Source organism: Salvelinus fontinalis, chromosome 39 (assembly GCF_029448725.1).
Source record: "Salvelinus fontinalis isolate EN_2023a chromosome 39, ASM2944872v1, whole genome shotgun sequence".
NCBI lineage: Eukaryota > Metazoa > Chordata > Actinopteri > Salmoniformes > Salmonidae > Salvelinus > Salvelinus fontinalis.
In genome coordinates, this window is record NC_074703.1 from 15,689,243 (window position 1) to 15,761,331 (window position 72,089).

At 43.3% G+C, this 72,089-nt stretch overlaps 3 gene segments (V, D, J or C); 2 read left to right on the forward strand and 1 right to left on the reverse strand.

Moving 5' to 3' along the window:
* The first annotated feature begins 18,853 nt into the window (after positions 1 to 18,853).
* On the forward strand, positions 18,854 to 35,524 carry LOC129838384 (Ig kappa-b4 chain C region-like). The segment is given in 3 exon segments: positions 18,854 to 19,049; positions 32,512 to 32,613; positions 35,208 to 35,524. Coding segments are annotated over 3 exon segments (615 nt in total).
* Positions 35,525 to 39,993: 4,469 nt separating this feature from the next.
* On the reverse strand, positions 39,994 to 40,794 carry LOC129838691 (Ig kappa chain V region K29-213-like). The segment is given in 2 exon segments: positions 39,994 to 40,558; positions 40,707 to 40,794. Coding segments are annotated over 2 exon segments (390 nt in total).
* A 19,917-nt stretch (positions 40,795 to 60,711) lies between these two features.
* LOC129838385 (Ig kappa chain C region, B allele-like) overlaps positions 60,712 to 72,089 on the forward strand; it is an 11,759-nt gene continuing 381 nt past the window's right edge. Inside the window, 1 exon segment of the C gene segment in view lies at positions 60,712 to 60,739. Coding sequence covers positions 60,712 to 60,739 — 28 coding nt within the window.

The window sequence follows — 72,089 nt, forward strand, 5'->3', positions numbered from 1 at the left end:
TATCACTGTGAACACCCAGGGAAACTGTAGTTGAAGAGATCTGTGTGATCAGCAGCAATTATATGAGGTTGAGGTTAATCATGGTCATGGTCTTCATTGGTTAACAAGCCTCAGCTGGGCTCATTGAAAGGCTGGGAAGGTGCTGAAGGGTTGGCAGGAGAGACATTTTAACTTGGCAGAACCACAAGACATTTTAGGGAGTTATAATCCTGTTTATCCCAGTAAATATGGTTGAATCTTAGCTTGAAATTCACTAACTGACTGACATACCTTACAGAGGCTGGGTTAATTACTCTGAAATGATGTGAGACATTACTATTGAATGTAGATGGAGTCTCATTCAACTTATTGTGTGACATGTTACGAAAAGGTTTGTTGGCCATAGCTGCAAGGATGTAATATTTATGTAGTCTGGACCTATGAGGGTTATCAGTTAAGGAATGCTTTAGCATGAGGGTGGAGGAGTTGACATATTGTCAGAATCACTGTTATATTTAGCTCAGTGTATTTTAGTTCAGTCAGTGTTCCATATCACTGTCTCTTCCCCCTCAGCACCTGCAGTAGGTCCCAGCTGTAGCAGTACAGTCACTGTGCAGTCTGACTGAGGGAGGTTTTTGTACGACTCTGTATCACTGTGTGAACACCCAGACACTGTTGGGGTAGTGTAAACTCTGACAGTAGTAATCTCCTGCATCTTCAGCCTGGACTCCACTGATGGTCAGAGTGAAGTCACTCCCAGATCCACTGCCACTGAATCTAGATGGAGTCCCAGACTGTAGGGTGCTTGTATAGTAAATGAGGAGTTTAGGAGATCCTCCAGGTTTATGTTGGTACCAAGCTAAACACTGTTTACCTGAACCATCACAATTCCCATATGGATCACTGCTAGTTCTACACCCCAGAGAGACCGTCTGTCCTGGGAGAACAGCTTTCACAGCAGGAGTCTGAGTCAAAGTGTACTGCCCTCTGGATTCTGAAAAAAAGACTTCAACCAATTAGCAAGTACCTCCTTTAATCCTTTAACACATCTTGTGTAAATCATATAATATTTTCAGTGAACCAAAAGAGTTTAACATAAAACCAAGCAAATACAATTCTCACCTTGAAAGCAGAGGGAAAGTGTCCAGATGAAGATGGTGATAAAAGTCATGGTTGTTGTGGTTTGTTGTCATGAAGGACAGCTCTCAGTCATGAAGTGATAGACTCACAGGGATATAAATGCTCCCAGAGCACTGATGCATGTCATGCCAATGCAAAGTGTCCTCACTATGCAAATGGTCTTCCTAGGAACAACGACCACCATCAGTGCTGAAACCAGAATTTGTTTCAACGGGTATCTCAACGTGTTATCTAAAAATAACATATTAGTAAGCAAAAAGTAGGTGTCTGTGCTTCCAGAATTCCAGTGGCTACTTGTGGGGCTCCAGACAATCTGTTGGGGATGATGGATTCTATTAAAATGTAACATGTTTCAAGTTAAAGTGTAGTTTGTATCCTGTTAAGTGAATGATTACTGTGACTATTAATGGAGTTTAGGTCATGAAACTGTGTGTATGCTAATTTAGAAAGGTTGACCTATTCAGATACAAGGAAATTGCCTAGGATCAGAGAGCAGTGTCTAGCAGGATAGCTAAATAAAGAGAGGACCATGAACATTCCACAGGGGAAAGGAGGGAAACTCATTGGGGTCATAAAATGTATAGCTGGGGAGGTGACGCCTACAAGGGAAGAGAATAAAATGTGTTGTGAACTTTCTAAATGTATGCACTCAGCTGATGGCATCCTTGGTATTTTTAAGGACTGACGCTGGAGATGAGAAGCAGGTACGGGGAGTTTACATTTAATAAGGAACAGACAGGTAACAAACCAGGAACAGCGTCAGCACACGGGTAAACAAGGACATACAGTATGACAATTAATGCTGCAGCAGGGAATAGAGCGGGGAACCAGACAGATATAGGGGAGGTAATGACAAAGTTGATTGAGTCCAGGTGACTTCAATCACGAGGGAAAGGCAGGTGTGTGTAACTATGGTGGCAGGAGTGCGTAATGCTGAGGTGCCTGTCGCCTTCGAGCGAGAGCAAGCATGACAGTATTAAATACGTCAAACTCCTCTTGAGCTTCTGGTCTCAATTCCTTATTGCAAAGAGGTTGCAATAGCATTTTTCTTTTTAAAGTATGTTCAACAATTTAACTTATTTGATATCATAAGATATCAAAAGTGTAAACAGTAGTTCAAATGTTAGGGTACATTCACCACTAGGTTCACTTCTCCCTAAGGCCGAAGCCACATGGGATTCCCGCTGGAGGCGGGACTTCCGTCAGTACTGGGTTATTGAATATGTTTTGCAAAAACAAAATGTTACTGATTGATCCATTTTAATGATCAATCAAACCTGTATAGGCTATTTGGTAATTCAACTTTAATTAACCTGAGAGGATTGTTTCATCTAGGTTAATTTGGAATTTTTTTACAATGTCTCATTTAATTGGAAGAACCTAAAAAGGTATGGACGGCAATTTATTTTATTAAATTGACTGAGACGATGATATCCAATCAATTGGGATTGCTTGGAATATCATAAGAGTAACCAGTAGAGCAAATGTTAGAGTACATTCACCATTTACATTTTACATTTACATTTAAGTCATTTAGCAGACGCTCTTATCCAGAGCGACTTACAAGTTGGTGCATTCACCTTATGATATCCAGTGGAACAACCACTTTACAATAGTGCATCTAACTCTTTTAACCTTTCACGAGTATCTACCCCGGGTCCGGGAGCACCCCCCACCCCCCCCACACTGAGTAGCATAGCCTAGCATAGCGTCACAATTAAATAGTAGCATCTAAATATCATTAAATCACAAGTCCAAGACACCTAATGAAAGATACAGATCTTGTGAATAAAGCCACCTGTCAACGTCGTGTGTATAGGTGGCAGGGAAGTCAGGCGCAGGAGAGTAAACGAAGTGTATATGGAGACTTTTAATAAATGTCCATGACATGCTCCAAACACGAGAAAATATACATACATCAAATAAAATGGGTACGAGGACCCGTCGCACACCTATACACTAATAAAACAACACTTGACATACAACAATCTCTGACAAACACATGAAGGGAAACAGAGGGTTAAATACACAACAGGTAATGAATGGGATTGACAACAGGTGTGTGGGAAGACAAGACAAAACCAATGGAAAATGAAAAATGGATCGATGATGGCTAGAAGACCGGTGAAGTCGACCGCCGAACACCGCCCGGACAAGGAGAGGCAACGACTTCGGCAGAAGTCGTGACATTACCCCCCCCCCCCCTGACGCGCGGCTCCCGCAGCGCGTCGACACCGGCCTCGGGGACGACCCGGAGGGCGAGGTGCAGGGCGATCCGGATGGAGGCGGTGGAATTCTTTTAACATGGAAGGATCTAAAACGTCCTCCACCGGAACCCAGCATCTCTCCTCCGGCCCGTACCCCTCCCAGTCCACGAGGTACTGAAGGCCCCTCGCCCGACGTCTCGAATCCAAAATGGATCGAATAGCGTACGCCGGGACCCCCTCGATGTCTAGAGGAGGCGGAGGAACTTCACGCACTTCAGCCTCCTGGAGCGGGCCAGCCACCACCGGCCTGAGGAGAGACACATGGAACGAGGGGTTAATACGGTAATTAGTGGGCAGTTGTAATCTATAACATACCTCGTTCACTCTCCTCAGGACTTTAAACGGCCCCACAAACCGCGGACACAGCTTCCGGCAGAGCAGGCGGAGGGGCAGGTTTCGGGTCGAGAGCCAGACCCTGTCCCCTGGTACGAACACCGGGGCCTCACTGCGGCGACGGTCTGCGCCAATTTTCTGGCGCCTTATGGCACGCTGAAGGTGGACGTGGGCTGCCTCCCAAGTTTCCTCAGCGTGCCGAAACCAATTGTCCACCGCAGGAGCTTCGGTCTGACTCTGATGCCAAGGAGCCAGAACCGGCTGATAACCTAATACACATTGAAAAGGGGTAAGGTTAGTGGAGGAGTGACGTAGTGAGTTCTGGGCCATCTCTGCCCAGGGCCCGAACTTCACCCACTCCCCCGGCCGGTCCTGGCAATAGGACCGCAGAAACCTGCCCACATCCTGGTTAACTCTCTCCACCTGCCCATTACTCTCGGGGTGAAAACCTGAGGTAAGACTAACCGAGATCCCCAGACGTTCCATGAACGCCTTCCAGACCCTTGACGTGAACTGGGGACCCCGATCAGACACTATATCCTCAGGCACCCCATAATGCCGGAAAACATGTGTAAACAGAGCCTCCGCAGTTTGTAAGGCCGTAGGGAGACCGGGCAAAGGGAGAAGACGACAGGACTTAGAGAACCGATCCACAACGACCAGGATCGTGGTGTAACCCTGTGAAGGTGGAAGATCAGTCAAAAAATCCACTGACAGGTGCGACCACGGCCGTTGAGGAACGGGTAAAGGTAGAAGCTTACCTCTAGGCAGGTGTCTAGGAGCCTTGCACTGGGCGCACACCGAACAGGAGGAAACATAAATCCTCACGTCCTTAGCTAAAGTGGGCCACCAGTACCTCCCATCAAGACAGCGCATCGTCCGACCTATCCCAGGAGGACCAGAGGAGGGTGATGTGTGAGCCCAATAAATCAATCGGTCGCGGACAGCAGACGGAACGTACAGACGACCAGCTGGACACTCAGGAGGAGAGGGCTCTGCACGTGACGCCCGCTCTATGTCCGCGTCCAGCTCCCACACTACTGGCGCCACCAAACACGACTCTGGGAGTATGGGAGTGGGATCCATGGGTCGCTCCTCTGTGTCATACAGCCGAGACAATGCGTCTGCCTTGACGTTCTGGGAGCCTGGTCTGTAAGTAAGCGTAAACACAAAACGAGTGAAAAACATGGCCCACCTTGCCTGGCGAGGATTTAGTCTCTTCGCCTGCCGGATGTACTCCAGATTGCGGTGGTCAGTCCAGATGAGAAAAGGGTGATTAGCCCCCTCAAGCCAATGCCTCCACACCTTCAAGGCTTTTACGACAGCTAACAGCTCTCGGTCCCCCACATCATAGTTACGCTACGCCGGGCTGAGCTTCTTCGAAAAGAAAGCACAGGGGCGAAGCTTCGGTGGCACACCCGAACGCTGAGAGAGCACTGCTCCTATCCCAGCTTCGGATGCGTCCACCTCTACTATGAATAGCAAAGAGGGATCCGGATGAGCCAACACAGGCGCCGAGGTAAACAGAGCCTTCAGTTTTCCAAAAGCCCTATTCGCCTCGGCCGACCACTGCAAGCGCACCGGTCCCCCCTTTAGCAGTGAGGTAATGGGAGCTGCAACCTGACCAAAACCCCGGATAAATCTCCGGTAGTAATTGGCAAACCCTAAAAAACGCTGCACCTCCTTTACCGTGGTTGGAGTCGGCCAATTACGCACGGCTGTAATGCGGTCGCTCTCCATTTCCACTCCTGAAGTGGAAATCTGATGCCCTAGGAAGGAGATGGATTGTTGGAAGAACAAGCATTTCTCAGCCTTGACATATAAATCATGCTCCAACAGGCGACCAAGCACCCTGCGCACCAAGGACACATGCTCAGCGCGTGTAGCAGAGTATATCAAAATATCATCGATATACACCACTACACCCTGCCCGTTCAGGTCCCTGAAGATCTCATCTACAAACGATTGGAAGACTGATGGAGCATTCATCAACCCATATGGCATGACCAGGTACTCATAATGACCTGAGGTGGTGCTAAATGCCGTCTTCCACTCATCACCCCTCCTAATACGCACCAGATTGTACGCACTCCTGAGATCCAATTTTGTGAAGAAGCGGGCCCCGCGCATTGACTCCATTACTGTATTGATCAAAGGTAGCGGGTAACTATATTTTACCGTGATTTTATTAAGGTCTCGATAATCAATGCACGGGCGTAAGCCGCCATCCTTCTTCTTCACAAAAAAGAAACTCGAAGAGGCGGGTGAAATGGATGGCTGAATGAACTCCTGACGCAGGGATTCAGAGATATAATTATCCATAGCCACTGTCTCCGCTTGCGACAGAGGATACACGTGACTCCTGGGATATGCAGCGTCTACCAGGAGATCTATCGCACAATCCCCCTGTCGATGGGGTGGTAATTGAGTCGCCTTCTTTTTACAGAAGGCGAGTGCCAAATCGGCATATTCTGGGGGAATGCGCACGGTGGAAACCTGGTCTGGACTTTCCACCGTAGTAGCACCAACGGAAACCCCTACACACCTACCTGAGCACTCTCGCGACCACCCCGTGAGAGCCCTCTGTGGCCAAGAAACAGTGGGGTTATGAGTAGTTAACCAGGGTAGGCCTAACACCACAGAATACGCAGGGGAATCAATAAGGAAAAGACTAATCTTCTCCTTGTGACCCCCCTGCGTTATCATAGACAAAGGTGCGGTGACCTCCCTGATAAATCCTGACCCTATTGGTCGACTATCTAAGGCATGAATAGGGAAAGGCATATCCACAGAAACAACAGGAATCCCTAAACTATGAGCAAAATTTTTATTAATGAAATTCCCAGCCGCGCCTGAATCTACTAGCGCCTTATACTGGGAATGCAGGGAAAAATCCGGAAAAGTGACAGAGACAAACATAAGTGCAGCAGAGGGCTCTGGATGAGTATGGTGCCTACTCACCTGGGGTGATGCCAGAGTGCCCTGCCTGCCTTCTCTATTCCCAGAGGAACCAACCCGGCACCGATCAGCAGTGTGATCTCTGCAATCATAGATGTTGCTCGAGCGGGTACCCCCTCCGGTCTCCCTGCGCACCATCCCTCCCAATTCCATAGGCTCGGGAGAGAGAGTGCGGGAGGATGGAACAACCAGACCCCGATCTAGACGTCCCCGAGTAGCCAGCATGTTGTCCAGCCAAAGTCCTAAACTCCAAAGCGAACTCCTGAGCACTCCTCTTCCCCTGCCTCAGATGATAGAGGAGCTCACCTGCTGCTCTGCCTTCGGATGGGTGGTCGAATACCTTCCGGAAATGGCAGGTGAGCTCCTCAAAATGGTCCAACGCCTTATCCTCTCCACACACAGCGTTGGCCCACTCCAGGGCTTTCCCGGTAAGGCATGAGACGAGGGCGGAGCTTTGCTCACGGTCTGATGGTACTGGAGAGACCGTGGCCAGATACAAGTTCAGTTTTAGGAGAAAACCCTGGCAGCTGGCAGTATCTCCATTGTATCCCGTGGGTAGGGATAACTGGATCCTGTTCTGTTCCGGAGGAGAAAAAGCGTTCAAAGGAATTCCAGGTGGTGGTGGAGGTACTGGAAAAGCTCCCTGTCTCTCCCAGCGGTCCATACTCTGGACAATGCGATCCATGGCAGCGCACAGACTGTCAATCTCCTCCGCTTGTTCCATGACGCGTTCCTCAACCTCCCTTAGCGAAGTGCCTCCTCCTGCTGACTTCATTTTTTTTAGGGTCAGAGATTCTGTCAACGTCGTGTGTATAGGTGGCAGGGAAGTCAGGCGCAGGAGAGTAAACGAAGTGTATATGGAGACTTTTAATAAATGTCCATGACATGCTCCAAACACGAGAAAATATACATACATCAAATAAAATGGGTACGAGGACCCGTCGCACACCTATACACTAATAAAACAACACTTGACATACAACAATCTCTGACAAACACATGAAGGGAAACAGAGGGTTAAATACACAACAGGTAATGAATGGGATTGACAACAGGTGTGTGGGAAGACAAGACAAAACCAATGGAAAATGAAAAATGGATCGATGATGGCTAGAAGACCGGTGAAGTCGACCGCCGAACACCGCCCGGACAAGGAGAGGCAACGACTTCGGCAGAAGTCGGGACATTACCCCCCCCCCTGACGCGCGGCTCCAGCAGCGCGTCGACACCGGCCTCGGGGACGACCCGGAGGGCGAGGTGCAGGGCGATCCGGATGGAGGCGGTGGAATTCTTTTAACATGGAAGGATCTAAAACGTCCTCCACCGGAACCCAGCATCTCTCCTCCGGCCCGTACCCCTCCCAGTCCACGAGGTACTGAAGGCCCCTCGCCCGACGTCTCGAATCCAAAATGGATCGAATAGCGTACGCCGGGACCCCCTCGATGTCTAGAGGAGGCGGAGGAACTTCACGCACTTCAGCCTCCTGGAGCGGGCCAGCCACCACCGGCCTGAGGAGAGACACATGGAACGAGGGGTTAATACGGTAATTAGTGGGCAGTTGTAATCTATAACATACCTCGTTCACTCTCCTCAGGACTTTAAACGGCCCCACAAACCGCGGACACAGCTTCCGGCAGAGCAGGCGGAGGGGCAGGTTTCGGGTCGAGAGCCAGACCCTGTCCCCTGGTACGAACACCGGGGCCTCACTGCGGCGACGGTCTGCGCCAATTTTCTGGCGCCTTATGGCACGCTGAAGGTGGACGTGGGCTGCCTCCCAAGTTTCCTCAGCGTGCCGAAACCAATTGTCCACCGCAGGAGCTTCGGTCTGACTCTGATGCCAAGGAGCCAGAACCGGCTGATAACCTAATACACATTGAAAAGGGGTAAGGTTAGTGGAGGAGTGACGTAGTGAGTTCTGGGCCATCTCTGCCCAGGGCCCGAACTTCGCCCACTCCCCCGGCCGGTCCTGGCAATAGGACCGCAGAAACCTGCCCACATCCTGGTTAACTCTCTCCACCTGCCCATTACTCTCGGGGTGAAAACCTGAGGTAAGACTAACCGAGATCCCCAGACGTTCCATGAACGCCTTCCAGACCCTCGGCAGAAGTCGTGACACCACCATTTCAGATTTTTAAAATGTTTTACAGGGAAGACAAAATATGTAAATCTATTAGCTAACCACGTTAGCAAAAGACACCACTTTTCTAACTCCATCAGTTTCTTACTCCATCAGGTGCTATCACCAATTCGGCTAAACTAAGATATTGATAGCCACTAACCAAGAAAAAACCTCATCAGATGACAGTCTGATAACATATTTATGGTATAGGATAGGTTTTGTTAGAAAAATGTGCATATTTCAGGTAGATATCATAGTTTACAATTGCACCCACCGTCACAAATGGACTAGAATAAATACATAGAGCAACGTGTTTACCTAATTACTAATCATCAAACATTTCGTAAAAATACACAGCATACACTAATCAAAAGACACAGATCCTGTGATTACAGACAATATTTCAGATTTTCTAAGTGTGTTACAGCGAAAACACAATAAATCGTTAATTTAGCATACCACATATGCAAACGTTACCAGAGCATTGATTCTAGCCAAAGAGAGCGATAACGTAAACATCGCCAAAATATATTAATTTTTTCACTAACCTTCTCAGAATTCTTCAGATGACACTCCTGTAACATCATATTACAACATACATATACAGTTTGTTCGAAAATGTGCATATTTAGCCATAAAAAAACGTGGTTATACAATGAAAATAGTAGCAAAACAAGCCTGGTAAAGTCGGTCGCGATCTTTGAGTGATCTAGTTTAATCAATAGCTAATCATATACTTGACAAAAAAATACAGGGTTGACAGGAATCGAAAGACAAATTAGTTCTTAATGCAATCGCTGATTTACATTTTTTAAATTATCCTTACTTTTCAATACAGGTTGCGCCAAGCGAAGCTATAGCAAACAAGATGGCGACATAAACGTTTAACATTTATCGACAGAAACACGATTTATCATCATAAATTGTTCTTACTGTGAGCTGTTCTTCCATCAGAATCTTGGGCAAAGAATCCTTTCTTGGGTCTAATCTTCTTTTGGTCGAAAGATGTCCACTTGTCCGTCAAAATGCCCACTAACGTACGACCGGGAGCCCGAAATGTGCCCAAAGTGCACAACAAAGCAATGCCTCAAAATCGCACTAAAAGGATATAAATTGCTATACAACGGTTGAAATTAACTACCTTATGATGTTTTTAACTCCTATAACGAGTAGAAACATGACCGGAGAAATATTACTGCCTACACTAATGCTTGGAAAAAGAGCAGGTCGGTGTCCACCGCGCGCCCGACGCAGCTGGAAAAGAGTTCCTACCTACAGGTTTTTTTCAGTTATAGTGGCTGTGATTGCGCAATCGATACCATTCAAATCGTCATCACGTAAAGGCATCCAGGGGAAGACGTAAGCAGTGTCCGTATCCTGATAGCGTTCACAGTGGCCTTTAAACCGACTCCAGATCAGGGGCCAAAATGTGTGAAATCTGACTCCATGTCAGGGAAATTGCTGTAGAATGAGTTCTGTTCCACTCAGAGACAAAATTCCAAAGCCCATAGAAACTAGAGACTGTTTTCTATCCAAAAATAGTAATAATATGCATATTGTACGATAAAGAATTTAGTAGGAAGCCGTTTAATCTGTAATGCAATTATGCTAATGAGAAAACAGCACCCCCTGTAGTCGCAAGAAGTTAAAGGGGGGGGGTAGAAGGATTACTTTATCCTATCCTAGGTATTCCTTAAAGAGGTGGTGTTTCAGGTGTTTCCGGAAGGTGGTGATTGACTCCGCTGACCTGGCGTCGTGGGGGAGTTTGTTCCACCATTGGGGTGCCAGAGCAGCGAACAGTTTTGACTGGGCTGAGCGGGAGCTGTACTTCCTCAGAGGTAGGGAGGCGAGCAGGCCAGAGGTGGATGAACGCAGTGCCCTTGTTTGGGTGTACGGCCTGATCAGAGCCTGAAGGTACGGAGGTGCCGTTCCCCTCACAGCTCCGTAGGCAAGCACCATGGTCTTGTAGCGGATGCGAGCTTCAACTGGAAGCCAGTGGAGAGAGCGGAGGAGCGGGGTGACGTGAGAGAACTTGGGAAGGTTGAACACCAGACGGGCTGCGGCGTTCTGGATGAGTTGTAGGGGTTTAATGGCACAGGCAGGGAGCCCAGCCAACAGCGAGTTGCAGTAATCCAGATGGGAGATGACAAGTGCCTGGATTAGGACCTGCGCCGCTTCCTGCGTGAGGCAGGGTCGTACTCTGCGAATGTTGTAGAGCATGAACCTACAGGAACGGGTCACCGCCTTGATGTTAGTTGAGAACGACAGGGTGTTGTCCAGGATCACGCCAAGGTTCTTAGCACTCTGGGAGGAGGACACAATGGAGTTGTCAACCGTGATGGCGAGATCATGGAACGGGCAGTCCTTCCCCGGGAGGAAGAGCAGCTCCGTCTTGCCGAGGTTCAGCTTGAGGTGGTGATCCGTCATCCACACTGATATGTCTGCCAGACATGCAGAGATGCGATTCGCCACCTGGTTATCAGAAGGGGGAAAGGAGAAGATTAATTGTGTGTCGTCTGCATAGCAATGATAGGAGAGACCATGTGAGGATATGACAGAGCCAAGTGACTTGGTGTATAGCGAGAATAAGAGAGGGCCTAGAACAGAGCCCTGGGGGACACCAGTGGTGAGAGCACGTGGTGCGGAGACAGATTCTCGCCACGCCACCTGGTAGGAGCGACCTGTCAGGTAGGACGCAATCCAAGCGTGGGCCGCGCCGGAGATGCCCAACTCGGAGAGGGTGGAGAGGAGGATCTGATGGTTCACAGTATCAAAGGCAGCCGATAGGTCTAGAAGGATGAGAGCAGAGGAGAGAGAGTTAGCTTTAGCAGTGCGGAGCGCCTCCGTGACACAGAGAAGAGCAGTCTCAGTTGAATGACTAGTCTTGAAACCTGACTGATTTGGATCAAGAAGGTCATTCTGAGAGAGATAGCAGGAGAGCTGGCCAAGGACGGCACGTTCAAGAGTTTTGGAGAGAAAAGAAAGAAGGGATACTGGTCTGTAGTTGTTGACATCGAAGGGATCGAGTGTAGGTTTTTTCAGAAGGGGTGCAACTCTCGCTCTCTTGAAGACGGAAGGGACGTAGCCAGCGGTCAAGGATGAGTTGATGAGCGAGGTGAGGTAAGGGAGAAGGTCTCCGGAAATGGTCTGGAGAAGAGAGGAGGGGATTGGGTCAAGCGGGCTGGTTGTTGGGCGGCCGGCCGTCACAAGACGCGATATTTCATCTGGAGAGAGAGGGGAGAAAGAGGTCAAAGCACAGGGTAGGGCAGTGTGAGCAGAACCAGCGGTGTTGTTTGACTTAGTAAACGAGGATCGGATGTCGTCGACCTTCTTTTCAAAATGGTTGACGAAGTCATCCGCAGAGAGGGAGGAGGGGGGGGAGGGGGAGGAGGATTCAGGAGGGAGGAGAAGGTGGCAAAGAGCTTCCTAGGGTTAGAGGCAGATGCTTGGAATTTAGAGTGGTAGAAAGTGGCTTTAGCAGCAGAGACAGAAGAGGAGAATGTAGAGAGGAGGGAGTGAAAGGATGCCAGGTCCGCAGGGAGGCGAGTTTTCCTCCATTTCCGCTCGGATGCCCGGAGCCCTGTTCTGTGAGCTCGCAATGAGTCGTCGAGCCACGGAGCAGGAGGGGAGGACCGAGCCGGCCTGGAGGATAGGGGACATAGAGAGTCAAAGGATGCAGAAAGGGAGGAGAGGAGGGTTGAGGAGGCAGAATCAGGAGATAGGTTGGAGAAGGTTGAGAGGGAAGAGGGAAGAGATGATAGGATGGAAGAGGAGAGAGTAGCGGGGGAGAGAGAGCGATGGTTGTGACGGCGCGATACCATCCGAGTAGGGGCAGAGTGGGAAGTGTTGGATGAGAGCGAGAGGGAAAAGGATACAAGGTAGTGGTCGGAGACTTGGAGGGGAGTTGCAATGAGATTAGTGGAAGAACAGCATCTAGTAAAGATGAGGTCAAGCGTATTGCCTGCCTTGTGAGTAGGGGGGGAAGGTGAGAGGGTGAGGTCAAAAGAGGAGAGGAGTGGAAAGAAGGTTGCAGAGAGGAATGAGTCAAAGGTAGACGTGGGGAGGTTAAAGTCACCCAGAACTGTGAGAGGTGAGCCATCCTCGGGAAAGGAACTTATCAAGGCGTCAAGCTCATTGATGAACTCTCCAAGGGAACCTGGAGGGCGATAAATGATAAGGATGTTAAGCTTGAAAGGGCTGGTAACTGTGACAGCATGGAATTCAAAGGAGGCGATAGACAGATGGGTCAGGGGAGAAAGAGAGAATGTCCACTTGGGAGAGATGAGGATCCCAGTGCCACCACCCCACTGACCAGAAGCTCTCGGGGTGTGCGAGAACACGTGAGCAGACGAGGAGAGAGCAGTAGGAGTAGCAGTGTTATCTGTGGTAATCCATGTTTCCGTCAGTGCCAAGAAGTCGAGGGACTGGAGGGAAGCATAGGCTGAGATGAACTCTGCCTTGTTGGCCGCAGATCGGCAGTTCCAGAGGCTGCCGGAGACCTGGAACTCCACGTGGGTCGTGCGCGCTGGGACCACCAGGTTAGAGTGGCAGCGGCCACGCGGTGTGAAGCGTTTGAATGGTCTGTGCAGAGAGGAGAGAAGAGGGATAGACAGACACATAGTTGACAGGCTACAGAAGAGGCTACGCTAATGCAAAGGAGATTGGAATGACAAGTGGACTACACGTCTCGAATGTTCAGAAAGTTAAGCTTACGTTGCAAAAAATCTTATTGACTAAAATTATACAGTGCTGCTGGCTGGCTGGTGAAGTAGGCTAGCTAGCAGTGGCTGCGTTGTTGACTTAGTTTGAAAGTGTAGCTGGCTAGGTAGCCTCGGTCACTGGCTAGGTAACCTTGACAATTACTCTAAACTACACAATTATCTTGGATACAAAGACAGCAAAGACAGCAAAGACAACTATGTAGCTAGCTAACACTACACTAATCAAGTCGTTCCGTTGTAATGTAATAGTTTCTACAGTGCTGCTATTCGGTAGACGGTAGACGTTGGCTAGCTGGCTAGCTGCTGGCCAGTTAGCAGTGTTGCCTACGTTAGAAGGACGAAAATAGCTGGCTAACTAACCTCGGTAATTACGATAATTACTCTAAGCTACACAATTATCCTGGATACAAGACAGCAAAGACAACTATGTAGCCAGCTAACACTACACTAATCAAGTCGTTCCGTTGTAATGTAATAGTTTCTACAGTGCTGCTAGACGGTAGACGTTGGCTAGCTGGCTAGCTGCTAGCAGCTAGCAGTGTTGACTACGTTGACTACGTTAGAGGGACGAAAATAGCTGGCTAGCTCGGTAATTACGATAATTACTCTAAACTACACAATTATCTTTGATACAAAGACGGCTATGTAGCTAGCTAAGATCAGACCGTTGTACTGTAATGAAATGTAATACTACCTGCGGAGCGAAATGCGACCACTCGCTCCAAACCGGAAATCATGTCCACTAGGTTCACTTCTCCCTAAGGCCGAAGCCACATAGGATTCCCCCTGGAGGCGGGACTTCAGTCAGTACTGGCTTACTGAATGTGTTTTGCAAAAACAACATTTTACAGTTTCATCAACTTGAATGATAACCCAAACCTGTATAGGCTATTTGGGAATTAAACTTCAATTAACATGAGAGGTTGCTTCATCTAGGTTCATGTGTAAAAAGTTTACAATGTTTCAATTAGAAAACTAATCAATTTGAATATTTGGCGCCAACCCGGAGTGATGATAGGAGTGATGATATTAATTAACAGTAATTTTGAGCTGAATGTACAAATTGTCCGAACAGATCCTCACGGTAGATGGATGATTTTAATATGTTATTGGACCAAAAACAGGCTCATTAACCTATATGGTCCAAATAATGATGATCCATGCTTCTTTGAAAATATATATAATAATTTATTAATCCTACAAGCAATACAAGACTCTATTATTATAGTGGGAGATTATAATACGGTTTTAAATACCTCCATGGACCGTAAAGGAAATCACACGACAAACTATCACCTCATGCACTTAAGATGGCGTAGCAGTCGGACGTGTGTTTGTTTGCTTTTCTCTACCACATCACCGGATTCCTGTCGCAAGCTCTGGACCATTACACCGGTTCATCGCAGCTAGCTAGCTGCAACCGAGTGGCTATTGTTGGCTAAACGCCTCTGTCCCGAAGCAAGCACCAGTTAGCCTTAAGCTAGCCTCTCCCGGCTAGCTGACGAAGTATACCAGCTAACTCTTGGGCTACAATTCCTCTTTTGCCAATTGGCCTGGACCCTTTATTGTCGACACCGAGCCCCGCCGATCCATCATGACTGGTCTGTCGACATAATCGTCCGATGTGGCTTCTACAGGCTTTTCCGTTGCAATGTCGCCGAAGATCCATCTGCTAGCCCCGACCCGCTAGCATTCTGAACTCCATGTCTCCCGCTCACCTAGCGTAGTAGCAACTACCGAATGGCTCACTGACTCACCTATTGCTGCTCATTGGACCGTATGATCACTCGGCTACACAGCTGATCCCTGCTGGACTGTTCACTAACATGGTACCTCATTTTGTTTATCTGTCGGCCCCAGCCTTGAACTCAGGCCCTGTGTGTAGCTAACTGACCCTCTCTGCCCATTCATCGCCATTTACCCGTTGTTGTTGTCTTAGCTGTTTACCTGTTGTTGTCTTACCCGTTGCTGTCTTAGCTCTCCCAATCAACACCTGTGATTGCTTTATGCATCTCTCTAATGTCAATATGCCTTGTATACTGTTGTTTAGGGTAGAGCTCATTGTTTTATTTTACTTCTGAGCACCTAGTCCCGCTCAACATGCCTTCCATAGCTCCTTTGTCCCACCCCCCACACATGCGGAGACCTCACCTAGCTTAAATGCGCCTCCAGAGATGCAACCTTTCTCATCGTCACTCAATGCCTAGATTTACCTCCACTGTACTCGTACCCTACCATACCCTTGTCTGTACATTATGCCCTGAATCTATCCTATCACACCCACAATCTGCTCCTTTTTTTCTGTCCCCAACGCACTAGACGACCAGTTCTTATAGCCTTTAGCCGTACCCTCATCCTACTCCTCCTCTGTTCCTCTGGTGATGTAAAGGTTAACCCAGGCCCTGTAGCCCCAAGTACTACACCTATTCCCCATTTGCTGACTTCTGTAACCGTAAAGCCTTGGTTTCATGCATGTTAACATCAGAAGCCACCTCCCTAAGTTTGTTTTATTCTGAAATTCTGACATTTCCATCCCCAACTACAACATTTTCCGTCAAGATAGAACTGCCAAAGGGGGAGGAGTTGCAATCTACTGCAGAGACAGCCTGCAGAGTTCTGTCATACTATCCAGGTCTGTGCTCAAACAGTTTGAGCTTCTACTTTTAACTTCTACCGAGTACCGATTCCGGGTCCGGGCTTGAAAATAGACAACTTATTAAGGTGATCGCCACAAATAGTCATATTAAACATTCCTGAAAATAAAAGTGTCTCACATGCTTCAAAAGCCTTGAATCTTGCGAATCTAACTGCGTTGTCAGATTTAAAAAATGATTTACTGCGAAAGAATAGGATGCGATTATCTGAGCTCAGCGCTCCATAAATAAATACTTTTCCAACCAGCACAAGCGTAACATTATCACAGATTGCATTGAAACAAATGGCTTACCTGTGGAAAATCTTCTCTGTTTGCAATCCCAAGGCTCATTGTTACACACTGAATGGTCTTTTGTTCGGTTAAATCCATTTTTTATAGCCTAACACGAAACATTTTGTGAACGCTTATGTCGTTGAATTTCATGTCATAAAATTTTGGGCGAAACATTCGACCTGAATACACTGACTAAACCTGACGTTATCCAGTCATGTTTGGTTTCCTTGAAATCAACAGTTTGTTTGTAACACAACCAAACGTGATGGGTCATTTTGCGGGACGTATTGATCCGAAAAAAACGATTGGAAGACAACGACCTCCGACCTCATTTAGGCACCAATCGGAGGACCATTGTCTCTTTGATTGACTGTATTTTAACCCAATTACAACTCATCGTCTTGAAATCTAGCTGGTTAGATAGCCAATGAACAGAGCTAAATGGCACTATCAAATGGTAATTTGTTTGGAGACGAACTCACACGGAGAACGTGTGCGCCACAGCAGTCTTTGCATTTCAACAAGGAAGGACTGAAAGTTATTACGCACAGCGGTATTTCGGCAACGTGCATCTACAACTCTATTTTCATCTAAAATCATGGCTAATAAGTCTGGGAAAGCTAAGTCCAAGACTAGATATAGCAATGTAGAGGCAATTTTAGAAGAACTTGATCGTGAAACAGATACAGAAATGTTATCTGAGGACGAATCTGTGGGAGATGCGTCTTATGATTCTGAAACGGAGGCATATTTCTTGGAAGGAGAGGATATCGTTTTGGATTGGTAAGTTCTTGTCATGCTAATGTTGTTTGTAATATAAAATGTTATTTGTGATAGTTTTTACGTTTTAGTTGCAATATATGCAAATGTGTAGCATACACGTGGGTATTCATTGTGAGGGTATGCTTGTATAGCATGTAGCATGTGTACTGTACTTTGACAATTGTATGGTAGCATGGCCACATATATGATTTGAAACCAGTGTTTGTTCTATTCCCTGTTCTCTCTATATATATATAAATAAATATGCATATGTTTATTATACCTGTTGATACAGGGCTCATATGTCTAACTGAAATTTTTGATTCACAGTGGCACTGATTCCGACTGGGAGCCCCCAGCACCGCCCCCAGCGCCAACTTGTTCTTCCAGCCGGACCCCTGCTGTCTCTGGGCCATCTACCGGTGTGAAGGCACCGACAAAGAGGCGGAAGAGGGGAAGTGTGCCACCTGCTAGAGAAGGGACAGAAGGGCATTGGCACACTGTCCTGGAAGATGATGTGGAGCCACCCCAGCCAACTTTCCGACCGAAAAGGGAGCCTGGACCTCAGGTGAACGCGAGCACAACATACAGCCCACTTGAGCTTTTCCAGTTGTTTTTCACCCATTCTGTTGTAGCTTCACTCGTGTCTATCACGAATAAGTTTGGGAAGAAGAAGTAGGCAGGCAAAAAGGTAGCATGGAAGCCCGTATCCATGTCAGACTTTTACTGTTACCTTTCAATGGTCATCTACATGGGGCTGGTGAAGCTGAAAAGCCTGAGTGACTACTGGAAGACGTCATCCCTTTACCAACTGCCTTTCCCCTCAAAGGTTATGTCCTGCAAAAGGTTTCTGGTTGTTACACAGGCTCTTCACATCAGTGACCCAAAGGTTGATGAAGAGAATGACAAGAAAAAAGGCACAGCATCGTTTGATAGACTGTGCAAAATCAAACCTCTCTACTCCAGCATTGTTGAGGCCTGCAAGACCTACTTTCAGCCAGCCCAGAACCTGTCCATCGATGAGAGGATGGTAGCCTCAAAGGCCAGAATTGGCCTCAAACAATACATGCGTAACAAGCCAACCAAGTGGGGTTACAAGCTGTTTGTTTTGGCTGATTCTGTGTGTGCCTACACATGCAATTTCTTTGTCTATGAGGGGAAGAACACTTGTGCATCTGGTAAGGGACTTAGCTATGACTCTGTGATGGAGTTATTGGATTTCCAACTGCTGGGGAAGGGCTTCAAGTTATTTGTGGATAACTTCTACACAAGCCCTACCCTGTTCACAGACCTGAGGAAGCGGGAAGTGTGGGCTTGTGGCACCATTCGCACCAACCGGGTGGGCTTTCCGAAGACCAAGGTGAATGACATGCCTAAGCGGGCTGAGCGGGGGGCCATGCGATGGATCCGTGAAGATGGCCTGCTTTTTGTAAAGTGGATGGATACCAGGGAAGTCGTGATGTGTTCAACTATACACAAGTCCTTCAATGGGGATCATGTTGCCCGGCGTATCAAGGATGGTACTGGGCATTGGACCACCAAAATTGTCCCCATTCCAACTGCAGTGAAGGACTAAAACAAGAGCATGGGAGGTGTGGACCTATCAGATGCGCTGATAGGCTATTATAATGTTCTGCATAAGACAATGCGATGGTACAAGACTTTCTTCTATCATTTCGTCGACATTGCTGTTGTGAATGCATTCATCCTACACAAGGAAATGGCTAAGAGATGTGGAAAGCCCTTCCTCACACAGAAAGCCTTCAGAGAGCAGCTCATCAAGGAGCTTGCTGGCTACAGCACCACTGCACCAAGCCCTGTTCCTTCTGCACCTGCCACAAGTGTTCATCTGCCCAGATATATTTGTGCAGACATGGATGTGCCTAAGGGCCAAAAGGGCACAGCATGGAGGCGTTGCTGTGTTGTTTGTAAGATGAAGTCGCCCATCACATGCACCACATGCGCGGTGACCCTTTGCTTTACATCAGAAAGAGACTGCTATGGCATCTGGCATCGACAGCAGAATATTGTGTAGAGCTTTGGCAAAGTGGGTGGGGTTATGTTATATCTGGAGTACTGTTCCTGTCTTATCCTGTGTGAATTTAAGTATGCTCTCTCTTTCTCTCCTTCTTTCTCTGAGAACCTGAGCCCCAGGACCATGCGTCAGGACCCCCTGGCATGATGACTCCTTGCTGTCCCCAGTCCACCCGACCTTGCTGCTGTTCCAGTTTCACCTGTTCTGCCTGCGGCTATGGAACCCAACCTAAACTGTTCATTTTTACTCTTGAGGTGCTGTCCTGTTGCACCCTCTACAACCACTGCGATATCTACCCAGCACAGCCAGAAGAGGACTGGCCACCCCTCAGAGCCTGGTTCTTCTCTAGGTTTCTTCCTAGGTTTTGGCCTTTCTAGGGAGTTTTTCCTAGCCACCGTGCTTCTACACCTGCATTGCTTGCTGTTTGGGGTTTTAGGGCGGGTATCTGTATAGCACATTGAGATATTAGCTGATGTAAGAAGGGCTATGTAAATACATTTGATTTGATAGAGGACTGAGGGTCTTCCAAATATTGAAAGTGTAAATAGTCAACCATGTTATTTTGTAAATGTATATTTTATTTATTTTTTAGAGAAAAAATGTATAAGAAAAATTCAAACTTTTTTTTTCCATTGTTTTTTTTCATTTTTTTGGGGGGGTGGGGTGTTAGAATACCATTTTGTATATAGTTATTTGTTTCAGAATGTATACCTTCACCAATTTGGCCACTTGGGTACATTTGGGCTACTTGTGTGGGACACCTGGGTGACCTCATGATAAATGTCATGTAGCACACTCATTTTGGAAGTTATCATTCTGAAACTTTGCACAAGTGCTGTTGCCTTCTTATGTTTTACCCTGAAATTGTTCCCATATTCATATCTAGATGTTAGTTTTGTCTTGTTCATTTTGATTATGATGTTACAACAATTAAAATTAAAAAACGTATGTTTTTTTTCATTGTATTATCAAAACCAGGTCTATTGTGTTATATTCTCCTACATTCAATTTACATTTACACAAACTTCAGAGTGTTTTCTTTCAAATGGTACCAAGATTATGCATATCCTTGCTCCTGGGCCTGAGCTACAGACAGTTAGATTTGGGTATGTCTTCAGGCGGAAATTGAAAGGGGGGGGGGGGGTATTCCCAAGAGGTTAAAAATCCACCTTTCCAGAAATAAGTCTCTCAATGTTGCCGCTTGTTATAGACCCCCTGAGCCCCCAGCTGTGCCCTGGACACCATATGTGAATTGATTGCCCCCCATCTATCTTCAGAGTTCGTACTGTTAGGTGATCTAAACTGGGATATGCTTAACTTCTTATGGCTGCAGGGCGGTGCCGGCTCAATATGACAACAGCCACTTCAAGTGCAGAGCGCGAAATTCAAAATATATTTTTTTGAAATATTTAACTTTCACACATTAACAAGTCCAATACAGCATTTGAAAGATAAACATCTTGTGAATCCAGGCAACATGTCCGATTTTTAAAATGTTTTACAGCGAAAACACCACGTATATTTATGTTAGCCCACTCCAAATAGAAAAAAGGACAGACATTTTTCACAGCACATGTAGCATGCACAAAGCCAATCTAACTAACCAAGATCCAACCAAAGTAACCTAGAAACAACTTCATCAGATGACAGTCCTATAACATGTTACACAATAAATCTATGTTTTGTTCGAAAAATTTGCATATTTGAGGTATAAATCAGTTTTACATTGATGCTACCATCACAGCTACCGTCAGATATAGCACCGAAGCAACCAGAGTAATTACAGACACCAACGTCAAATACCTAAATACTCATCAAAAACATTTCTGAAAATATATGGTGTATAGCAAATGAAAGACAAAGATCTTGTGAATACAGCCAATATTTCCGATTTTTTAAAGTGTTTTACAGCGAAAACACAATATAGCGTTATATTAGCTTACTACAATAGCTAACACACAACAGCATTGATTCCAGGTAATCGGTAGCGATAGCACAGTTCGACAGATATATGAAATATTATCCCAAAAGGGGTCCTACTTTTGCTGATCTTCCATCAGAATGTTGTACAAGAGGTCCTTTGTCCAGAACCGTCTTTGTTTGGATTCAGAACGACCTCTTTCCCTCTTGAATTAGCAAGCACACTGGCCAAGTGGTGCTAAGCTCTCCTTCGTGAACAAAGTCAAACAACGCAACACTCCTAACGTCCCGAATAAATTTCAATAATCTAATAAAACTATATTGAAAAAACATACTTTACGATGATATTGTAACATGTATCAAATAAAATCAAAGCCGGAGATAGTATTCGCCTATAACGACTGCATTCCAGAAGGCGATTCCAGGTCCAACTTCGCGCTTTCGAAAAAACAAGAAATGGCGGACAAGTCACTCCAAGAGGATTTATTCCACCTCAGACCAAGATAATCAACTAATTTCTTCTCTCACTTCCTCTTGACATCTAGGGGAAGGTGTATGACGTGTTTGTATACCAATACGTATCATGCCCATTTATAGGCATGCTCTTGAACAGAGACCTAGATTTCAGAAATCTCACTTCCTGATAGGAAGTGGGCTGCAGAAGGAGTTCTGTTTCACTTAGAGAAATAATTCAAACGGTTTTAGAAACTAGAGAGTGTTTTCCATCCAATAGTAATAATAATATGCATATTGTACGAGCAAGAATTGAGTACGAGGCCGTTTGAAATGGGCACCTTTTCCCAAGTTACTCAATACTGCCCCTGCAGCCATAAGAAGTTAACACCCCAGCCATCCTACAATCTATGCTAGATACCCTCAATCTCACACAAATTATCAAGGAACCAACCAGGTACAACCCTAAATCCGTAAACATGGGCACCCTCATAGATATCATCTTGACCAACTTGCTCTCCAAATACACCTCTGCGGTCTTCAACCAGGATCGCAGAGATCACTGCCTCATTGCCTGCCTCTGTAATGGGTCCGCGGTCAAACAACCACCCCTCATCACTGTCAAACGCTCCCTAAAACAAGTCAGCGAGCAGGCCTTTCTAATCGACCTGGAAGGATACTGACCTCATCCCGTCAGTAGAGAATGCCTGGTTGTTCTTCAAAAGTGATTTCCTCACCATCTTAAATAAGCATGCCCCATTCAAGAAATGAAGAACTAAGAACAGATATAGCCCTTGGTTCACTCCAGACTTGACTGCCCTTGACCAGCACAAAAACATCCTGTGGCATACTGCATTAGCATCGAATAGCCCCCGCGATATGGAACTTTTCAGGGAAGTCAGGAACTAATATACACAGGCAGTTAGGAAAGCAAAGGCTAGCTTTTCAAACTAAACACTAAAGTCTATGGAGAATAAGAGGACCTCCTCCCAGCTGCCCACTCCACTGAGGCTAGGAAACACTGTCACCACCGATAAATCTACGATAATCAAGAATTTCAATAAGCATTTTTCTACAGCTGGCTATGTTTTCCACCTGGCTAACCCTACCCTGGCCAACAGCTCTGCAACCCCCGCAGAAACTTGCTGAAGCCCCCCCCCCCCCCAAATCCAGAGAGCTGATGTTCTGAAAGTGCTGCAAAATCTGGACCCCTACAAATCAGCTGGGCTAGACATTTTGGACCCTTTCTTTCTAAAATTATCCTCAGAAATTGTTGCAACCCCTATTTCTAGCCTGTTCAACCTTTTTTTTTGTATCGTCTGAGATCCCTAAAGATTGTAAAGCTGCAGCGGTCATCACCCTCTTGAAAGGGGGAGACACTGAAGACCCAAACTGTTACAGACCTACATCCATCCTGCCCTACCTTTCTAAAGTCTTCGAAAGCCACGTTAATTAACTTGTTATGACTTGGGGGCAGTATTTTGACATCTGGATGAGAAGCGTGCCCAAAGTAAACTGCCTGTTACTCAGGCCCAGAAGCTAGGATATGCTAGGATATTGAAAACACTCTAAAGTTTCCAAAACTGTTAAAATAATGTCTGTGAGTATAACAGAACTGATATGGCATGCAAAAACCTGAGGAAAATCCATCCAGGAAGTGGGATATTTTTGATGTGTGTAGTTTTCAACTGCCTGGCTATACAGTATGTGTTGGGTTAGGACCCAGATTGCAGTTCCTATTGCTTCCACTAGATGTCAACAGTCTTTAGACATTGTTTCAGGCTTGTATTCTTAAAAACAAGGATGAATGAGACCATATTGTAAGTGGCATGCAGAATGAAGCAGAGCCCCTTGCGCGCTTGACCAATAGCGCGCCATTCGTTGTTTTTCCTTTCTATTGAAGATGCTATTGTCCGGTTGAAATATGATCGATTATTTAGACAATAGACAACCTGAGGATTAATTATAAACATCGTTTGACATGTTTCAACGAACTTTACTGGTACTATTAGGATGTATTCGTCTGCATGTCGTGACTGCCATTGAGCCAGTGGATTACTGAACAAAACACGCCAACAAAAGTCTTTGGGACATAAAGAGGAACTTTATCGAACAAAACAAACCTTTATTGTGTGACTGTAACCAGATGAAGCTAATCAAAGGTAAGTGATTAATTTTATTGCTATTTCTGACTTTCGTGACTCCTCTACTTGGCTTGAAAATGTTTGTATGCTTTTGTAAGCGGGGCGCTGTCCTCAGATAATTGCATGGTATGCTTTTGTCGTAAAGCCATTTTGAAATCTGACACAGTGACTGGATTAACAAGAAGTTCATCTTTAAGCCGATGTTTAACACTTGTATCGTTTATGAATGTCTATAATGAGTATTTCTGTATTTTGAATTTGGCTCTCTGCAATTTCACTGGATGTTGTCGAGGTGGGTCGCTAGCGGAACGCCTGCGCCAGAGAGGTTAATAGGGATAGGGGGCGACATTTTCACTTTTGGATGAATTGGTGCCCAAATTAAATGGCCTCGTACTCTGTCCTAGATCATATGATATGCATATTATTATTACTATTGGATAGAAAACACTCTGAAGTTTCTAAAACGGTTTGAATTATATCTGTGAGTAAAACAGAACTCATATGACAGGCAAATTTCCAAACAGGAAGTGAAAATTCTGAAATGCGTAGCTGTGAAAGGCATCGCCTATTCAAATGCTTTATATTTATGGATCTGTATGCACTTCATACGCCTTCCACTAGATGTCAACAGGCAGTAGAACGTGGAATGAAGCGTCTAGCCTGATGTGGGACCGAATGAGAGCCTCTGGAGTGACAGGTCAGGCATATTGCCAGTTCTTGGCCACGCAGTGGGAATGTCATTTCCTTGTCTGCAATGTGTTATCTAGACATGAAGAAATGCTCCGTCTGGGACGTTATTGGATATATATGAGAAAAACATCCTGAAGATTGATTCTCAACTGAGTTTGACCAGTTTATTCGATTTGTAATATCACTTTTTGAAGTTTTCGTTCATTTGCGTAAAGTTCTTTGGACACATGAACTACACATGCTAGCCAAAGTTGCTAATTCGACAGAAGTAATGGACATTATAAAACAAAACAATGATTTATTGTGGAACTAGGATTCCTGGCACTGCATTCTGATGAAAGTTCATCAAAGGTAAGGGAATATTTATGATGTTATTTCGTACTTCTGTTGACTCTGTTGACTCCAACATGGCGGAGAATGGCTGAGCGCTGTCTCAGATTATTGCATGCTGTGCTATTTACTAAAGTTATTTTTTTTAAATCTAACACAGCGGTTGCATTAAGAACCAGTGTATCTTTAATTATATGTACAACATGTATTTTTCATCAAAGTTTATGATGAGTATTTCTGTTAGATGACGTGGCTCTCTAAAATGTCTCCGGATATTTTGGAGCCCTTTCTGAACATGGCGCCAATGTAAAACCACGATTTGTGGCTATAAATATGCACATTTTCGAACAAAACATAAATGTATTGTATAACATGATGTCATATGACTGTCATCTGATGAAGTTGTTCAAAGGTTAGTGATTAATTTTATCTCTATTTGTGGTTTTGTTACTACTCTCTTTGCTGTGAAAAAAATGGCGGTGTGTTTTTGGATATTGTGGTGAGCTAACATAAATATATGTTGTGTTTTCGCTGTAAAACATTTCAAAAATCGGACATGTTGGCTGGATTCACAAGATGTTTATCTTTAATTATGTGTACAACATGTATTTTTCATCAAAATCTTATGATGAGTATTTATGTATTTCACGTTGCTCTCTGTAATTATTCTGGCTGTTTTGGAGCCATTTCTGAACATAGCGCCAATGTAAAACCACGATTTGTGGCTATAAATATGCACATTTTCGAACAAGACATAAATGTATTGTATAACATGATGTCATATGACTGTCATCTGATGAAGTTGTTCAAAGGTTAGTGATTAATTTTATCTCTATTTGTGGGTTTTGTGAAAGCTATCTTTGCTGTGAAAAATGGCTGTGTTATTTGGGATATGGTGGTGAGCTTAAAAATAAAGGAGAGCCGCACACTCTAAGAGCTCAGATGCAAAAATATTTAATTTACCAACGTTTCGACAGGCAAGCTGTCTTCATCAGGGTACAATCACAGACACTGCGGGATGACTCGTTTATATATAGTGTCAAGACACACAGGTGTCTATAATCATGGCCAAGAGTGGCCTAATATCATTGGTTAATTACCTCAAATATTAAAATGACATAGAAAGAGCAGCATACAATGAATACAAATGGATAGCATACGATCATAGACTCACTTAAGACCACACAAGCCTACAAACAACCACAATGGTAAAGTCACAACAATAACAACAATCACAAGAATGGCTTCAGATCAAAGTCCACGTTAAGACCGAAGGGAGCAAGGGTCTTTAAATTAAAGATCCAAGCAGCCTCTCGTTTTAACAATAAATTATCAAGGTCACCCCCTCTCCTAGGGAGGGTGACATGTTCGGTGCCAATATAACGCAGAGACGAAATCGAGTGGCCTGCCTCCAAAAAGTGGGCCGCAACTGGGTAGGTCAAGTTTTGGCACCTAATGGTGCTACGATGCTCTGAGATACGTACTTTTAATTCACGCTTTGTTTTACCCACATAATTTTTACCACAAGGACAAGTTATAAGATAAATAACTGCCTTAGTGGAGCATGTAATAATACCTTTGATTGGGATCGATTTCCCTGTTTGTGGGTGTTTGAAGGATCTGCATTTATAAGTGCCATTGCATTGAGCACAGCTATTACACTTATAATTTCCATTCAGTATGGGCGCAAATAGACGTTGTTCAGGAACATCTTGGGGTGGCAAATCAGGGTGTACCAATTGGTCTCTGAGATTTCTGCCCCGCGAAAACACGACCAAGGGAAGGTCTGAAAACACATTACCGAGACTATCATCGGATTTTAGAATGTGCCAATGTTTGTGAATGATTCCCTTAATTTGTTCAGAGCGCTTTGAATAGCGGGTAGTTAGAAAACAAGAATGCGTCTTTTTGCGAGACTGCCCTTGAAAAAGGTCATGTCTCGTTTTGTTTTGAATTTTCTCAATGGCAATATTAATCTGATCATTTTTGTACCCCCTCTCCTTGATGATAGTCTCTGTAACCAATGACGTCATATTCTGTATATAAACTGTTGTTTATGGTTAAATGGGAGCGTGCTCCGAGAATAAATACTATTATTTATTTTTAATAAGACTGTTCCCTGTCTATTTTATGTTAATAAGGATCTTACAAATTCTTAGAAACAGACAGAGGGATTTTAATTAATGAGCACATAAAGGAATTATTAAATTCCCTTGACAATTGGTCCTTCGAGCGGATTTCCAAACCTTGCCTCTGTCATCCGAAGATAGTACGCCGAAATCCGTGCACGGTTGGGTTTGGACCCGTCATTTAAAGCCCTGGCCTCTGACTTGAGGTTAAAACACAGGCCGGTATATACACTGCTCAAAAAAATAAAGGGAACACTAAAATAACACATCCTAGATCTAAATGAATGAAATATTCTTATTAAATACTTTTTTCTTTACATAGTTGAATGTGCTGACAACAAAATCACACAAAAATTATCAATGGAAATCAAATTTACCAACCCATGGAGGTCTGGATTTGGAGTCACACTCAAAATTAAAGTGGAAAACCACACTACAGGCTGATCCAACTTTGATGTAATGTCCTTAAAACAAGTCAAAATGAGGTTCAGTAGTGTGTGTGGCCTCCACGTGCCTGTATGACCTCCCTACAATGCCTGGGCATGCTCCTGATGAGGTGGCGGATGGTCTCCTGAGGGATCTCCTCCCAGACCTGGACTAAAGCATCCGCCAACTCCTGGACAGTCTGTGGTGCAACGTGGCGTTGGTGGATGGAGCGAGACATGATGCCCCAGATGTGCTCAATTGGATTCAGGTCTGGAGAACGGGCGGGCCAGTCCATAGCATCAATGCCTTCCTCTTGCAGGAACTGCTGACACACTCCAACCACATGCATTGCCACATGCACTAGCATTGTCTTGCATTAGGAGGAACCCAGGGCCAACTGCACCAGCATATGGTCTCACAAGGGGTCTGAGAATCTCATCTCGGCACCTAATGGCAGTCAGACTACCTCTGGCGAGCACATGGAGGGCTGTGCGGCCCCACAAAGAAATGCCACCCCACACCATGACTGACCCACATCCAAACCGGTCATGCTGGAGGATGTTGCAGGCAGCAGAACGTTCTCCACGGCGTCTCCAGACTCTGTCACGTCTGTCACATGTGCTCATGTGCTCAGTGTGAACCTGCTTTCATCTGTGAAGAGCACAGGGCGCCAGTGGCGAATTTGCCAATCTTGGTGTTCTCTGGCAAATGTCAAACGTCCTGCACGGTGTTGGGCTGTAAGCACGACCCCCACCTGTGGACGTCGGGCCCTCATACCACCCTCATGGAGTCTGTTTCTGACCATTTGAGCAGACACATGCACATTTGTGGCCTGCTGGAGGTCATTTTGCAGGGCTCTGGCAGTGCTCCTCCTTGCACAAAGGCGGAGGTAGCGGTCCTGCTGCTGGGTTGTTGCCCTCCTACGGCCTCCTCCACGTCTCCTGATGTACTGGCCTGTCTCCTGGTAGCGCCTCCATGCCCTGGACACTACGCTGACAGACACAGCAAACCTTCTTGCCACAGCTCGCATTGATGTGCCATGCTGGATGAGCTGCACTACCTGAGCCACTTGTGTGGGTTGTAGACTCCGTCTCATGCTACCACTAGAGTGAAAGCACCGCCAGCATTCAAAAGTGACCAAAACATCAGCCAGGAAGCATAGGAACTGAGAAGTGGTCTGTGGTCACCACCTGCAGAACCACTCCTTTATTGGGGGTGTCTTGCTAATTGCCTATAATTTCCACCTTTTGTCTATTCCATTTGCACAACAGCATGTGATATTTATTGTCAATCAGTGTTGCTTCCTAAGTGGACAGTTTGATTTCACAGAAGTGTGATTGACTTGGAGTTACATTGTGTTGTTTAAGTGTTCCCTTTAATTTTTTGAGCAGTGTATATGCATTATAAGGTTCGATATTGTTCCACAGTTCTTTTCTAGTCTCTGCCTCTTATATGAAATGGTCTGAGAGATGTGTGAGTTATTGCAATCAAAACAGGGTGTCTGTGAGAAAGTGCATCAAGACTAAAAGAGATTCATAGACACAGAACCCTGCAGGGGAGTGAAAGAGATAAAGACAAGTCAGACTTTCCACTATAAAGCAACTTGGGGAGTGGAAAATTACTGCTGAGCCCTTAGAAAACACTGGAACTATTGTTCTCTCCTGCAAGTTTGTATTGCTGTATATGCATGGGCTTGGTGTCATGAGTAGAAGGTGGCAGTTACATCACTAGGGGTTGACTGCAAGCATATTAAAGCAACTTGGACCTTTCCTATTTTTCAGAACTCAGGAGATACATAAGTTGTATGTTTGATCTTTGACTTCTGTCTACAGCTGTATTCTAATTAGAATATCTTAACCTGTCTGGCTCCGGGGTTCCGCTAGCGGAACTCCTCCCACATTCCACTGAAAAGCCAGAGCGCGAAATTCAAAAAATATTTTTTTGAAATATTTAACTTTCACACATTAACAAGTCCAATACAGCAAATGAAAGATACACATCTTGTGAATCCAGCCAACATGTCCGATTTTTTAAATGTTTTACAGCGAAAACACCACGTATATTTATGTTAGCTCACCACCAAATACAAAAAAGGACAGACATTTTTCACAGCACAGGTAGCATGCACAAAACCAACCTACCTAACCAAGATCTAACCAAACTAACCTAGAAACAACTTCATCAGATGACAGTCCTATAACATGTTACACAATAAATCGATGTTTTGTTCGAAAAATTTACATATTTGAGGTATAAATCAGTTTTACAATGCAGCTAACATCACAGCTACCGTCAAAAATAGCACCGAAGCAGCCAGAGTAATTATAGAGACCAACGTGAAATACCTAAATACTCATCATAAAACATTTCTGAAAAATCGATGGTGTACAGGAAATTAAAGACAAACATCTTGTGAATCCAGACAATATTTCCAATTTTTTAAGTGTTTTACAGCGAAAACACAATATAGCATTATATTAGCTTACTGCAATAGCCTACCACACTACCGCATTCATTCATCAAGGCACGTTAGCGATAGCAATAGGCACGTTAGCGTTAGCGAATAAACCAGCAAAAGATATTCAATTTCACTAACCTTCATAAACCTTCCTCAGATGACAGTCCTATAACATCAGGTTATACATACACTTATGTTTTGTTCGAAAATGTGCATATTTAGAGCTGAAATCAGTGGTTATACAATATGCTAACGTAGCATCTTTTTTTCCCAGAATGTGCAGATATTTCTATTAGACTCTCACCTATTCTGACCAAATAGCTATTCATAAACATTACAAAAAAATACATGTTGTATAGGAAACAATAGATTCATTAGTTCTTAATGCAATCGCAGTGTTAGAATTCTAAAAATATCTTCATTACGACATAAGGCTTAGTTATGGTAAGGGAAAGCTCAAAACCTGAGCGCAAAACTAATAGTACACAGTTCGACAGATATATGAAATTGCATCCCAAAATGGGTCCTACTTTTGGTGATCTTCCATCAGAATGTTGTACAAGGGGTCCTTTGTCCAGAACCGTCTTTGTTTGGTATTAGAACTTCGTTTTTCCCTCTTGAATTAGCAAGCACACTGGCCAAGTGGCGCGAAGCTATCCTTCCTGAACATATGCAGACAAAGCAACACACCTAACGTCCCGAAAAAAATTCAATAATCTAATAAAACTATATTGAAAAAACATACTTTAATGTTAATACTTTAATGGATTACTGCTGGTTTTACAGCAGTGGAGAGTAACTACAGTATGCGACCTGAAAGGACAGCTTTCACTGCAGGAGTCTGAGTTACAGTGATCTGCCATCTGGATACTGATAAAAGAACAGCACATTGTCAAGATCAGATTCCATGTAGTGGTCTGGGTGTAGCTGGTGCAGAGGAGTCAGGCGCAGGACAGCAGAGATGAGTAACACAAGTAACTTTACTCAAATATTCCAATAACATGTCGTAATACAGAGCCCACAATAACGGACCGAACATAAAACAATCACGTACAAAAACCATGGGGAAAACAGAGGGTTAAATAATGAACATGTAATTGGGGAATTGAAACCAGGTGTGTAAAACAAAGACAAAACAAATGGAAAATGAAAAGTGGATCGGTGATGGCTAGAAGGCCGATGACGTCGAACGCCGCCCGAACGTGGGACCGACTTCGGCGGAAGTCGTGACATTCCATCTAAGATCAGTTTTCTGGAACATAATATGCTTTAGAATTCAATAGCAACTTTACATTGAAAGCAAATGGCGAGCATCAAGATGATGGAATCTACTCAATCTGTATTGCGGAAGTTCAGCATTACAGCGTGATTGAAATGTAAAGGCAATGTTCCTGCGTTAGCGGTGACTTCATTCACGGTAAACACTGCATATGGGGTGGCAGGTAGCCTAGCGGTTAAGAGGTTGCTGGTTTGAATCCCCGAGCCGACTCCGTGAATAATCTGCCAATGTGCCTATTGAGCAAGGCACTCAAAACTAATTGCTTCTGTGGATAAGAGTGTCTTCTACAGTAATTGACGTAAATATAACATGTCAGCTCAATCCCAAATTATCTTTACATTTCTATCGTGCAATCTGTAATGCTTCAGCGATACAATTTGAACAGAGGCTGAAGATGGTGATCAAAGTCATTGTTGTTGTGGGTTCTGTTGTCATGACATGTTAAACCCATATGTTCATACACTCTAGTGGGAATTTGCATATTCCAGTTTCAAATCTATTTCAGTTTCCAAGTAGGCTCCCATCATTAAGAGTATATTTTATCCTCCACATGTTAGCTTGTATAACAACAAACAGCAAATTTTTACTATATTGTATATGACAAGTTTTCTGCCACACCACTTAAACTTTTAAAGTTCAGCACTAGCGCCCAATTGAAATTTAAAGGCTTCAGCCATGTAGATTGAATAGAGCGCTAACTGTCAGTTCACTCATGCTTGGTCTCTTATGTAAGTTCCTCAAATCAGTTAGTGAACACTTCTCTAAACTAACGCTGGTAGGATTCCTCTGGTAGTGGTGTCTGTTCTTTGTGACTTTACAACCAGAGATATATCTGAGATAAACAAGGAATATACACAACATGAATCAATATTACCGCTGTTGCTTTTTCTCCTCTCTTTCACATGGACAAAATGGAGGAACACAAATGTTGGATTGAATGTTGAACACTGACTGTTCTGTTCCTAAGAGGATATCTGATACACAGAAAAAAGACAAAATACAAACATTGGATTTAAAATACAATTTATATTTTTATGAATTGTAAAAACATCTCATATGAAGTGTTTATTTTACCTTGACAGATGTTAAATGGTATTTGTGTGTAATGTGATTCTGTATGAGTGATCTTCACTGTAACATCTGCAGCATCACAACACAGAGAGGTTTTATTTAGGGGTTGTATCACTGTGGTGGACTTTTGGTAGCGGCACCAGACTAGATGTTGGAAGTAAATTAACACCAAAATTAACAACTTTTTTCACTTTTGATTCTATTACTTTATGTTGAGAAATGTTTCCTTTGCTTTATAACTTTATATTTTTTAATTAATAAAACTGTATTTTTTTCATATTTCTTTTTTTCAAATTAAGAGTAAAGCATTATATTTGGCCAGTATTCATATGAGTTCATGATTTAAACCACAGTCTAAAACATGTAAGTGTTCAGCTTGCTCAATGACTGGGAGGTTTTTGTACCAGCAGTAATTGGGGTTGTATCACTGTGGTCCACTTTTGGTAGCGGCACCAGACTTGATGTTGGAAGTAAGTTTCTTGACGTTTGTCTGATTCAACAAACCCGGATCCGGGATCTCCCCCATCAAAAAAGCTGACTAGCATAGCCTAGCCTAATGCGACAGGGATATCATATAATTAAATTTTCATGAAATCACAAGTCCAATACAGCAAATGAAAGATAAACATCTTGTGAATCCAGCCATCATTTCCAATTTTTTAAATGTTTTACAGCGAAACCACAATATGTATTTCTATTAGCTAACCACGATAGCAAAAGACTCAACCGTATATTTTCACAATTTCTTTACCGCATAGGTAGCTATCACAAAACCGACCAAATAGAGATATAATTAGTCACTAACCAAGAAACAACTTCATCAGATGACAGTCTTATAACATGTTATACAATAAATCTATGTTTTGTTCGAAAATGTGCATATTTGAGGTATAAAATCATAGTTTTACATTGCAGCTACCATCTCAAATAACACCGAAGCAGCCAGAATAATTATAGAGAGCAACGTGAAATATATAAATACTCATCATAAAACATTTATGAAAAATACATGGTGTACAGCAAATGAAAGATGAACATCTTGTGAATCCAGCCAATATTTCAGATATTTTAAGTGTTTTACAACGAAAACACAATATAGCAATATATTAGCTTACCACAATAGTCAACCACACAAACGCATTTATCAGCAGCAAAATGTAGCGATTGCAAAACCCAGCAAAACATATTAAATTATTCACTAACCTTACCAAACTTCATCAGATGACAGTCCTATAACATCATGTTACACAATACATATATGTTTTGTTCGAAAATGTGCATATTTATAGCTACAAATCCTGGTTTTACAATGTGAATACGTAGCCAAAATGCACCAAATTGTCCGGAGATATTTTGGACAGTCACCTAATCTAATCAAATATCTCAACATAAACTTTACTAAAAAATACATGTTGTACAGCAAATGAAAGATACACTAGTTCTTAATGCAATCGCCGTGTTAGATTTTTTAAAATAACTTTAGTACGACATACAGCTTACGTTATAGCGAGACAGCGCCCGCCAAAACGCTGGATAATAGTAGTAAACATTTTCCACAGAAATACGAAATAACATCATAAATGGTTCCTACTTTTTGCTGAGCTTCCATCAGAATCTTGTACAAGGGGTCCTTTGTCCAGAACAATCGTTGTTTGGTTTTAGAATGTCCTCTTCTCCTATAGAATTAGCAACCAAAGCTAGCCAAGTGGCACGAAGCTGTCCAGAATCCCTCGACGCAAACAACGCAAAACGCCAAAACTCCCGATCAACGGTGAAAATTCTGATAAAACTATATTGAAAAAACATACTTTATGATGATATTGTCACATTTATCAAGTAAAATCAAAGCCGGAGATATTACACGTCTATACCGAACGCTTTTCAGAAGCCAATCCTGCTGCCCTTCCCGCGCCTTGCTGCACAAAGGAAATCTGTGGACACGTCATTCCAAAAGCTCTCATCCGGTCTCAAATAAAGCTAGACACCCCATTCCACCTCTCACAGCCTATTGACATCTAGTGGAAGGCGTTTGAAGTGCATGTCTATCCATAGATTTCAAGGAAATTAATAGGGAAGCCCTGGAACAGAGCCTCAATTTCAGATTTTTCACTTCCTGTCAGGAAGTTTGCTGCAGAATGAGTTCTGTTTTACTCACAGATATAATTCAAACGGTTTTAGAAACTTGAGAGTGTTTTCTATCCAATAGTAATAATAATATGCATATTGTACGAGCAAGAATAGAGTATGAGGCATTTTAATTTGGGCACGATTTTTTCCAAAGTGGAAACAGCGCCCCCCTATTGACAAGAAGTTTTAATGCCTAATTAAAACATTTAGGTTTGAGATATTTCACTTTCCAAAAAGATTGTTATATATATTGCTTTTGACTGAGCCTTCTTTCAACAGTTTATTTAATCAAAATGTTACATTGTTGGCATTTATTTGCATGTTCGATTTGTATGATTGCAGACTATATAACTCTTATTCTGGTATGGTAACTATAGTATATTTTATTGTAGTCGTCTTTGCATTCAGTTCATGACAGCCTTCACTGTTAATGGGGATTCTGCAAAATACTATAAATATAAGGTTATTCTGATCAGAAAAAAATATAACACTTCCCACTGGTCACAGACGTCAGTTCAACGTTTTATTTTGATTTACATTTGGTTGAGTTGTCAACTAAATTGAATTCAATGTGAAATCAACAATAGATATCACGTCATTGGATTTAGGTTAAAAGTTTTGGGGAAAAAAGACAAAATGCCATTACGTTGATGAATTTTTGCAAATCCAATCAGTTTTCCACATTGATTCAATACCATAGATTTTTGGGGTTGAAATTATGTGGAAACAACATTGATTCAACCAGTTTTGCCCAGTAGTTGCATACTGTACGCTTTCTGCTTGCAAACTTTATACTTGCTATCTACTTCATATCCTATTTCTGTTTGTATTTTCTTCACATCTTTTAGCAATGTAACTTATATATTCATATACAATTTTAAAAGTCATTTCCAAAGTACTTTGTTTTGATGTGGTTGATGTGTTTTGTTTCTTCGAGGTAACAGTTCCCCCACCCTCACCGTCCTGCCCCCCTCTAGTGAGGAGCTGTCCAGTAAAACAACAGCCACACTGACATGTCTGGCCAACAAGGGCTTTCCCTCAGACTGGACCATGAACTGGAAAGTGGACGGCAACAGCAAGAAGCAGGAGGCCAGTCACAAAGTCCTGGAGAAGGACGGTCTGTACAGCTGGAGCAGCACCCTGACTCTCACTGCCCAGGAGTGGACCAAGGCAGGAGAGGTGACCTGTGAGGCCCACCAGAGCTCCCAGCCTCCAGTCACCCAGATCCTGAGGAGGGCTGACTGTTCTGGGTAGGACTCATCAGTCACACACTTGTGGATAGAGGCTGCTGGTGCTTTGACCTGCTTTGTTCTAAAATCAGTCATTCTCTGATTTAGTGATCACTCTAGTGTAGACTAACAGGGGGCTTGAGTTCATGTGTCAATCAATTCGGTAGCTTGAGATTTTGTTTGTTTTAGATTTGATGTGATTTGATTTTATTCATTATCATGGTTTGCTTTGATGCTTCAATTATGTAATAATGGATTAAAATAAACATTTATTTTTGGAATGCGTATTTGTGTTGTTTCTTTTAATAAACTGCATAAAAGATACTGTATATTTGTAATAGTCTGGGAAAATAAATGTATTCAGTAAGGCTGATTAATGGTGTCCTTGAAAACATTCTCACTGAACATCATCAATGACCAGAAATTAATACTATCACAATATACTTGATATAATAGAAGAGGTTCTGCCATGGTAGTAGTTGATGACTGTCTTTATCCATCAGAATACTGAGTCTGTGTCAGACCTGTTTGACTTGGAAGACTTTACAGTAATGAAAGAACTATCAAACAGTCAACCGATATCTTGGACTCTCACGTGTGTTATCGTCTGTGAATTGAAGATAAATACATTTTAAAAAGTACTAATATTACAAATGTCACAACTTCAAAATATAGAGTAGAGTCTTCTCTACCTCCAACCCCCTGTGAACAGGGTGAACATCTGGTGACAGTGATGCTCTATTCTGGGACAAGCAGAACCCCCCCATCCCCGTCTATGAAACTCTCAATTTCACTCCCACAGCTACCAGTCTAGCAGTTGACCAGTTTCACTGCCTGAAATACCCTGTACTGGGTCAGATGTGAGGGAGTGGATCGGTTTTACCTCTATATCGTGGATTCGGTGAGGGATACATAACAGATATGCCACCATCTAATTAATGACAGATAAAATTGATATTATACTTTCTGTATTAGGATAGTGTATGTAGTGGAGATAGTGTAGATACTGTAGTGTAAATTGCAGGTTTGGCGTTAATTCCATTTAAATTCCAGTCAACTCAAAAAGCTAACCAAACTCCAATTGAAATAAAAGAAATGGAATTTGAGTTTCAGTATACTTCCTGAATTGACTGGAATGTAAATGGAATGTACCCTAACCCTGGCATATGGTGTATGTAGTGTCTATTGTTGTCTCATGGCTGAGTCCAGCATTATGTCTCATTCACATATCTAATAGTCAGTAATTGTCACGATCGTGTACTGGAGAGAATGAGGACCAAGGCGCAGCTGGATATGAATACATCTTCTCTTTTCTTTATTTAAAAGACGAAGATGAACACGACACGAAACACTTTAACAAAACTATACAAAACGACCGTGAAGCTACAAACGTTGTGCACATACAAACGTTCTTACATAGACAATTACCCACAACCAATGAGAGCCTATGGCTACCCTAAATAAGGCTCCCAATCAGAGACAACCGAAATCAGCTGTCTCTAATTGGGAACTCATTCAGGTAACCATAGACTCTCCTAGATAACTAACCAACATAGACAACGCTAGACATATACACTCAACACAAAACCATCTACTACACCCCATAACCCCTTTACCAAATAAACACCCAAAACCAACAAAACATAAACATTACCCATGTCACACCCTGACCTAACTAAAATAATAAAGAAAACAAAGAATAATAAGGCCAGGGCGTGACATAACCCCCCCCTTGAGGCGCGAACTCCGGGCGCACCATACACAGTCTAGGGGAGGGTCTGGGTGGGCTCCCCTCCACGGTGGCGGCTCCGGCTCTGGTCGTAGTCCCCACGTCACCACAGTACCTAACCACCTCCTAGGCTTCCTCCAAACGACCCCCCTCCACATTAACCCCATTGCATTAAGGGGGAGTTCCGGACTAAGGGACAGCTCCGGACTAAGGACCAGTACCAGGGTAAGGGGCAGTACCAGGGTCAGGGGCAGTACCAGGGTAAGGGGCAGCACCAGGGTAAGGGGCAGCTCCGGACTGAGGAATGGCAGCTCCGGACTGAGGAATGGCAGCTCCGGACTGAGGAATGGCAGCTCCGGACTGAGGGACTGCAGCTCCGGACTGAGGGACGGCCCATGGCTGGCTGACAGATCTGGCTGCTCATGGCTGGCTAACGGATCTGGCTGCTCATGGCTGGCTAACTGATCTGGCTGCTCATGGCTGGCTAACTGATCTGGCTGCTCATGGCTGGCTAACTGATCTGGCTGCTCATGGCTGGCTAACTGATCTGGCTGCTCATGGCTGGCTGACGGATCTGGCTGCTCATGGCTAGCTGACGGATCTGGCTGCTCATGGCTAGCTGACGGATCTGGCTGCTCATGGCTAGCTGACGGATCTGGCTGCTCATGGCTAGCTGACGGATCTGGCTGCTCATGGCTAGCTGACGGATCTGGCTGCTCATGGCTGGCTGACGGATCTGGCTGCTCATGGCTGGCTGACGGATCTGGCTGCTCATGGCTGGCTGACTGATCTGGCAGATCCTGTCTGGTTGGCGGCTCTGGCAGATCCTGTCTGGTTGGCGGCTCTGGCAGATCCTGTCTGGTTGGCGGCTCTGGCAGATCCTGTCTGGTTGGCGGCTCTGGCAGATCCTGTCTGGCTGGCGGCTCTAGCGGCTCCTGTCTGGCGGACGGCTCTAGCGGCTCCTGTCTGGCGGACGGCTCAGTGGGCTCATGGCAGACGGGCGGCTTTGCAGGCTCATGGCAGACGGGCGGCTTTGCAGGCTCATTGCAGACGGATGGCTCAGATGGCGCTGGGGAGACGGATGGCTCAGATGGCGCTGGGGAGACGGATGGCTCAGATGGCGCTGGGGAGACGAGCAGTTCAGTCAACGCTGTGCAGACGGCAGACTCCTGCCGGCTGAGGCGCACTGTAGGCCTGGTGCGTGGTGCCGGGACTGGTGGCACCGGGCTGGGGACACGCATCTCAGGGCTAGTGCGGGGAGCAGCAACAGGACGCACAGGACTCTGGGGACACACAGGAGGCTTGGTGCGTGGTTTAGACACTGGTGGTAAAGGGCTGGAGACACGCACCATATAGCTAGTGCGTGGAGGAGGCACTGGTGGTACTGGGTTGGGGCGGGGAGGTGGCGCCGGAAATACCGGACCGTGCAGGCGTACTGGCTCCCTTGAACGCCGAGCCTGCCCAACCTTACCTGGTTCTATGCTCCCCGTCGCCTGACCAGTGCGGAGAGGTGGAATAACCCGCACCGGCCTATGTAGGCGAACCGGGGACACCATGCGTAAGGCTGGTGCCATGTACGCCAGCCCGAGGAGACGCACTGGTGACCAGATGCGTTGGGCCGGCTTCATGACATATGGCTCAACGCTCAGTCTAGCCCGGCCGATACGTGGAGCTGAAATGTACCGAACCGGGCTATGCACGCGTACAGGAGACACCGTGCGCTCTACTGCGTAACACGGTGTCTGCCCGTACTCTCGCTCTCCACGGTAAGTACAGGGAGTAGGCGCAGGTTTCCTACCTGACTTCGCCACACTCCCTTTAAGGCCCCCCCCCAAGAAATTTTTGGGTTGTACTCACGGGCTTCCAGCCTTGTCTCCGTGCTGCCTCCTCATATCGCCTCCTCTCGGCTTTCGCTGCCTCCAGCTCTTCACGAGGGAGGCGATATTCTCCAGGTTGATCCCACGGCCCCTTACCATCCAGTATCTCCTCCCATGTCCAGAAATCCTTTGTGGGTAGGTCCTGTTGCCGCCTTCCATGCCGCTTGGTCCTATGGTGGGTAATTCTGTCACGATCGTGTACTGGAGAGAATGAGGACCAAGGCGCAGCTGGATATGAATACATCTTCTCTTTTCTTTATTTAAAAGACGAAGATGAACACGACACGAAACACTTTAACAAAACTATACAAAACAACAAAACGACCGTGAAGCTACAAACGTTGTGCACATACAAACAGGCTACAAACGTTCTTACATAGACAATTACCCACAACCAATGAGAGCCTATGGCTACCCTAAATAAGGCTCCCAATCAGAGACAACCGAAATCAGCTGTCTCTAATTGGGAACTCATTCAGGTAACCATAGACTCTCCTAGATAACTAACCAACATAGACAACGCTAGACATATACACTCAACACAAAACCATCTACTACACCCCATAACCCCTTTACCAAATAAACACCCAAAACCAACAAAACATAAACATTACCCATGTCACACCCTGACCTAACTAAAATAATAAAGAAAACAAAGAATAATAAGGCCAGGGCGTGACAGTAATCCGCTCATTGAAGCAGTTAATATAATGCTAGAAGATCACATCCATTTAAATCAGACATTTGGTTGAGGTCCATATGAGGACTTGATTTAGGGGGCTGAAGTGATTGTAACTTTGAAGTAATGTTGAAGTCATAACACCTTTTGTTTTACTACTGTAGATCTTGCTTTACATATGGACAGGTATTGTGTTTCATATCTATAAATAACATTTATATACACTTTCAGACCATGATGAAAAATAATATAAGTTATAACCATGATGATAATGTTAATAATTTTCATGTGATCTGAATAATGTCTAACCATATTGTCACATGACACAGTTGACCTCATCGAGTGATCAGTGTTCCATGTCACTGTCTCTTCCCACTCAACACCTGCAGTAGGTCCCAGCTGTAACAGTACAGTCACTCTGCAGTCTGACTGAGAGAGGTTTTTGTATGGCTCTGTATCACTGTGTGAACACCATATCACCATGGAAACTCTGACAGTAGTAATCTCCTGCATCTTCAGCCTGGACTTCACTGATGGTCAGGGTGAAGTCACTATGAGATCCACTGCCACTGAATCTAGATGGAGTCCCAGACTGAAGTGTTTTAGCATAGTAAATAAGGAGTTTAGGAGCTCCTCCAGGTTTCTGTTGGTACCAGGCTAGGTAGATATTGGCATACACATTACTGCTGGTTTTACAGTTCAGAGAGACTGTCTGTCCTGGGAGAACAGCTTTCACTGCAGGAGTCTGAGTCACAGTGTACTGTCCTCTGGATTCTGAAACATAGAATAAAAACATGTATATGAATTAAATATTACACATAGTAATGAATAGTTCTGAATAGAAATGTTAACATTGATATCCTGTACATGTCGATGGTGTAGATTTCATAATTGTTCAAAAATAGATTCAGAAAATGTTAACCTTGAAAGCATAAAGCAAGTGTCCAGATGAAGAAAGTGATAAAAGTCATGGTTGTTGTGGGTTCTGTTGTCATGAAGAACAGCTCTCAGTCATGAAGTGTTAAACTTCATGACTGAAGTGACTGAAGTGGTATGGATATAAACACTCCCAGACCACTGAAGCATGTGATGCCAATGCAAAGTGTCCTCTCTATGCAAATAGCCCTCCTGGAGCAAGGCACTAGACAGGACAAGAATGTATGAAGAAAATATTATCAAATAAATAATCCAATAAATTATATGGTGTAACTTTTGTATCACGATATTCCAACTGAATGCTTTTTTGCCCTTTTTAGCCCAGGCAATATTACACGAAACACACACACATACTCATAAATTTGATTTATATGGAACTTGTTTGAGATAATGTATGCCTCATTTGGTAACATATGTGATATACACTGAGTGTACAAAACATTAGGCGCACCTTCCTTGTATTGAGTTACACCCCCTTTAGCCCTCAGAACAGCCTACATTTTCTTTCGGGGCGTGGACTCTATAAAGTGTCGAAAACATTCCACAAGGATGCTGGTCCATGTTGATTCCAATGCTTCCCATAGTTGTTTCAAGTTGGCTGGTAGTGGATCTCTACCTTGAATAGCTGGTTCCATCTCATCCCACAGATGGTTAATTGGATTGAGATCTGGGTTCTAGGCAGGCCACTACAGTAAGCTGAATTCACTGTCATGTTCGTGGAGCCATTCCTGGACAATCCTAGCCTTGTGGCATGGGGCATTATCCTGCTGAAAAAAACATTTTGCAGATGGATGCACTGCTGCCATGAAGCCATGTTCCTTACTGAGTTCCCTGAATTCCTATCAGACCTTGTAGTCATGGTCAGATAATATTCTAATTTTTGTTGACTAATATTCACATGGAAAAGTACACAGACCCACTCCAAATGGCTCCTGACCTACTCAATGCCACAGTTATACTGGGGCATTGTTATAGCCAGCAGCATACCACCCTGCATACCACTGCTGGCTTGCTTCTGAAGCTAAGCAGGGTTGGTCCTGGTCAGTCCCTGGATGGGAGACCAGATGCTGCTGGAAGTGGTGTTGGAGGGCCAGTAGGAGGCACTCTTTCCTCTGGTCTAAAAAATATCCCAATGCCCCAGGGCAGTGATTGGGGACACTGTCCTGTATAGGGTGCTGTCTTTCGGATGGGACGTTAAACGGGTGTCCTGACTCTCTGAGGTCACTAAAGATCCCATGGCACTTATCGTAAGAGTAGGGATGTTAACCCCGGTGTCCTGGCTAAATTCCCAATCTGGCCTTCAAACCATCATGGTCACCTAATAATCCCCAGTTTACAATTGGCTCATTCATCCCCCTCCTCTCCCCTGTAACTATTCCCCAGGTTGTTGCTGCAAATGAGAACGTGTTCTCAGTCAACTTACCCGGTAAAATAAAATACCCTGGATCTAGTCTTGTCCTGTGGAATAAATATTGTGGATCTAAATGTTTTTCCTCATAATACGTATGCAATCGCAACAAATCATCTGTTCAGACCTCAACCAGGGATCATCAAAAGCCATGCTATAAATTCTTGGACAACCCAAAGATTCCCTTCCAGACTCCCTCCACCTACGTGGATATATACAGTTGAAGTCGGAAATTTACATTCACTTAGGTTGGAGTCATTAAAACTTGTTTTTCAACCACTCACACTTTCTCAACCACTTCAACCACTAGAGATGAACGTACTTTGCTGCGAAAAGTGCAAATCAATTCCAAAACAACAGCAAAGGACCTTGTGAAGATGCTGGAGGAAACAGGTATAAAAGTATCTATATCCACAGTAAAACGAGTCCTATATCGCCATAACCTGAAAGGTCGCTCAGCAAGGAAGAAGCCACTGCTCCAAAACCACCATAAAAAAGCCACACTACGGTTTGCAACTGCACATGGGGACAAAGATTGTACTTTTTGGAGAAATGTCCTCTGGTCTGAAAAAAAATAGAACTGTTTGGCCATAATGACCATCATTATCTTTGGAGGAAAAAGGGGGAAACTTGCAAGCCGAAGAACACCATCCCAACCGTGATGCACGGGGATGGCAGCTCATGTTGTGGGTGTGCTTTGCTGCAGGAGGGACTGGTGCACTTCACAAAATAGATGGCGTCATTAGGAAGGAAAATTATGTGGACATATTGAAGCGACATCTCGAGACATCAGTCAGGAAGTTAAAGCTTGGTCGCAAATGTTTCTTCCAAATGGACAATGACCCCAAGCATACTTCCAAAGTTTTGGCAAAATGGCTTAAGGACAAGAAAGTCAAGGTATTGGAGTGGCCATCACAAAGCACTGATCTCAATCCTATAGAAAATGTGGGCAGAAGTGATAAAGCGTGTGCGAGCAAGGAGGCCTACAAACCTGACTCAATTACACCAGCTCTGTCAGGAGAAATGGGCCAAAATTCACCCAACTTATTGTGTGAAGCTTGTGGAAGGCTACCCTAAACATTTGACCCAAGTTAAACAGTTTAAAGGCAATGCTACCAATAGTAATTGAATGCATGTAAACTTCTGACCCACTGGGAATGTGATGAAATAAATAAAAGCTGAAATAAATCATTCTCTCTACTATTATTCTGACATTTCAAATTCTTAAAATAAAGTGGTGATCCTAACTGACCTAAGACGGAATTTTGAAAAACTGAGTTTAAATGTATTTGGCTAAAGTGTATGTAAACTTCCAACTTTAACTGTATATCAACTGAGGATCTCATTATTTTTGTAAAACATTTTTGGGGAGAAAAGCTATTGTGCAGCAACTCACTGCCTTACTGAAGACAAATAATGTACACTACCGGTCGAAAGATTTAGAACACCTACTCATTCAAGGGTTTTTCCTTATTTTTACTATTTTCTACATTGTATAATAATATTGAAGACATCAAAACTATGAAATAACACATAAAACTCATATCATATACAGTGTCAATGTTTACGATCGCTATGTTTGATGTACAGTTACAATATGACATGGCATCATATCCTGAACAGAATGAGCATGTTTGTCTTCTGGGAAGAAAATATGACGCTGCACACTCATGACTCCTTTTCAATGCGCACCAATAACAGTAATTGTGTGATGGCAGGGACGCAGGCTTGTTCCCTTTCAATTTGTTATGCATTTCATACTTCTTCTGTAAGAAATAATTAAATGTCTTGATTTTTTATTGTTATGATTTTTTATTTATTCTACTTCCCGCAGCTATGGGAATAACCAATGGCGAAGCGACATCGCCAGCTGTGAAATTTATAGCACGCTTCAGTCAACCACGGTGAATGTGACTGTACAGCAAATGTTAGAAATGGTAAAACTTTTGATAAAATTTTCGCCTGACACGATCACTCTTAATTGTTGCCTAATATGTTGGCATGCATAACTTTTTTTTAAATTTAATTTTTTTTTAATAATGTGAAAGGCATTTTGCACTGATTCATACAGTATAATGCTTTTAAAACGGAATTTGTATAATATTACCGTTATATCCACACACTCATCACTCCCGTTACACAACTCTAAATCGCTTTGGCACAGTCATTACTTGCCGATAATGTTGCATAAAACGTTTGAAAGGTCTATCATTTTTACCCAACACAATTAAAATTCCATATGTGTTATTTCATTGTTTTGATGTCTTCACTATTATTCTACAATGTATAAAACAGTAAAAAATAAAGAAAAACCCTTGAATGAGTAGGTGTTCTAAAACTTGACAGGTAGTGTATACAAAAAGCTTCAGTCTGGTTTTAGACCCCATCATAGCACTGAGACTGCACTCGCGAAGGTGGTAAATTACCTTTTAATGGCGTCAAACCAAGGCTCTGCAACTTAATGCTGCTTTTGACATCTTCGATCACCACGTTCTTTTGGAGAGATTGGAAATCTTAATTTGTTCTACACGAACAAGTTCTTGCCTGGTTTAGATCTTATTTTTCTTAAAGATATCAGTTTGTCTCTGTGGATGGTTTGTCCTCTGACAAATCAATTGTAAGTTTCAGTGTTCCTCAAGGTTCTGTTTTAGGACCACTATAGTTTACACTATATATTTTACCTCTTGGTGATGTCGTTCGGAAACACAATGTTAACTTTCAATGCTATGCAGACGACAAACAGCTGAACATTTCAATGAAACATGGTGAGGCCCCAAAATTGTCTACCCTCAAAGCTTGTGTTCCAGACATAAGGAAGTCGATGGACATTTTTTACTTTTAAACTCGGACAAAACAGAGATGCTAGTTCTAGGTCCTAAGAAACAACGAGACCTTCTGTTGGGGCTGACAATTCATCTTGATGGTTGTACAGTCGTCTCAAAAAAGGACCTCTGCGTTACTCTGGACCCTGGATCTCTCTTTTGATTAACATATCAAGAATATTTCAAGGACAGCTTTTGTCCATATTTGTAACATTATTATCTGAAACTTTTTGTCCAAAAATGATATAGGAAAGCATCTTTTTGTCATTTCTAGATTAGCCTCTAACGAGTCTCCCTCCCGGATCCGGGATCCTCCTCATCAAAAAAGCTGACTAGCATAACCTAGCCTAACGCGACAGGGGATATCATATAATATAATTTCATGAAATCAAAAGTCCAATACAGCAAATGAAAGATAAACATCTTGTGAATCCAGCCATCATTTCCGATTTTTAAAATGTTTTACAGCGAAAACACAATATGTATTTATATTAGCTCACCACGATAGCCAAACACACAACGCCATGTTTTCACCATGTTTCCACCGCATAGGTAGCTTTCACAAAACCCACAAATAGAGATAAAATGAATCACTAACATTGAAGAACTTCATTAGATGACAGTCTTATAACATCATGTTATACAATACATTTATGTTTTGTCGAAAATGTGCATATTTGAGGTATAAATCGTAGTTTTACATTGCAGCCAACATCACAAATAGCACCAAAACAGCCAGAATAATTACAGAGAGCAACGTGAAATACATAAATACTCATCATAAAACATTTATGAAAAGTACATGGTGTACAGCAAATTAAAGATAAACATCTTGTGAATCCAGCCAATATTTCCGATTTTTTAAGTGTTTTACAGCGAAAACACAATATATAATATACACAATATATTCTATTAGCTCACCACAATAGCCAAACACACAACGCCATTTATTCACCGCCAACATAGCTTTCACAAAACCCAGAAATAGAGATAAAATTAATCACTAACCTTTGGACAACTTCATCAGATGACAGTCTTATAACATCATGTTATACAATACATTTATGTTTTGTTCGAAAATGTGCATATTTATAGCTGCAAATCGTGGTTTTACATTGTGAATACGTAGCAACAATTCACCAGAATGTCCGGAGATATTTTGGACAGTCACCTAATCTAATCAAAGAACTCATCATAAACTTTACTAAAAAATACATGTTGTACAGCAAATGAAAGATACACTGGTTCTTAATGCAACCGCTGTGTTAGATTTTTTTTAAATAACTTTAGTACAACATACAGCATGCAGTATTGTGAGACAACGCCCTACAATTCTCCGCCTTGTTGGAGCCAACATAAAACACAAAAATACGAAATAACATCATAAACATTCTCTTACTTTTGATGATCTTCCATCAGAATGTTGTGCAAGGAGTCCTAGTTCCAGAATAAATCGTTGTTTGGTTTTGGAATGTCCATTTCTTCTGTCGAATTAGCAACTTTGGCTAGCCATGTGGAGCTCACGTGTCTAAGAAAACGTTGCGCCTGGAACGAAAATTTCCAAAATACCCAAAAAACGTCGAATAAACTGGTCAAACTCAGTTGAAAATCCTACTTTATGATGGTTTTCTCATATGTATCCAATAATATCAGAGCCGGAGCAGTTCGTCGTGTATACATAACGCATTTCAGAAGACAATGTGGAGTTCCTCTGTGCGCCGTTGAAAACTGACAAAAGAGCGGACCTGTCACTCCAAAAGCTCTCATTTGGCCTCACATCAAGCTAGACACCCCATTCAACATTCTACTGCCTTTTGACATCTAGTGGAAGGCGTATGAAGTGCATACAGATCCATAAATATAAGCCAGTTGAATAGGCAGGGCCTGACACAGAGCCTCATTTTCAGAATTTTCACTTCCTGTATGGAAGTTTGCTGCCAAATGAGTTCTGTTTTACTCACATATATAATTCAAACAGTTTTAGAAACTTCTGAGTGTTTTCTATCCAATAGTAATAATACTATGCATATTGTATGATCTAGAACAGAGTATGAGGCAGTTTAATTTGGGCACGATTTTTTCCCAAAGTGAAAACAGCGCCCCCTATTAAGAAGACGTTTTAAACTACTGCAATGCTCTACTCTCCGGCTACAAAAAAAGCACTAAATAAACTTCACGGCTCCTCCTCTGCAGTGCAGGGGGTGGTTCCTCCTGCAGGCAGAGGAGGGTCGTTAAGTGATTGGAGCCACCTGGGCTCAGGGTATAAAACTGCTTACTAATCACCTCGCTCTCTCTCTCTCTCTGCTCCTCCAGGTATGCTCATGATTTGTTTGTTCCTTTTTAGTTTTGCATAGTTTTCACTCAGTCATGTTCACACACACATATTCATGCACCCATGCACTTTACATACACCTTACATTATGATACATCCACACCTCATTCCTTTTTCTTAATTTAAGTTAATAGTTTGTTTAATAATAAAGAACACTTTTAAATTGGCCTATACCTGTTGTTCGTGTCCCCTCATTTTTGTCACAGGCTATGAGCCGGCTTGTGACAAGTGGGGACTCGTCCGGGATAGTAGTTAATTTGGTTTAGTTTAGTTTGCCAAATGTTTTTTTGTTTGAGTGGATGTTTTGGTTGGGCCAATTTTTGTTTAAGAGAGAGTTGAGAGCCATGTGTTCTTTTGGTTCAGTTAGCTTGGTAGCTAAGCAATTCACTCTGTGTTTTTCTGGGTTTTGTTCAGGTGGGAGTCCTCTCCTGTTCAGGCATATCAGCAAGTGTCCATAGGAGGCTTGTGGTGTTTTTGTTTTAGGTGGCAGTGAACGTGGGTAGAGCATCCCTTTCCCTTTTCCCCTACATCGGCTCGGGAGCACCTCCGTGGTTATGGGAGGGCTGCCAGTTTCTGGTTGTCTTTTCCACTCCACTGGTTTTGTGTGCATAAAACCCCACCACATGTGACTGCACGAAGACCAGGGCCAGTTAGTTAGTAGTTTTGGAGGATAGTGGGGTGTGGCTCCTGTCCTTGAACCCAGATTGACAGCAGGTGAGTTGTTTTTTTTGAGCATTTGTAATATTTGAATTGGTTGAGGAAAATGTCTTCCATTTTGTGTAGTTTTGTTCAAGCTCCTTCAGAGGTAGCCTTAGAGTTGTGTACTAAGGAGCAGTTAATTGAAATTGCTGAACATTATCAGATTGAGATTGTTGATAAAAAAATTAAAGAGACTGTTAAAACTAGCTTAAAGCAGGGTCTTAGGGAAATGGGTGTTTTTTGCGGTCAGTCTGCTAGTAGTGAGGGTGCAAGTTTTCAGTCTAGCCCTTCATTAACTTTTGAGCAGCAGAGGGAACTGTTGCAAATGAAATTAGAGATAGAGCGATTGAGAAATGCTAATAGACCGGAAAGACTACCACAGTTTGATGTTTCACAGAATCTTCGTTTGTTGCCTAAATTTGATGAGTCAGATCCAGACACATACTTTACTTTATTTGAGCGTATTGCGGAAGCTAGAGCTTGGTCAGATTTGGACATGACTATGTTGTTGCAATGTGTACTTACAGGTAAAGCACGTGAGGCTTTTGCAGCACTGAGTGTAGCTGACAGTAAAGTTTATGCTAAAGTTAAATCAGCAGTTCTGAAGGTCTACGAGCTTGTGCCAGAGGCATATCGTCAACGTTTTCGTTACAGGAAAAAGTTAGATTCACAAACCTATTCTGAGTTTGTTTGTGATTTGACTTCTGCATTTAATCGTTGGTGTACAGCTTCTGAAGTTAGTACTTTTGAGGGTCTGTCTAATTTGATTGTGTTAGAACAGTTCAAAAATTCTGTGTCTGACCAGGTTGCTACATACATGAATGAACGTAAAGTTAAGTCTCCAAGTGATGCAGCCATCCTTGCAGATGAGTACAGGCTAACACATAAAAGCCATTTTGAGTCAAACAGTGACATGTACCATAAGAATAACTTTACTCCTAGGAATAGTAGGTCACCCTTTTTGGGGGCATCTTTCCAAAGGCCTCAGCAGAAGTTTGGGTCTGGAGGACTTAAAGCACCGGTTAATGCTAATACCTGTCGCTACTGCTTAGTTGAAGGACATTGGAAGAAAAATTGTCCTCTGCTTAAATCAAAACAGTCAGTTCAAGTTAAACCTGCTATGATGGCAGCTCCTGTTACAGCCTCTGACCACCAGGGTGAGCTGTTTCAGCCACTAGTTGAGTTTGATTCTCAGTTTTCCCGCTGTGATTTTTCAGCCTTTATTTCATATGGTGTAGTGTCCCTGGTAGATGGCAACCAGAATGTTAAAATCAAGATCCTAAGAGACACTGGAGCTTTAGATTATTTTATTCTGGAATCTGTTTTGCCGTTCTCTAAGGAGTCTGATACTGGGCGTTGTGTAATGGTATGTGGTATGGGTTTAGTTCTATTCTCTTGTCCTTTACATAAAGTTACCCTAAAATGTGGTCTGGTAGAGGGTGATGTAGATGTTGGGGTTAGACCTCAGTTGCCAGTAGAGGGAGTGCACATGATTTTGGGGAATGACTTGGCAGGTAGTAAGGTGTGGGCAGATGGCAAATTAAACATCTGTAAGAAGCAACCTTCAGTGTCCCCTGCAAGGGAATCTCCGGATCAGAACTGTGTGTCTCCTGAGGTATTTCCAGTTTGTGCGGTTACCCGCGCAGCCTCTCGTAAGGAGATTGAGAGTAAGCCAGAAAGTCTTGAGTTGCCAGCCAAACTCCAGACAGAACAGTTGACTAGTTCTAGAGATTCATTGATGGCTGAGCAAAAAGCTGATACTACTTTGGCTGATCTGTTTGATAAAGTGGTTCCTGATTCAGTGGTGAGGAATAGTGCTCAGTGTTATTTTCTTCTTGATGGGCTGTTGGTCAGGAAATGGGTTCCACACTATGATCAGGGTTTAGGAGAACCAGTCTTTCAAATAGTTGTACCTACTACTTTGCGAAATAAAGTGTTGCAAACTTCACATGGTGATGTGGCAGGTCATATGGGTGTTCGTAAAACTTATGATCGCATACTTCGTTATTTTTTCTGGCCACGTTTAAAGCGGGATGTATCTCATTTTATTAAAACTTGTCATACATGTCAGTGTACAAGTAAGCCAAACCAGGTCTTACAAGGTATGTTGAAAAAATCCCAGACTTTGCAAAACCTTGGGGTTTTGGTAGATCATTTAGACTCTGAGAAACGTGATGAATTGGTAGCTCTTAGAAACTACCCTGTTTTGTTTTCTGACACTCCATCGCAAACCCACTTAATTGAGCGTGATATAGACATCGGAGATGCTAAGCCTATCAAACAGAGATTTTATCGTGTATCTGAGAAGAGACTGCAATTGGAAACAGAGATGCAGTATATGTTGGACAATGGTATTGATTTGGCAAAATGTGAGTTTGCCAAAGCTACAGTCACATACCTAGGCAAGGTTGTGGGTCAGGGATTTGTCTGTCCCGTGGAAGCCAAGGTTCAGGCTGTGAGGCAGTTCCCACAGCCCTCTACAAAGAAAGAACTGATGCGCTTCCTGGGAATGGCGGGGTACTACCGTGCTTTTTGTAAACTTTTCGGTAGTAGTGTCCCCACTGACCAATCTGAAGGCCAAGGTTGAATTTATCTGGTCCACCCAGTGTCAAGAGGCATTTGATGCAGTTAAGACTTTTTTGTGTTTGGCACCTGTGTTGGCAGCACCAAATTTTGGGAAACCTTTCAAATTGCAGGTAGACGCCAGTCAAATCGGTGCTGGGGCTGTGCTTCTCCAGGAGAATGACGACAAGGTTGAGTGTCCAGTCAGTTTCTTCTCCCGGAAATTTAATAAGTATCAGAAAAACTATTCTGTAATTGAAAAGGAGGCTTTAGGTCTCATTTGGGCTTTACAGCATTTCGAGGTCTATGTTGGTTCTGGTTTGACCCCTTTAACTGTGTTCACTGACCACAACCCACTTGTTTTTCTGAGGTCCCTGCAAAACCCCAACCAGCGCCTGATGCGTTGGGCTTTGTTCTTGCAACCATTCAACCTTGATATTAGACACATTAGTGGTAAGGATAATATCATTGCTGATGCTCTGTCCCGTGCTCCTTTAACCTAGCTTGTATCTCTTCTCTGCTGACCCTACGGGCTGTCTGCGCCTCTTTTCTCTTAAATTGCTCCCCAGGTACCAGGGCTGCTGAGTTTGAGGGGCGGACAGTCAGCTGGGGGACACGGGGCTACTGCTAGGAGCCGGGATTGGTCATTTTGTTGTTTATTTGTTTTTTGGGAAATTTGAATTATTTTGAATATGTTGGAGGAAGTTGGGTTGAGGGTGGGACCCTCATTTTAAGGAGGGGGGTGTCACGGCTCCTCCTCTGCAGTGCAGGGGGCGGTTCCTCCTGCAGGCAGAGGAGGGTCGTTAAGTGATTGGAGCCACCTGGGCTCAGGGTATAAAACTGCTTACTAATCACCTCTCTCTCTCTCTCTCTGCTCCTCCAGGTATGCTCATGATTTGTTTGTTCCTTTTTAGTTTTGCAAAGTTTTCACTCAGTCATGTTCACACACACATATTCATGCACCCATGCACTTTACATACACCTTACATTATGATACATCCACACCTCATTCCTTTTTCTTAGTTTAAGTTAATAGTTTGTTTAATAATAAAGAACACTTTTAAATTGGCCTATACCTGTTGTTCGTGTCCCCTCATTTTTGTCACAGGCTATGAGCCGGCTTGTGACAATTGCTGCTAGAATCTTGACTAGAACTAAACATTTGATCATATTACTCGAGTGCTAGCCTCTCTACACTGGCTTCCTGTTAAACAGTAGCGTCCCACCTCTTCAACAGCCAGTGAAACTGCAGGGCGCCAAATTCAAAACAACAGATATCCCATCATTTAAATTCCTCAAACATACATGTATTTTACACCATTTTAAAGATACTCTTGTTGTTGCAAAAGTGTCCGATTTCAAAAAGGTTTTACGACGAAAGCACATTAAACGATTATGTTAGGTATGAGCCAAGTCACAGAAAAAGACAGTCATTTTTCCAGTCAAAGAGAGTAACAAAAAGCAGAAATAGAGAGAAAATGAATCACTAACCTTTGATCTTCATCAGATGACACTCATAGGACATCATGTTACACAATACACGTATGTTTTGTTCGGTAAAGTTCATATTTATGTCCAAAAATCTGAGTTTAGGCGGGACGCTACTGTCTCAATTGGCAAAAAGCCAGAGAAAATGCAGAGCGCCAAAGTCAAATTAATTACTATGAAAATTACTATAAAAATCAAACTTTCATTAAATCACACATGAAAGATACCAAATTAAAGCTACACTGGTTGTGAATCCAGCCAACATGTCAGAATTCAAATAGGCTTTTCGGCGAAAGCAAACAATGCTATTATCTGAGGATAGTACAATAGTAAACAAAGACAGAGAAGCATATTTCAACCCTGCAGGCGCGACACAACGCAGAAATAAAAATATAATTCATGCCTTACCTTTGACGGGCTTCTGTTGTTGGCACTCCAATATGTCCCATAAACATCACAAATGGTCCTTTTGTTCGATTAATTCCATCGATATATATCCAAAATGTCAATTTATTTGGCGCGTTTGAACCAGAAAAACACAGGTTCCAAATTGCTCAAACGTGATGACAAAATATCTCAAAGTTTACCTGTAAACTTTGCCAAAAAATGTCAAACTACTTTTGTAATATAACTTTAGGTATTTTTTAACGTTAATAATCGATAAAATTGAAGACGGGATGATCTGTGTTCAATACAGGATTAAAACCAACTATAGCTAGCTTTCTGGTCACGCTTCTATCTAACAGGACACTTCATGTGACTCTCGTTCAAGATGGCCGTACTTCTTCATTACACAAAGGAATAACCTCAACCAATTTCTCACAGACTGACATCCAGTGGATGCGGTAGGAACTGCAAGCAGGTCCCTTAGAAATCTGGTTTCCCAATGAAAATCATTGAAAAGAGTTACCTCAAAAGAAGTCCTCTGGGTTTCACCTGCTAAATATGTTCTGTTATACTCACAGACATGATTCAAACAGTTTTAGAAATTTCAGAGTGTTTTCTATCCAAATCTACTAATAATATGCATATCTTATCTTCTGGGGATGAGTAGCTGGCAGTTTAATTTGGGCATGCTTTTCATCCAAAATTCTGAATGCTGCCCCCTACCCTAGAGAAGTTATGGCAAGGGCTGATTTGAAGGTTTTACTAATAACCTACAAAGCATTACATTGGCTTTCTCCTACCTATCTTAACAATTTGGCCTCTTTATTGTCCCTAGAATTTCTAAGCAAACAGCTGGAGGCAGAGCTTTCTCCTATAGAGCAACATTTTTACGGAATGGTCTGCCTGTCCATGTGAGAGACGGTCTCGACCTTTAAGTTTTTACTGAAGACTCATCTCTTCAGTAGATCCTATGATTGAGTGTAGTCTTGCCCAAGGGTGCGAAGGTGTACAGAAAGGCACTGGAGCGACGAACAGCATTTGCTGTCTCTACCTGGCCGGTTCCCCTCTCTCCATTGAGATTCTCTGCCTCTGACCCTATTACGGGAACTGAGTCACTGGCTTACAAGTGCTTTCCATGCACTCCCTAGGAGGGGTGTGTCACTTGAGTGGGTTGAGTCACTGATGTGATCTTCCTGTCCGGTTTGATGCCCCCTCGGGCTCGTGCAGTGGAGAAGATCTTTGTGGGCTATACTCAGCCTTGTCTCAGGGTAATAGGTTGGTGGTCTGTTGATATCCCTCGAGTGGTGTGGGGGCTGTGCTTTGGCAAAGTGGGTGGGGTTATATCCTGCCTGGTTAACCCTGTCCAGGGGTATTGTTGGACAGGGCCACAGTGTCTCCCGACCTCCCCCGTCTCAGCCTCCAGTGTCTATGCTGCAATAGCCTATGTGCCGGGGGGCTAGGGTCAGTCTGTTATATCTGGTGTTATTCTGCTGTCTTATCAAGTGTCCTGAGTGAATTTAAGTCTGCTCCCTCTTATTCTCTCTCTCTTCTCCCTCTCTCTCCCTCCCCTCCCAGAGGACCTGAACCCTAGGACCATGCCGAAGGACTACCTGGCCTGATGACTCCTTGCTGACCCCAGTCCACCTGGTCGATCTGGTGCTCTAGTTTTAACTCTTCTGCCTGTGGCTATGGAACCCTGACTTGTTCACCGGACGTGGTACCTTGTACCAGACTTGCTGTTGTCAACTCACTCTCTCTACTGCACCTGCTATTTCATCCTCTGAATGCTCAGCTATGAAAAGCCAAGTGACATTTACTGCTGAAGTACTGACCTGTCGCACCCTCTACAACCACTTTGATTATTATTTGACCCTGCTGGTCATCTATAAACTTTTGAACATCTTGGAGATAAATCTGGCCTTTATGGCCATGTACTGTTATAATCTCACCCGGCACAGCCAGAAGGGGACTGGCAACCTCACAGAGCCTGGTTCCTCTCTAGGTTTCTTCCTAGGTCCCTGTCTTTCTAAGGATTTTTGGGGTTTTAGGCTGGGTTTCTGTATAGCACCTTGTGACATCTGCTGATGGAAATATATTAGTTTGGTTGGTTGATTGATAATAATGTTCAGATATCCAGTGGCTTTCAAACGTTGCTCCACTTTTATCAATGGACCCGATGTGTGCAATGAAAACACACCCCACACCATTACACCACCATCACTAGTCTGAAATGTTGACAAAGTGTGATGGATGGATGTACTAATGTGGTTTTCTCCATAGCCTAGTCCTCCCATCAGCGTGAAACAGCAAGAACCGGAATTAATCAGAACAAGCAATATTTTTCCAATTCTCCTGTGTCTAGTGTTTTAGTTCCTTAGCCCACTGCAAACTCAGTTTCTTGTTTTTTTGCTGAAAGAAGTGGAACTCTAAGGTTGTCGGCTTCCATACCCCATTTGTGTCAACGAGTTGTGTATTTTATGGGTCATTGGTCACCAATGTTGTACTGAACTGTTGACTAACTGTAGCCCGTCTGTTGCTCTGCATAATTCACGTCAGCCTCCTTTCTCCCGTTTTCAACAACTAGCCTGCTGTTGGCTAGATGTCCTTTGGGTGGTGGACCATTCTTCATACACATGGGAAACTGTTGAGCGTGAAAAACCCAGCAGCGTTGCAGTTCTTGACACATTCAAACCAGTGCACATGGCACCTACTACCATACCCCGTTCAAAGGCACATAAATCTTTTGTCTTTCCCATTCACTCTCTGAGAGAGTGGCACACATACACGATCCATGTCTTAATTGTCTCTTAACAGTCCTTCTATAACCTGTCTCCTCCCCTTCATCTACAACGATTGAAGTGAATTTAACAAGTGACATCAAGAAGGGATAATTGCTTTTCACCTTAATTCATCTGGTCAGTCTGTCATTGAATGTTCCTAATGTTTTGTCCATTCAGTGTGTATCATCCAATGTGTGACTGTTGTCAATTTGAGGTGTTGGTCGGTCAAGTAAAAAAGGGAACATATGATACTCTAGACTCTAGTCCTCAACACTGTCACTGGTTTATCCTCAACACTATCACTGTGTCTAGTCCTGAACACTATCACTGGTCTAGTCCTCAACACTATCACTGGTCTAGTCCTCAACACTATCACTGGTCTAGTCCTCAACACTATCACTGGTCTAGTCCTCAACACTCACTGGTCTAGTACTGAACACTATCACTGGTCTAGTCCTGAACACTATCACTGGTCTAGCCCCCAACACTATCACTGGTCTAGTCCTCAAAACTATCACTGGTCCAGTCCTCAACACTATCACTGGTCCAGTCCTGAACATTATCACTGGTCTAGCCCTCAACACTATCACTGGTCTAGTCCTCAACACTATCACTGGTCTAATCCCTAAAACTATCACTGGTCCAGTCCTTAACACTATCACTGTTCTAGTCCTCAACACTATCACTGGTCCAGTCCTTAACACTATCACTGGTCCAGTCCTGAACATTATCACTGGTCTAGCCCTCAACACTATCACTGGTCTAGTCCTCAACATTATCACTGGTCTAATCCCTAACACTATCACTGGTCTAGTCCTGAACGTTATCACTGGTCTAGTCCTCAACACTATCACTGGTCTAGTCCTCAACACTATCACTGGTCTAGTCCTCAACATTATCACTGGTCTAGTACTGAACACTATCACTTGTCTAGTCCTCAACACTATCACTGGTCTAATCCCTAACACTATCACTGGTCCAGTCCTTAACACTATCACTGTTCTAGTCCTCAACACTATCACTGGTCCTTAACACTATCACTGGTCTAGTCCTGAACATTATCACTGGTCTAGCCCTCAACACTATCACTAGTCTAATCCCTAACACTACCACTGGTCTAGTCCTGAACGTCATCACTGGTCTAGTCCTCAACACTATCACTAGTCTAGTCCTCAACATTATCACTGGTCTTGTCCTGAACACTATCACTGGTCCAGTCCTTAACACTATCACTGGTCTAGTACTGAGCCCTATCACTCGTCTAGTCCTCAACACTATCACTAGTCTAATCCCTAACACTACCACTGGTCTAGTCCTGAACGTCATCACTGGTCTAGTCCTCAACACTATCACTAGTCTAGTCTTCAACATTATCACTGGTCTTGTCCTGAACACTATCACTGGTGTAGTCCTCAACATTATCATTGGTCTAGTCCTCAACATTATCACTGGTCTAGTCCTCAACATTATCAATGGTCTAGTACTGAACACTATCACTCGTCTAGTCCTCAACACTATCACTAGTCTAATCCCTAACACTACCACTGGTCTAGTCCTGAACGTCATCACTGGTCTAGTCCTCAACACTATCACTAGTCTAGTCTTCAACACTATCACTGGTCCAGTCCTTAACACTATCACTGTTCTAGTCCTCAACACTATCACTGGTCCTTAACACTATCACTGGTCTAGTCCTGAACATCATCACTGGTCTAGTCCTCAACACTATCACTAGTCTAGTCTTCAACATTATCACTAGTCTTGTCCTGAACACTATCACTGGTGTAGTCCTCACACTATCACTGGTTGGGTCCCTAAAACTATCACTGGTCTAGTCCTCCCCCTCACTACTCGCAACAGGTTCCAGCTGTAGCAATGCAGTCACTGCATGGTCTGGCTGAGGGAGGTTTTTGGAAAGCATGTTGCTGTTTCGATTCATATTGTAATTTATAGTAGCATATTGTGAAATAATAATGTAATGAAACAGAATTATTAAAAGCTTTAAAGGAACCTATAATCACACCTGTATAGCATAAGAAAAGCCCATATATAAACGAAGTGGACACATATTGTAATCCAGATGCATGCCTGTATTTGAAGCGTCATAATTAATATAATGAAGGCACATATGATATAACCTGGTAAATGCTGATACACATAACATACTGAAGTGTACTTACTGTATGACTTTTGCCTAGCAGGGGCACCTATTTTTTTTTTTACTAAACTGTTAAGGTTGGGCTAATTGGTTCGGTGATTTGTAGAGTTTTCCAAACTGTCAAGATTGCGCCACCAATATAACTGGTTTAGTGATTTGTAGAGTGTTTTTATGATCTGGAGGGGGGTGAGATAGCGCGTCCCAGAGAAATAACTTAGTGTAGGAAATAATAGTAGGGCAAAGCCAAGAAGAGTGATGATTAACATGAAGGGGAACAACGATGAGAGATGTGTGTACTTGAAACTGTATAAAAGGAGGATGCTGAGACTTGGAAAAACAGTTGCGTCATGAACCAGCTCGGCTTTTGTTACTTTGTAATAAAGTCTATTTGAACTCACAAGCTCCGGTATTTGAGAAATATTATTGACTGAATATTTCCACGACGTGCACTTGAGCAAGGCACTCAACCCTAATTTCGCTTGTAAGAGCGTCTGCTCAGTAAATGTAATATGTCAGTAACGCTTCAATGATACAAATTGACCAGAGCCGAAGATGGCGATCAAAGTCATTGTGGGTTCTGTTGTAATCAGTGGTGTGAAAATACTTTGAAGTACTACTTAAGTAGTTTTTTTAGGTATCTATACTTTACTATTTATATTTTAAACTACTTTTAATTCACTACATTCCCAAAGTAAATAATGTACTTTTTACTCCATACATTTTCCCTCACACCCAAAAATACTTGTTACATTTTCAATGCTTAGCAGGACAGGAAAATTCACTCACTTATCAAGAGAACATCCCTGGTCATCCCTCGTCATCGCTACTGCCTCTGATCTGGAGGACACAAATGCTTCATTTGTAAATGATGTCTGCATGGCTATACGTAAAAAATATATACTAAAATTGTGCCGTCTGATCTTCCTATTTTAATCAATTAGAAATTATTTATACTTTTACTTTTACTTTGGATACTTAAGTACATTTTTGAAATTACATTTACTTTTGATACTTAAGTATATTCAAAATCAAATACTTTTAGACTTTTACTCAAGTAGTATTTTTCTGGGTCACTTTCGCTTTTACTTGAGTCATTTTCTATGAAGGTATCGTTACTTTTACTCAAGTATGACAATTGGGTACTTTTTCACCACCGGTTGTTATGACGGACGGCTCTCAGTCAAGAAGTGTTAAATCCAAATGTTTACTTTACACACTAGCGAGCATATACATATTCATGTTTCAAATCTATTTCAGTTACCATGTAGGCCACCATAATTAAGAGTGTATTTTATCCTGCATATGATAGCTTTTATAAGAACAAACTGTCTAATACACTGCTCAAAAAAATAAAGGGAACACTTAAACAACACAATGTAACTCCAAGTCAATCACACTTCTGTGAAATCAAACTGTCCACTTAGGAAGCAACACTGATTGACAATACATTTCACATGCTGTTGTGCAAATGGAATAGACAAAAGGTGGAAATTATAGGCAATTAGCAAGACACCCCCAATAAAGGAGTGGTTTTGCAGGTGGTGACCACAGACCACTTCTCAGTTCCTATGCTTCCTGGCTGATGTTTTGGTCACTTTTGAATGCTGGCGGTGCTTTCACTCTAGTGGTAGCATGAGACGGAGTCTACAACCCACACAAGTGACTCAGGTAGTGCAGCTCCTCCAGGATGGCACATCAATGCGAGCTGTGGCAAGAAGGTTTGCTGTGTCTGTCAGCGTAGTGTCCAGAGCATGGAGGCGCTACCAGGAGACAGGCCAGTACATCAGGAGACGTGGAGGAGGCCGTAGGAGGGCAACAACCCAGCAGCAGGACCGCTACCTCCGCCTTTGTGCAAGGAGGAGCACTGCCAGAGCCCTGCAAAATGACCTCCAGCAGGCCACAAATGTGCATGTGTCAGCATATGGTCTCACAAGGGGTCTGAGGATCTCATCTCGGTACCTAATGGCAGTCAGGCTACCTCTGGCGAGCACATGGAGGGCTGTGCGGCCCCACAAAGAAATGCCACCCCACACCATGACTGACCCACCTCCAAACCGGTCATGCTGGAGATTGTTGCAGGCAGCAGAATGTTCTCCACGGCGTCTCCAGACTCTGTCACGTGTGTCACATGTGCTCATGTGCTCAGTGTGAACCTGCTTTCATCTGTGAAGAGCACAGGGCGCCAGTGGCGAATTTGCCAATCTTGGTGTTCTCTGGCAAATGCCAAACGTCCTGCACGGTGTTGGGCTGTAAGCACAACCCCCACCTGTGGACGCGGGCCCTCATACCACCCTCATGGAGTCTGTTTCTGACCGTTTGAGCAGACACATGCACATTTGTTCTTTGAGATCCCATGCTCTTCCATTAGAACGTATAGGGACAATGTTAAATCCAGCTCCCAGATTGCAATTCCTATGGCTTCCACTAGATGTCAACAGTCTTTGTTCAAGGTTTCAGTCTTGTTTTTTCATCCCAAACAAGGAAGAATTCTGAGGTTGATACAGGAACCCATAGTTGGAAATCAGTCTGAGAGATGAGAGATGAAGAGATGAAGAGGACGCACGCCTGCTAATTTTGCTTTTCTATCGAACATACTTCTTTCCGTATGAAATATTATAGTTTAATTGCATTTTAGGGTACCTAAGGATTAGATAGAAACATAGTTTGACTTGTTTTAACAAAGTTTAGCGTAGCTTTTTGGATTCCTTTCTCTGCATGTTGAACGAGTGGATTACTCAAATTGATGGCGCCCACTAAACTGACTTTTTGGGATATAAAGAAGGATTTTATCTAACAAAACGACCATACATGTTGTAGCTGGGACCCTTTGGATTGCAAATGAGAGGAAGATTTTCAAAAAGTGAATATTTAATCGCTATTTGTGATTTTATGAAGCCTGTGCTGATTGAAAAATATGTTGATGTGGGGCGCTGTCCTCAAACAATCGCATGGTATGCTTTCGCTGCTTTCGCTGCTTTCGCTATTGTAAATCGGACAATTCAGTTAGATGAACAAGAATTTAAGCTTTTAACCAATATAAAATACTTCTATGTTCATAAATGTTTAATATCCATAATATTTATTTGAATTGCGCGCCCTCCAATTTCACCGGAAGTTATCGACAGGTGTCCCGCTAGTGGGATTTATTAATTAATTTACCCCAGAAAATATACTTCTCTGTTGATATCACATACATTAGCATTTCACACATATTATCCAGATACTGACTGTTAGCACTTGGTGGTCTATAGCAGCTTCCCACAATAATGTGCTTTAGTTGAGGCAGATGAACCTGTAGCCATATGACTTCAACAGTATTTATTAACATTAGATCGCCTCTAAGCTTTACAGGAATATGGTTCTGAATATAGACCGCATGTCAGGTTCGTCATACGAATGAGACCAAGGCGAATGAGACGAATGAGACCTTATTTATTTAAAGAATGAACACTGAACAAACTAACAAAATAACAAAACGAAACGTGAAGCTATACAAACGAGTGCTGACAGGCAACTACACATAGACAAGATCCCACGAAACACAAAGGGGAAATGGCTGCCTAAATATGATCCCCAATTAGAGACAACAATAAACAGCTGTCTCTGATTGAGAACCATATCAGGCCAACATAGAAATACAAAAACCCCTAGACCTACAACAACCCTAGACATACAAAAACCAGAGACAATACAAAAACTAGCGTACCCACCCTAGTCACACCCTGACCAAACCAAAATATAAAGAAAACAGAGATATCTAAGGTCAGGGCGTGACACCGCGATACCGCCTCATTGGCATTTCTATCTTTTCAGTAGATGTTATATTATGAAATGTATTGCTACCACTGTATCATCAAAGGTATTATCTAAGTTTCAGAGATAGTCAGAATATGAATGTCATCTGTTACAAGCAAGTTATTGACTTCATGGACCTTGTTTCTCTGGCTACATATGTTAATATGGGCTATTTTCAGCACTTTTCTGGGTTGCTTGATTGTTTTTAATGCTTTACTGGGAAGCTTATCAGAAGTATCCTTGCTCATGTCATTTATACTAGAGCTGATAGGCCAGGGTGAGCTGAACAAAGAGGTCTTCCTACTAGGGCACACCGCCTCAGTGTAACTCTGGTTCATAGGCTCATGATTACTGCAGACAATAGCTGTAGGATCAACAGAGGTATTCAGGGCAGTTAGGGGGACATAAATTAAGTTACTTATATTTTGTCTGCCAACGCCCCTAAGATTATGTACATTTGATGCAGCATTATGACGACTCATTGTCACAAAGGTAGGGATTAAATGAGCTGGTCTTGGGTCATTGATGAGTCATTGTTTCAACGCAGCCTTGAAATGTGTAGACAGAGTCCAGGAGCCAAGATGATTTGGATGGACTCCGTCATTCCTGTAGAGTATATTCTGTTTCCAGAAGGTGTCAAAGTTATCAGAAGATAGCCCTATTTGGTAAAAGACCAAGTCCATATTATGGTAAGAACAGCTCAAATAATTACTTTAAGACATGAACTTCAGTTAAAGAGGAACATTTCAATAACTTTGAACATTTCTTCAAGTGCAGTCGCAAAAACCATCAAGGCTATGATGAAACTGGCTCTCATGAGGACCGCCACAGGAAAGGAAGACCCAGAGAGAGTTACCTCTGCTGCAGAGGATAAGTTCATTAGAGTTACCAGCCCAAATAAACGCTTCACAAAGTTCAAGTAACAGACATATCTCAACATCGACTGCTCAGAGGAGACTGCGTGAATCAGGCCTTCATAGTCGAATTACTGCAAAGAAACCACTACTAAAGGACACCAATAAGAAGAGACTTGCTTGGGCCAAGAAACACGAGCAATGGACATTAGACCGGTGGAAATATATCCTTTGGTCTGATGAGTCCAAATTTGAGATTTTTGGTTCCAACCGCCGTGTCTTTGTGAGACGCAGAGTAGGTGAACGGATGATCTCTGCATGTGTGGTTCCCACTGTGAAGCATGGAGGAGGTGGTGTGATGGTGCTTTGCTGGTGACACCTTCTGTGATTTATTTAGAATTCAAGGCACACTTAACCAGCATGGCTACCACTGCATTCTGCAGCGATACGCCATCCTATCTGGTTTGCGCTAAGTGGGACTATCATTTGTTTTTCAACAGGACAATGACCCACCACACCTCCAGGTTGTGTAAGGTCTATTTGACCAAGAAGGAGAGCGTGGGAGTGCTGCATCAGATGACTTGGCCTCCATAATTACCCGACCTCAACCCAATTGAGATGGTTTGGGATGAGTTGGACCACAGAGTGAAAGAAAAGCAGCCAACAAGTTTACAGTATATGTGGGAACTCCTTCAAGAGCACAAGCTCATATGCGCGAAGAACAGTAGCTTTGACCACTTCATAATTTAAACTGTCTTCAAGAGGTAGCGCTGACAAAATCTCTTGGGCTTTACCAGTTAATTTACACTGAAGTAATAGGCACCATACCTCTTTAGGCCACTTCAATGCTACGGCTATTCGTTCAAATACACAAAAATAGGAGTCAACCTCTGACTCTCTGAACAAAGGTACTAAGGCAATCTGCCTACTAATGTCAAAAGTGTTGGAATCTTTAGTTGGTGAGGACGGCTCACTAACAGTCACTGCAGGCACGAAGGCTAGCCTCGCTGTCTCTGCCTCCAGTTCCATCTGGCGCATTTTTAACTCCATCTGCCGCTGTTCTCGCCTTTCCTCTTTTTCTGCCTCAATTTTACACATCTCCAACTGGAGAGTTTCTCGCCTAATTTGGGCTCTCTCTTCCGCCTCCAGTTGGAACTGTATTGACCGGACATCCCTCCTGGTATCACCGGTTGACTGTGGGGAGAGTGGATCAAAACGGGGCAATGTGGCTGGAGCTTTAGCCTCACCCTCAGACACCACTGGGCTTAGAGGAGCAGCAACATCCCCTACAGGGGTAGTAGGCTCAGGTAGCGGAAATACAAGCACCTGTTCTTCCAACAAAACATTCAACACTAATTGTTTAACCTCCGCTTTAACTACATTCTGTGGAATCAATACTGAATAATGGTCAGCCAAGGTCATTAAATCCACTCTACGACACCTATCAAAAACCTCCCACGAAGGGTTATCCAAAAAGGACTTCAAATCAAAAGTAGCCATCTTGAACTACCACACAAGAGTCAACAAAAATAGCAAACACTAATGCTACTTCAGCTACAGCGCTCAACACTGAACTATACCACTACAACAATTTGCATAAGCGGTATGGGTGTCAATAAAGACAAAGATCCCGGATGAGCCCCCACTTATGTTACGAATCCCTCTGGCCCGACAGTCTAGGGGGGATGGTAATGGGACCCGTAACACAACTCATGCAAATTATTATAGTGACAACGTAACAGTGAGAACAAAAATAACCACAGACAACTAAATTACTACCGTCAAACACTCAAGGTTTATTTACAAACACACGGTAATGGGGGGAGCAGGAAAAAGGGGCTGAGCGGGACCCAAGGAATGAAAGAATAATAATTCAAAAACACCCCTAAGCTAGACTAGCCTACTTCACAAACAGCTAACTAACTAACCAAAAATACAGGGGGTGGTCCGCCCAGTTCTAACTAGTGTTTTTAACAATATTTAACTACGGGTAGTGTAGCCCAAGGGCGACTTGTCTGGTTACCCCCTTTTCCCACCATTAAACAAACACTCAAACACCATAACCAAAACAATACTCACAGGTGGGGACAAAGTGACATGTAGATGCAAAACACACAAGCAATCTACAGACAGAAGGCATTTACAAAAGAGATTGAGCTCCTGAGACAACAACTGACAGGGGTTTTAAACCAAGGGAAAGGGACTGTGATTGGGTAGGGGAAAGGAGCAGGTGTCTTCCGATTAGCGACTGATTGATGACTGATTGGGGAATGATTATTGTCACCTGTGAGTAGGGGAGAAGGAGAGAAAAGAAATACACACAGGATACACACAGAACATTTGTATCCGTAACACTGTTGGAAAAGCATTCCAGGTCAAATCAAATCAAATCAAATTTTATTAGTCACATACACATGGTTAGCAGATGTTAATGCGAGTGTAGCGAAATGCTTGTGCTTCTAGTTCCGACAATGCAGTAATAACCAACAAGTAATCTAACCTAACAATTCCACAACTACTACCTTATACACACACAAGTGTAAAGGGATAAAGAATATGTACATAAAGATATATGAATGAGTGGTGGTACAGAACGGCATAGGCAAGATGCAGTAGATGGTATAGAGTACGGTATATACATATGAGATGAGTACTGTAGGGTATGCAAACATAAAGTGGCATAGTTTAAAGTGGCTAGTGGTACATGTATTACATAAAGATGGCAAGATGCAGTAGATGATATAGAGTACAGTATATACATATGAGATGGGTAATGTAGGGTATGTAAACATTATATTAAGTGGCATTGTTTAAAGTGGCTAGTGGTACATTTTTACATAATTTCCATCAATTCCCATTTTTAAAGTGGCTGGAGTTGAGTCAGTATGTTGGCAGCGGCCGCTAAATGTTAGTGGTGGCTGTTTAACAGTCTGATGGCCTTGAGATAGAAGCTGTTTTTCAGTCTCTCGGTCCCTGCTTTGATGCACCTGTACTGACCTCGCCTTCTGGATGATAGCGGGGTGAACAGGCAGTGGCTTGGGTGGTTGTTGTCCTTGATGATCTTTATGGCCTTCCTGTGACATCGGGTGGTGTAGGTGTCCTGGAGGGCAGGTAGTTTGCCCCCGGTGATGCGTTCTGCAGACCTCACTACCCTCTGGAGAGCCTTACGGTTGTGGGCGGAGCAGTTGCTGTACCAGGCGGTGATACAGCCCGACAGGATAATCTCGATTGTGCATCTGTAGAAGTTTGTGAGTGCTTTTGGTGACAAGCCGAATTTCTTCAGCCTCTTGAGGTTGAAGAGGCGCTGCTGCGCCTTCTTCACGACGCTGTCTGTGTGGGTGGACCAATTCAGTTTGTCCGTGATGTGTACACCGAGGAACTTAAAACTTTCCACCTTCTCCACTACTGACCCGTCGATGTGGATAGGGGGGTGCTCCCTCTGCTGTTTCCTGAAGTCCACAATCATCTCCTTTGTTTTGTTGACGTTGAGTGTGAGGTTATTTTCCTGACAGGTGAAGCTGGTTGAGAGAATGCCAAGAGTTTGCAAAACTGTCATCAAGGCAAAGGGTGGTTACTTTTGAAGAATCTAAAATATATATTTTTAACAGTTTGTTGGTTTCTACATGATTCCATATGTGTTATTTCATAGTTTTGATGTCTTCACTGTTATTCTACAATGTCAAACATACTAAAAATGAATAAAACCATTGAATGAGTAGGTGTGTCCTTACTTTTGACTGGTACTGTATATATTTTTAACAAATATTACAAGTGCTGCTACTTCAAGATATATAGTCTTCTCTACCTCCAACCCCCTGGGAACAGGGTGAACATCTGGTGAAAGTGCTGCTCTATTCTGGGACAAGCAGTACCACCCAGTCCTGTCTATGTAAATCTCAGTTTTACTCCTAGAGTTACCAGCCTGGACTGGGCCAGATGTGAGTGGGTGGACTAGTTTTACTGTAACCTCTATGGTGGATTCAAGGAGGGGGACTTTCTTACACTGAATAACCCACCATTTAGTAGATGACATAAGATGGGTATTACTAGAGACAGGCATTGACAGTTACTGATGTGCCTAATGTCTGAGCTCCACATCTTTTTACTTTCGTACAGGAGGAATTGGGGGCTGAAATGTTTAGAATTTTAATGAGCAAATCTGAAGACATAGCCTTTTGGCTTCTGTTACTCAGTGTGTGGTGCAGTTAGGTGTCATGACAATATAGCAACAATCATCAGTAATTTAATCAGGACACTGATGATGATTTTTCTCCTCTTAGCACCTGCAGTACATCCCATCAGTAGCACTGTGCAGTCTGACTGAGGGAGGTTTTTGTACGGCTCTATATCACTGTGTGAACACATTGGGATTGTGGAAACTGTACAAACAATAGGCTTGATGTTGGGATCTGTGAAGAGAAAGAGCAGCAGTTACATTTTAGTAATTTAGCAAAACCTCTTCACCAGAGCAATTTACAGTAATGAGTGCATACAATTTTCATACTGGTTCCCCATGGGAACCAAACCCACAGTCCTTGAGTTGCAAGCGTCATGCTCTACCAACTGAGCCACACGGGACCAGTTAAATTCTTTCTACATAGACAATCCCGGAACCAGAGGGTGGCTATTTAGGGTGCAGGTGATGTTTAGACTTGAGGGTTTTTGTACTCTGGTTTATGCAGTTTATTACTATGTTATAAAATCTATTTATATGGTTGAAATCTTGCTTGAAATGCTCTATTCAGCAGGAGACCATGACTGGGGTATTTATTCTGAAATCATGTGAGACATTATTATTACACACATAATTATGCAGTCCATAGAATGCAATGTTTGCATTGGAAATGATCCAGATTTTTCGAAGCAGATGTGGAATAATAAATTATCAAATGGGTCAAAATTGTACGATCTAGAGTAAAATGTTCAAGTAAAATGTTCAATGTTCACAACTTCCGTTGAAACTGGATGGTGGGTAATTCAAATAAATTCTAATAGTTATTATAGATTTGAAACATTTAGGTACATATAAGTGTCTTATATCGACTGAAAGCTTCCATTCGTGTTAATCTAACTGCACTGTCTGATTTACAGTAGCTATTACAGAGAAAACATGCCATGCGATTGTTTGAGGACGGCGCCGCACATCAAGATAGTTTTCCATCGGCACAGGTTTCATACATTCACATATAAAGATTAAATATTAATTAAATACAAAAATGGCGAATAAATATTCACTTAATTTTTGAAAATCTTCCTCTGATTTGTCATCCAAAGGGTCCCAGCTATAACAAGTAGTTTTGTTTTGTTATATAAAAAAAATAATTATATCCCAAAAAGTCTGTTTAGTTGGCGCCACCGATATGAGTAATCCACTCATTCAACTTGCAGAGAAAGGAATCTGAAAATCTACCCCTGAACTTTGTTTCAACAAGTCAAAATACGTTTCTATTTACTGCTCAGATACCCTAAAATGCAGTCAAACTATAGTATTTCTTTCAGAAAGAAGTATGTTCAATAGGAAATCGATTTTATCAGGTGCGCAACTTCATCATGGCGAGCAGAGTAACGGATTTCCAAGACTGTGTCCTCATACAAAAACTTATATATATACAGGCAGTTTACTTTAGGCACGTCATTCAGGCAGAAATTGAGAAAAAAAGGGGCCTATCCCTTAATCACATCTATACAAGAGACACTGGTCATTGTTTATACACCTCTTTTCCAGAAGTAATTGTTGAGTCATTGCAGCTTTCCTGTGGCACTACAAAACTGTCTTCAGATGATCACTATGCTTCCTCGTCGTCAGATTGGAATAATACTTGGGTCGCCCTTGTCTGGCATTGCTCTGCTGTTTTCATGAAGCCCTGGTCAGCCATCATTTGAGAGATCTGTATAAATGTGTTGAAGTTCAGTGTTGCCCCTCAGGTCCTCTTGGATTCTGTCACTTCCCCACATGTCGAGGAGGGCTTCAGTCTCCTCAATGCTCCAGGGGAGATCTAGTTCCCATGGTGACAGACAGCTGCCTGATTCTGGAGAGCCAGAAAAAAAATGTAACCAAAGGCCCAACGTTGATAGTATAACGTAAAAAAGCATTTACTGTACAGAGATTAGGAGATTGTTTCCCTTACCTGTTCCTTTGACTTGGCCACCTGGGACCTCTCGCATGTCTGTGGCGTCATTCGATTCCTCAGCCAGAGAGTCACAGGATATATACTTGCAGAAACTGACTGTAAAATTTGCACTCCACATTTTTCCCCTCCAATCCTGGGAAAATAGAACATAACATTTGGTTGTTGACTCAGTGCTTATTCCTCATATCTGGTTAGTTAACTTCTCTAGGGTAGGGGGCAGTATTTTCACGTTTGGATGAAAAGCATACCCAAATTCAACTGCCAGCTACTCATCCCCAGAAGATAGGATATGCATATTATTAGTAGATTTGGATAGAAAACACTCTGAAGTTTCTAAAACTGTTTGAATCATGTCTGTGAGTATAACAGAACTTATTTAGCAGGCGAAACCCCAAGGACAAACCATTCACATTTCTTTTTTTGAGGTCACTCTCTTTTTAATGAGTTTTCATTGGGAAGATTTTAAGCGAACTGCTTGCAGTTCCTACGGCTTCCACTGTATGTCAAGAGTCCTGAAAAATTGGTTGAGGTTATACCTTTGTGTAATGAAGAGGTACTGCCATCTTGAAGTCGAGTCACTATAGGTGTCCTGTTTGATTGAAGCGCATGTCCAGAAGGCATGCTACATTTGGTTTTAATTCTGTATTGAACACAGATCATCCCATCTTCAATTTTATCGATTATTAACGTTAAAAAATACCTAAAGTTGTATTACAAAAGTAGTTTGACATTTTTTGGCAAAGTTTACAGGTAACCTTTGAGATATTTTGTCGTCACGTTTGAGCTAGTTGGAACCTGTGTTTTTCTAGATCAAACGCGCCAAATAAATGGACATTTTGGATATATGTCGACGGAATTAATCGAACAAAAGGACCATTTGTGATGTTTATGGGACATATTGGAGTGCCAACAACAGAAGCTCGTCAAAGGTAAGGCATGAATTATATTTTTATTTCTGCGTTTTGTGTCGCGCCTGCAGGGTTGAAATATGCGTACCTCTCTTTGTTTACAATGTTGCTATACTCAGATAACAGCATCGTATGCCTTCGCCGAAAAGCCTATTTGAATTCTGACATGTTGGCTGGATTCACAACCAGTGTATCTTTAATTTGGTATCTTTCATGTGTGATTTAATGAAAGTTTGATTTTATAGTAATTTTCATAGTAATTAATTTGAATACGGCGCTCTGCATTTTCTCAGGGTTTTTGCCAATTGAGACAGTAGCGGACCAAGGCGCAGCGCGATAACTATACATCTTCTTTTTTTAATGAAGACGAAACTGTAACGCTCTTCTACTTCGTCCTCCTCCTCAGACGAGGAGAGGCGAGAAGGATCGGAGGACCAATTTGCAGCGTAGTAATTTGACATAATGATTTATTAGACAAGACGAAAAACGAACTACACTTGATAATTAACAAAACAAATAAATGATGTAGACTGACTTAAAACATACGAACTTACATACAACGAAGAACGCACGAACAGGAACAGACTACATATAAGAACGACAAAACGAAACAGTCCCGTGTGGTGCGACATACACAGACACGGAAGACAACCACCCACAACAAACAATGTGAAACCACCTACCTTAATATGGCTCTCAATCAGAGGAAACGTAAACCACCAGCCTCTAATTGAGAACCATATCAGGTCACCCATTAACCAACATAGAAACACATAACATAGACTGCCCACCCAAACTCACGCCCTGACCGACTAACACATACAAAAATAACAGAAAACAGGTCAGGAATGTGACAGAAACAAACACTTTTACAAACTAACAAATCAACAAACGACCGTGAAGCTATATAAACAAATAGTGCTGACACTAAACACTACACATAGACAATTACCCACAACCTACCTAATGCCTATGGCTGCCTAAATATGGCTCCCAATCAGAGACAACGATAGACAGCTGTCTCTAATTGAGAACCAATCTAGGCAACCATAGACTTACATAAACACCTACACTGAACACAACCCCATGAACTCTACAAAAAAAACCTAGACAATACAAACACACTAGACTAGACAAAAACACACAAACATCCCCCATGTCACACCCTGACCTAACTAAAATAATAAAGAAAACGGCTCAGATGGCGCTGGGTAGGCAGGCAGCTCAGATGGTGCTGGGCAGGCAGGCAGCTCAGATGGCGCTGGGCAGGCAGGCAGCTCAGATGGCGCTGGGCAGGCAGGCAGCTCAGATGGCGCTGGGCAGTTAGGCAGCTCAGATGGCTCTGGGCAGGCAGGCAGCTCAGATAGCGCTGGGCAGGCAGGCAGCTCAGATGGCTCTGGGCTGGCAGGCAGCTCAGATAGAGCTGGGCAGACGGCAGACTCTGGCCGGCTGAGGCGCACAGTAGGCCTGGTGCGTGGTGCCGGAACTGGAGGTACCCGGCTAAGGACACGCACCTCAAGGCTAGTGCAGCAACAGGGCGCACAGGGCTCTGGAGACACACAGGAGGCTTGGTGCGTGGTGTCGGAACTGGTGGTACCGGGCTGGAGACACCCACCACAGGGCGAGTGCGTGGAGGAGGAACAGGGCTCTGGAGACACACTGGAAGCCTGGTACGTGGTGTTGGCACTGGTGGTACTGGGCTGGGGCGGGGAGGTGGCGCCGGATATACCGGACCGTGCAGGCGTACTGGCTCCCTTGAGCACCGAGCCTGCCCAACCTTACCTGGTTGAATGCTCCCCGTAGCCCGACCAGTGCGGGGAGGTGGAATAACCCGCACTGGGCTGTGTTGGCGAACCGGGGACACCATGCGTAAGGCTGGTGCCATGTATGCCGGGCCGAGGAGACGCACTGGAGACCAGACGCGTTGAGCCGGCTTCATGGCACCTGGCTCAATGCTCAATCTAGCCCGGCCGATACGTGGAGCTGGGATGTACCGCACCGGGCTAAGCACACGTACAGGAGACACCGTGTGCTTTACCGCATAACACGGTGTCTGCCCGTACTCCCGCTCTCCATGGTAAGCACGGGAGTTGGCGCAGGTCTCCTACCTGACTTCGCCACACTCCCTCTTAGCCCCCTCTCAAGACATTTTTGGGGCTGACTCTCAGGCTTCCAGCCTCGCTTCCGTGCTGCCTCCTCATACCGCCGCCTCTCGGCTTTAGCTGCCTCCAGCTCTTCACGAGGGCGGCGATATCCTCCGCTGTCCAGAATTTCCTCCCAATTCCTATAGTCCTGCGATCTCTGCTGCTGCCTTTTATCACGCTGCTTGGTCCTGGTTTGGTGGGTAATTCTGTCACGATCGTCTTCGGGTGAAAGAAAGGACCACGGCGCAGCGTGATAACTATACATCTTCTTTTTTTAATGAAGACGAAACAAACACTTTTACAAACTAACAAAACAACAAACGACCGTGAAGCTATATAAACAAATAGTGCTGACACTAAACACTACACATAGACAATTACCCACAACTTGCCTAATGCCTATGGCTGCCTTAAATATGGCTCCCAATCAGAGACAACGATAGACAGCTGTCTCTGATTGAGAACCACTCAGGCAACCATAGACATACCTAAACACCTACACTGAACACAACCCCATAAACTCTACCAAAACCCCCTAGACAATACAAACGCCCTCGACTAGACAAAAACACACAAACATCCCCCATGTCACACCCTGACCTAACTAAAATAATAAAGAAAACAAAGATAACTAAGGCCAGGGCATGACAACCCCCTCCTAGTGTTCTGTTGCTCTTGGTGGGCTAAACTGTAGAGCATGAATGTGACATACATTTATCTGATGGATTGTTTTGTATAAAAATATTTTCAGTATATTGTTGCCTTTATCTTTATAGATTCATTGTTTTGTTGTTGTCAGTTGTTTTCGGTACTGTATCTAATTGTTTATCCTGTGTGTATTGCCTCTCCTCACCTCCTCTCTCTCTCTCTCTCCCTCTCTCATATCCTCTCATCTCCTCTC